Source organism: Triticum urartu, chromosome 5A, assembly GCF_056163025.1.
Source record: "Triticum urartu cultivar PI428250 chromosome 5A, HENAU_Tu73, whole genome shotgun sequence".
Lineage (NCBI taxonomy): Eukaryota > Viridiplantae > Streptophyta > Magnoliopsida > Poales > Poaceae > Triticum > Triticum urartu.
The window spans coordinates 131,836,951-131,909,039 of NC_141877.1; the positions used below are offsets into that span (position 1 = coordinate 131,836,951).

At 48.0% G+C, this 72,089-nt stretch overlaps 2 protein-coding genes and 2 pseudogenes across 2 annotated transcripts; all 4 read right to left on the bottom strand.

Annotated features, from left to right (window-relative positions):
* Positions 1–30,681: 30,681 nt before the first annotated feature.
* Positions 30,682–34,071, bottom strand: LOC147970579 (uncharacterized; annotated as a pseudogene).
* A 476-nt stretch (positions 34,072–34,547) lies between these two features.
* Positions 34,548–35,159, bottom strand: LOC147970580 (uncharacterized). The gene has a single exon (XM_087522674.1). It carries the CDS (start codon positions 35,157–35,159, stop codon positions 34,548–34,550), a length of 612 nt encoding a protein of 203 aa, XP_087378800.1.
* A 27,582-nt stretch (positions 35,160–62,741) lies between these two features.
* On the bottom strand, positions 62,742–66,338 carry LOC147970581 (uncharacterized; annotated as a pseudogene).
* A 190-nt stretch (positions 66,339–66,528) lies between these two features.
* On the bottom strand, positions 66,529–67,140 carry LOC147970582 (uncharacterized). The gene has a single exon (XM_087522675.1). The coding sequence runs from the start codon at positions 67,138–67,140 to the stop codon at positions 66,529–66,531; it is 612 nt and encodes a 203-aa protein (XP_087378801.1).
* Between the last annotated feature and the right edge of the window lie 4,949 nt (positions 67,141–72,089).

The window sequence follows — 72,089 nt, forward strand, 5'->3', positions numbered from 1 at the left end:
GATCCGGTCCATTAATGGCCTGCCAAGCTCCGGGCCTAATAGTGGCCCATATGAGATCCGGCCCGTTAAAGGCCTACCACGTTCTGGGCCAAATTACGGCCCAGATCAGGTCCGGCCCTTTAAGAGGCTTTGGGCTCAATTATGGCCCATATCAGACTCGGCCCGTCAACTGGACACTATGCTTTTGGGCCCACTTGCTAAAGGCCCACTTAGTAATTCGGCCTGATATTAGTTTTGGCCGGTTAAGGGCCCGTTTAACATTTTGGCCCTATATTAATTTTAGCCTGTTAAAAGCCCGTCATATAGTTGGGCCTAACTATGGCCCGGTTTGCATCCGGCCTGCTCGCAGCCGATATCTGATTGGGCCAAACAAGGACCGAGACAATTTTTCGGCCTGTTAAAAGCCCGTGATTTGATTCGCACAATCATGGGCCGGGGTTCATTTCGGGCTGCTGCCGGCCCATGAGCTAATCGGCACGTTTTAGGCCCAACCTACATCGTGATTGCATGACGGCCCGATTATGTACCGTAATTTTACGGTTTGGCCGGTTTACTACGAAGACATGATATATATACAGTAAAATAACTGTAGCATCATGAATAAGAAAAAACCTATACTATACAATAAATAAATTACGGCATATTACATCCACTGGGCATCAAAGTTCGCCACTATGATAATAAAGCACAAGCAGACAGCAGATTACATACACTGGGCATCAAAGATCACCACCAGTGCAAATAAACACGCCGACAAAATAATATACAAAACCGACATCACTTAAATAGAGTTCAAGAAAGGTTAGCCCTGCTGGGGAGCTGCAGCGCAAGCAGCTGAGCAAGATGATGAGACTGCGCTTGTTCAACACTTATATCTTCCTCACTCTGAAAGATAAACAAGCAGACGGATGACAGGTTTTGCACATAAAAGTATCAGTGCTGACAATTCATCACATTTCTTACTGACGAATAAAGTGACACATTTTAAATTTGCATTAACACAATATGGTATTGTTCAGGTCAAGACATGGCAGGAAATGACATTGTGAAGGAGTTGGCAGCTTCACGACACCACTGGATTACAGATCAAGAACTCATAAGTATCAATGGTTAGTGTGCCGTAAATTTATACCATTTTAGATTGGCAAATAAAGAGATGGTTTAAATAATAGTAGAATGATATGACATTATTCATAGTTAAGACATTGCAGACTATAACATTGTGATGTAGTGGGTAGGTTCACCACACCACTGGATTACAGATGAAGAACATAAGCATACATGTAGTGCAAAAGAAGATCACTTGCTCTGTATAGTTTAATTTACATGGTATGAAGAAGGAACTTGGTTGTACAACTGAAAACTTAAATTGAGAAAGGACGAACTTTTGTTTATGAACTACATATAATAAACTTTAAACAAGCAATTTGATGCAAACACCAAAAATAAACAGCTGTTGCAGTCATGCCTAACCAAATATATACAACAAAGTTTCAAGGCTTGAGATGGACAAACTTACATTGTTGGTGAAGACAGGCTCTATAAAGGCCTTGTCCATGCTGATGGGGGGGCAATTCAAGAAGTTTACCATAGAATCTTCTTCAAAATCATTGCCTTTATTCTACATTTTGTTAAGAGTAAATATAGATGTGATAATATACGAAAAAATGGAGAATATTTAAGATAAGATGAAGAGTGATGCTACATAACCAAGTAGCTACAAATGTAAGTGCAGCGATATAGGCAAAAGGTACAGCCAAGAGCAATGCACAGCTAAACTTCTTCAGTACCAACCTTATGGTAAGAGTAAATATAGATCTGATGTGTAGAAAATGGAGGGCAAAGGAAAATAAGCTGCAGAGTGATGGTACATGAACACCTACCTGTCATTATAAGTACACTGATAAAGGACAGCATGTACTTACAAGAACAATGCAGAGCTAAAAAAACATTGACATTGGATATTTCTACACTAATGTAACCATTCATACAGATCAGATAATTTGGAGCGAACAATTGATAAAAACATTGGCATTGGATATATTCTACACTAATGTAAGCATTTGAGTGGAAAAACATGGTACGATGACAGATGGAATATGTATTGATAATGGATGGGCATGGCATCTCGACATATATGATGAGTAAACTAAGCAGATGGCGGTGCAACAAAGTAGAAGAAATGCAAGACAACATATGGAAGATACGCGCAATCAATAAAACCTTGCCAAATTAGAACAGGCACCTTGATGGGTGAACAGGAGAGGCCATCTGCCTTTGACTCCTTGAGGTTAGAATAGTCATTAGGATGATATTCTGAACAAGAATCAACAGGTGGGGAGCGTACAAGTTTCATTGCTTCCAGAATGGCACTCAATGCCCTGGTGCCAATTTTGTAAGTCATTGCAGTGTTCCACAATATTCTTCTGATGCGAGGATTCTGATATTCACTGTAATTGCGTATGATATCTGAGAACCATGAAAACATAAATAGTTGTGAGATTATCTTTGTAATGCAGATGATATTCTAATATAGGGGCGCCCCTGTAAACACTTGTGTGCTATCACTGGATTCTGATGAGAGAGCTCATGTGTGCTGTAATATGGTGCGTGCATTTATATAATCTGGCAAAAGTACACAAAAAATAGGCTCCAGAAGTAAGGATAGCTGGCAGATGATAGGTTCATAATATACTGTATAGAGAGTTTATTGCCAAACCATGATAACAAGAGCACACGGCAACTAGGCAGATCATAGTGTACATAACAGGGGTACACCATAACCAGGATATATAAATCGGGAAAGTGGAACTGGCTGGAAATTACGGTGTTGTATTACCGCTAGTGATTGAAAGCCTATCGATCACGTACAGGCCAGCTCTATCAGCTGTTAGACTGCAGATGTCCCTGCTCCCCTTCCTGACAAGGAACATACTGTGCTTCCCATACAGAACACCGCACGGGCCGCCGGCCGAACCACCGGCCCCACCGCCCGTGTTCCTCCGCCACCCCCACCCCACCCCACCCCCGCCCCCACCCGCGTCGAGTTTTCTTCGTTCGACGAGGCCCCACTACCGCCCCCCAAAACCACCATCCCCACCTGAGCCCCTTCTATCGCACCGGCGAACTCCGGCGAGCTCTGAAAAATCGACTGACCCAATTTTGAAATTTAGTCTACTATGATTTAACTAGTGTGGAATATAAAAGGGGAAAACCATGAGCATTGCGAGTATGGTGTTGAGCGTGCCATGGCGGATCTGAAGGTGCAAACCGGACAAAGGCAACTTCGCAACCAAGACAAGAAATCGGAGTAAAGCAGTGGCGATCTATTTTCTTGCTGCGATAAATAAGTTGAGCAGATACGAAAGAGTACCGCCTCTGGTGCGGCGCCGTGTACGCATCTGCTGAGAATTTGACGGTGCTGCGGTAGCGATGGCTGTCGGCGGCGTGGAAGCAGATCTAGGAGGGTAGACGGTGGCGGCAGGGCGCGGTGGACGAGACGGTCGTAGGAGCGGCGCCGGCAAGGTGGACGACGACGGGGATGAAGCGAGAGGACGGGATGCAAGGATCCCGGTCCGAAGCCGTGGATGAGAGAGGTCGATCTCTCGTAATGGACGGCGGCGTCGGGGTATCAGCTCCGGCATGGTGGAGGAGGATGGCGGTGGATGGGGTGGCGGACGGCGGCGGACGGAGGAGGGTGGGGTGGAGAGGTTGTTTTGGCGCCCACGGAGTACGAATGGGGAAAAGGGAGGTAGAGAGGAAGGGGGAAACCATGTATTCAGGGCGCGCTTGTCTCAAATGCGAGGAAATTTACAAACTTAGCCCCCGTTTCAAATTTCTACTACATCACAGCAACACTAGTCGGTTGGGGATAGGACGGTAATCTCGCATACACCGAATATTTGCCGACGAGAGTTTGTTTTTGGCGCCCACCGTGTATGAATATGAATTGGGGAGGGAGTCGATTTCGGCCAAGGACACACTGTGTTTTGGCGCCCACCGTGTATGAATCCGGGTGAGAGGCGGTTACGTCACGTTTGGGTGAAATTACAAACCTACCCCTATCTAAACCTATAGAAATCCAACATATAGGCTTTGCGTGGCAGGGATAAGCAGTAGTGATTTCCATCTCACAGATTTTGGTTCCGGGCAGTTACTGCGACTTTCCCCACTTCGTTCAAATTTTGCAGAGTGCACGTTTACCGTGCCAACTCACTTCGAATCCCGTTTGTATTCTTTTTTTCGGGCGGGATCCATTTTCAATTGGAATTACATTCTATATACATCATTTTTTATATATACTTTCAAAACCACAACACCATTTATACATAAATATGGTTTACAAATGGCATGATCTCAGATTCATAAGGTTGTATCCATCAATTTGGATTTTCAAATATTTGAAACCACTTTATGTTGAAATCCAATGTATGCATTCCTTGCTAACTATCTCCAATTAATGTGTGTTTCATGTGGGGTTTTTTTACTTCTCAAACATGTATAATGTGTTTCACACACGCAACATATAGTGTAATCCCGTTTAGACATGAATTGCATATAAACCATGCATTGTTTGTTATTGAAGAATCTATGGATCACCAATATTGATAAACTATATAACATTACACGTGTGCCCAAATTCAAATGAATATGCATGTTTGATACACCAATTTGCGTTATGATATTATCGATGTTGTGATCTCCAGTTTAAATATTTGAATCCCCTTTAATCCAGATATTCGTCTCATATAGCTATCACTCATGCTTATATAGGACTATCTCTCTGGACCTATACGCGTTCATCGTCTCTCAGGTATCTCTCGTGCTACCTGTATGTCGACAATGATCTTTTATCTTCATAACACACTGACGGTACTCTCTCCCTCGACCTTCATCACTCTATCTCTCTCTAAGTATATCTCGCTCCCTGCTATGTGTCTCTAACTATGATTCTCCATGTGGAATCTCTTTCTCTCACACAAACACAAAACATTGTCTCCCGGGGTCTCATTTCTCTCTACTATTCCCATGTGTGCCACTCGCACACCCCTCATACAGAGATGTTTTTCGCTCCTTAGATATGAGAACCTACGACTCTTCCTCTTCAATATCTCTTTCTCACACACAAACACAAACTCTGTCTCCCAGGGTCTCATATTTCTCCATTGTTCTCTTGTATGTCGCTCACACACACCCTCTCTCCCTAGAGATATCTTGCGTTCCCTCATATGTCTCTCTAGCTATCACTCTCGTTGTGAAATATCTTTCTCTCTCGCAGACACAAAACTCCGTCACTCTAGCTATCACTCTCGTTGTGATATCTGTTTGTATGTGACTCACACGCACCCTCTCTCTATCTCTCTCACACCCACACACATAACCCAGCCTTCTGATCCACTATACTCCTATCTCTAATGCACACTAGCTAGCATCTTTATCTTTCTATTTATCTGTTTCTCCATCAACCTTCTTTCTCGCCCTCACTCTTGATTCCTATCACACACACTACATATGTTTCTCTCTACATGCAGTCAAGTGCCCTCTCACACACATATATAACTTCACCCTTTGAACCACCCGACGGTCATCTCCAACACCCAAACTAGCGGATGTCCCTCTAGCTAGCATCTCCATCTCTGTATCTATCTGTAGTTTCTCCATCAAAATTTCTTTCTCGCACGGAGTCTTGCTTCCTATCACCCACACTATATATGTCTCTCCATACATATGCATTTATAGGTTGGTCTCTTTTGCACAATCGTTGCGCCTCACTCCCTCTGCTCGCCATAGATGCATGCTCCAGCGCACGCCACTATCTCTTAAAGACAAAAACACATGCTCAATTGTCGGGACTTGTTCCATTGCCACATCGAATCGTTCTCCTCTTTTGTGCACATAACTTCCGCCTGGATGGGTAAAACACACACTCACACTTAACAATCTCCTTCTAGCTACCCCCCGCCTCTCACTCTTCCCCTATATCCCTGAAACCAATAAGACTATCCATTAGTTTAATTCCCGCCTACATGCACCATTGATATATAGTAGTCTTCCTCGGTGTCTCTCGAACAAACACGTTCTCTCGAAGTCGACTCCTCTCACGCGCACACACCTTCCATTCCCTCTCTACGGGCATTTTCTCTCTCGCACCCCATCGTTGGTGGCCTCTGCCATACACATCACCTCTCTATGATGAAAGCCATGGACACTTAAATTACATCCGCCACAGAGGACCCCGCGACACACACACACACACACGCACGCACCCCCCCAACACACACACTAAGACTCCATCTCTCTCTCTCTCTCTCACACACACACGCAAGCACGCACGCCCGCCCCCCCCGACACACACACACTAAGACTCCATCTCTCTCCCTCTCTCTCACACACACACAAACTAAGACTCCATCTCTCTCTCACACACACACACCCCACACACACACTAAGACTCCATCTCACACACACATGCTCTAGGCGGAGCATTTGTTCCTACCACCCTTCATCCAACCTTACCCGTATGATGAACAATCAGCTTTATTTACTTGCATAACATGGACAAATTCCACTTTACTTTAGTAGTCAGCAAACTTATCATATGTACCCTTATAAAAAAATGAGTTGGTGGTGATGGTGTGCCTGCCATCTTGTAATACAGACCGTATGATCTATATCTGAGGATAGAAAGCAAACTATGATAATTTTAAAAAAGATACCCGCACCTCTCTCCACATCATTATCTCCCGCAACCTCATTGCTCAGCAATTAAAAAAGGAATAAGTCTCTGGAACAATATAGCATGCATGGTGGCCGCTGCCGCCTGCCGGGGTCGTCCATCCCCATGCCTCCGCCCATTCCGACTACCAGTCACCACCACGCTCCACTCCTCCTCGCCTTATCTCTCATCTTTTATTTTTTCGATGACATTCTTGAGATACCAGTTTTCCGATAAAATTCTCGAGATATCATTAGTTTTTACACATGGGATTACTCCAGCATGGGTCAATCACAATAGGTGTTCTATAAAAAAATGCATATTGATGTTCCGTGCAATGCACGAGAATCTTGCTTGTAATTATATAATGCAAATCACAAGCAGGAAGTGACATTTTTTTGACACAACCACTTTAACATGGCCACGTAAATCACTAGCTAAAGTAAATACCATTATACTTATATCCCGATGCAAAAGGTTGAGTACATGTATGAAGAGTAGAGTCGCACACACGCACTCTGTCTCTCAGAATCTCTCTCTCTCACACACACCAGTTACGTGACGCCCACTTAAGCAGACACGTGTGTTACAATTTGTGCACCTGCGGGTACACGTGATGCTGCGCATTTATTTAAGCCGGAAGGCGAACCCAAACAGTAGCTGCATTCATTCCCCTCCCGCCGCCTCTTCTCTGGTTGCCGTCGCCCGGTAGCCATGGGCTGGCCGAAGGTAACAACATACGCCATACACCCGCCGGAGCGGCGCTTTAATATGGAAATTTTAGTGGCCATGCATGCATCTTTTTGTCCTAGCACTCCTATATAAGGGTTGACCGGTCGCTTCCCATGAACGTACGCGGGCGGTGGAAGAGGAAGGAGAAGGGAAGCGGGCTATGGAGTAATGTTTTTTCCCACAATTTCCTAGGAAACCGAGTGCAATAATTGAGTAGTTTTGCAAACTACCAGTACTACACCTGAAACGGTTCAAAACCTATACTCCCTTGCCAGCGCGCGCTTCCCGCGTGAAACGTTCAACGTCGCCCTGGAGCGTCAGTGCCGCATTAATGCCCGACCAGAGCGGAGGCGACCTCTCACTGGCGCCGACTTTGAAGTGGCGCGACGGGCGAGAGAGCGACGCTTCCCGGTGCACGCGACTGCTCCGCGTCGAGACTGGCCATAGGCCCTGTTTGGATCCATGGGTTAGAGTTAGTTTCAGCTAGTTGGGGCTCAAATAGCGCTAAACTATCCAAGCATGAGGGTTTAAATTGGAGCAAGTTGCACCGAACCCACCAAAAAGAACTATCCCACCCATGAGGATTTAAACTGGAGATAGTTCTCATTGGGACCACTGAAAAATCACTTTTCTCTCTCCATGAAGTGCACTTATTGTCAATCTAACCCTGTCACCCAAATACCTCTTTGGCTACAGTTAGTTCAGGGTTAGTCATGAGTTAGTCTAACCTCTAGCTAAGTTAGAGTATCAAACAGGAGCAGTATAGGACATGCAAGTTGCTCAAATCATACAGGCAAATTCGTACGTGAAAGGATTTTTTTCTTTTTGAAAACGGAATGTGAAAGGAATTTTTTTAGAATGCTATTGGCATGTCGCTAACATGTGATAGTTAACCAACCTCAATAGACGACAGAAACGCCAGCCCGCCGCACTTTGATAGAGACGAGGAGGGAGAAGCGATACAGGCTGCTGGATTACTAGAGATAGGTGTCGCACGGAAGCCAAGAAATATGGTGATATTGTGGGTTAGCCATGTACTAGTATGATGTAACTACACTTGGCTGCCATGTTTCGTACTCTTCCAGTCCACTTTGGAGATGATTGGTTAATTTTATATCACTGAATAATATTAAATATTATGAGTGCAGACGCTCCACCACGAGGTTCCTTGCTCCTTCTCGGTCGTCCGGAATCTATGTTCTTCCACTCTATTTTTTTTACGTGAGCTTTGTTCATCCTTTTGCCAACACGCGAGACATCTAGCATCAAGGTGCACGTGTTATGCAAGGATCGTTCCATCTATATGAAGAACATGTGGGACTGGAACTATGAGACGAACATGTACCCAGGAGTGGACGTACGAACCTGAGTAATGTAGCGCAGTAAGTGAAGTAGAAAGGCACAAATCGTATGAACATGTGTGGAATATAGGGTGTGTTTGGTTGCGTTCTCGTCTCAGCATAGTTGTTCCCTCTTCTGGCATGCTCAACTCAACACCCCTCTTCATGCATGTTCTCTTCATGCATGCTTCTAGTGTATTTGTGCTAAACTAGTGTGGACTCATGCACCCTCCATACACTCTACCAAACACCCAAAAGTAGGTCGAGAAGGGAACTCTTGGGCGGCATTTGTCTCTTAATATGTACTACCACTAAATGTTGTACGTGCAATGCACGGTGATGTTATGGAGTACGTGCCTAAGTACTCTACTACTACTATATTAGTTGGAGGCACATATTAACTTTTATATTTGTTTACGTGTATGCCCCGAGACCTTCCAACTAGACGTGTCTTTGTCTCCATTTTTTGCGGAAAACGTGTCTTTGTCTCCAGGTCGCACTTTGTATCGTTCATACCACTAAGTACTACTACGTGTGGTCTCCGACCCAGAAGTGGAAGAAGTGGAGACGCTCTACCATGCTGTTTTTTTACGCTGGGCTCTACCACGCTGTTCATGTCCCACTCCTTTCGCTGACGTGTGGGACATCCAGCACCTGCCATGTTTGGCACCCTTCGTCGTAAGAGTTGAAATGCTAGCATTCATCAGAAATAAAAATTAATTATAAATCGGCAGTGATACTATTTTTTTGCGAACCAATCAACAGTGATACTATACCTCAATATCGGAAAGAATACTACTCCGTTCGCCAACATGTGGGACATTGACCATCCTGGTCCACTTGCCATGCACGCAGAACTCCAAGGGAGTCACCCAGGTTGTCATGCCGTAGTAACAATGACTAATGAGCCATCAAATCACAGGCCCACTTCCCACTTTGAAGTTGCTTGGATGAAGGAACCATCATGACTTCGTTGAATTCCGCTTCTTGAAGAAAACTACTGTACCAGCAGTACTGCTAGCTACAGTAGTTACTACAACAGAGGCCTCCTTTCATTCATAGGATAGGAATATGAAATCATAGGAAGTGAGATGACATGCATCTCAATTCCTATAGAGAAAGAGATGCCATTTGATGCTTAGGATAGGAATTTTTCCATTTACTCTAGGCTAATGTAATGGTAATTTTCTCTAAAACTACAGTAGTAACTAGTAGTACTGGTACATGCTCATACTCAGACACACACACACGCTAACTACTAGTACTACTACTTCTCACATTGTAACACCCCGGATGTAACTTTCCCTATCTGTACTCCAACTCTTGCCGTTTCCGGCGCTAATTTATATTTATTTCTTGGGTTCAGGTCTTTGTCGCCGTGTGTTGTTTTCGTTTTCATGCATCTCATATCATGTCATCATGTGCATTGCATTTGCATACGTGTTCATCTCATGCATTCGAGCATTTTCCCTGTTGTCCGTTTTGCATTCCGGCGCTTCGTTCTCCTCCGGTGGTCCTTTCTAGCTTTCTTTCGTGTGTGGAGATTAAACATTTCTGGATTGGACCGAGACTTGTCATGCGGCCTTGGTTCACTACGGGTAGACCGCCTGTCAAGTTTCATGCCATTTGGACTTCGTTTGATACTCCAACGGTTAACCGAGGGACCGAAAAGGCCTCGTGTGTGTTGCAGCCCAACACCCCTCCAATTTTGGCCCAAATCCACCAAACTCTGCTCCATGTCCTAGAGCGTTCGATCACGATCGCGTGGCCGAAAACCGCACCTCATTTGGACTCTCCTAGCTCCACTTATGCCTATAAATAGCCCCCCCGTTTTCGGATCTCTTCTTCCTCCCCGAAACCCTAGCTAAAAAAAACTCCAGATCCGCCGCCGACGGACGTGTCCGGAGCGGACCGGACAACGTCCGCCGCCGCCCCGCAGCCAACCGCCGTACGCCACATGGCGCCGCCACCTCCCAGCCGTCGCCGGCCCGCGGGAGCCCACGCCCGGCCCCCGCGCCGCCCGAACGGGCCACGTCCCCGCCACCGCGCTGCCTTCGTCTTCCCCGAGCCCGGCCGAGCCGCCGCCGCCCGGCATCAACTCCGGCGGGCCGCCGCCACCTTGGCACCACCACCTCGCGCCGCCCCGCGCCACCGGGAGCCGCCGCCGCCTCGGCCTCGCCGCTCCTCCGCCGCCCTGTCGTCCTCACCTCCAAGCCCCGGCCTCCTCTTCAACTCCGGCCAGCTCGAGCTCAACTCCGGCGAACTCCTCGGGAAACGCGCCAGATCTAGATCCAAACTTCTTCTCGGTTGACTTTTCTCCTCCTAACCCTAATTTTTTATGCCTACTTTGACCTGCCGTAACTTTGCATCTGTAGCTCTGATTTGGGCATATAGTATATCAAAATGTTCGCCTCGACGAGTACATCATTTCATTCCATTGCATCATTTTCATTTGAGTTCATCTTGATGCCCAAAATGCTGTTAGAAGGAGGCTTCGTGAGTTAATTGTCAGATCTGCTAGTTCATCTTAGACTTTTGTCATTTTTGCCATGATTATTGTGTGCATGCTATGCCTGTGAGTCCTTCATATGTTTTGTTAAGGACTTTGTATTCTTTCCAGAGGTGCAACCCATGCATTTTTAGGATGTGTGTGGTGACTTGTGCAAGCTTGCAAAGTGAGGCACCCGGGAAATCTGTTTTCAGAGACTTAGTTGTTTTCACTAAAGTCTGGGATTATTTAGTTCATGATGCCATATGTTCAGCTTATTTCCTAGTGATCCGTGCCTCTTTTGGGGATGATTAGTAAAGGAGTTTTGTTAATCATGTTATGCTCTATCTATCCATGTCTTTTTTTTTGCAATTATGGAGCAACCTAGCTTGAGTCAATTGAGCTCTACTTTTGCTTCGTTGTGAATCTGGGCAGATCGTCAACTCGTTTGCGATTTTGCCGATGTTATTGTAGTTGATCGGTGCATGCTATGCCATTGTTCTTGCCATGTCTAGCTAGAATTTTGTGCCTTATTTATGGATGTATGATTGCCTTGCCATGACTTTCACCGTAGTGAGTGCATCGAGCTCGTTTGCATGCCTTCGTGAGTTATATTTCAGCGTGTCTCAGTTTTCACTAAGTCTGAAAACTGATTGTGTTTCTGCTATGTTCGTGAGCCCGTTAGTGTATTTTGTGAACCCTTTTGGCCTCAGGTCACTTTGGGTCTTTTGTTAAGCTTGTTGAGTAGCTCTATTTCATGTTCTTACTTGTCTTAATCAGGTCATGTATCATGTTGTTTTGCTGCTCCGAAAAGGGCTTCGTGATCTGAAATTTCAGACAAGTGTTAATTTCACTAAGTCTGGAATCTGTTTTGCATTTGCGTTTTTGCCATGCTTGTTTGAACCTCATAATGGATGAATTGGCCATGGCTCAGTGCTAGTCTTTTGTTAAGAATCTTGTGTGCATCCCTGCCATGCATTTTGTTGTCATGTTTGGTGGCTGTAGCATGTTCATTTCGTTGCATTTAGATGCCTACTTGCTGTAAATCGCAGACCGGTGTCAATTTTGAATCGCTTGCCATTTCCAAACCGTAACTCCGATTCCGGCGTTCTTTATATCGTTTTCAAGCGATTTCATCTCATCTTTCCAGTGGCACCCTTGGAATTGCAAGTTGAGGCCAGGTTCATGCATTTCCTGTCATATCTTGCATTTTGCATCCCGCATCGCAGCCCGCATAGCATATCATCATTTCGTCATATTGCTTGTTCTTGCACGTGGTGGATTGTATCCTTGTTGCTTGTTTGTCTTGTTTGGGTAGAGCTGGGAGACGAGTTCGCTACCGAGGAGCCCGTTGAGTGTGCTTTTGAGGATCCAGTCAATTCTGACAACTGTGCAGGCAAGATGATCATACCCTCGAAATCACTACTATCTTTGTTATGCTAGTTTGCTCGCTCTTTTGCTATGCCAATGCTACGATGCCTACCTTTTGCTTGTCAGCCTCCCAATTGCCATGTCAAACCTCTAACCCACCTTGTCCTAGCAAACCGTTGATTGGCTATGTTACCGCTTTGCTCAGCCCCTCTTATAGCGTTGCTAGTTGCAGGTGAAGATTGGAGACCGTTCCTTGTTGGAACATCTTTTATTTACTTGTTGGTATATCATTATATTGCCGTGATTATCTTAATGCATCTATATACTTGGTGAAGGGTGGAAGGCTCGGCCTCTCGCCTAGTGTTTTGTTCCACTCTTGCCGCCCTAGTTTCCGTCATATCGGTGTTATGTTCCCGGAATTTTGCGTTCCTTACGCGGTTGGGTTATAATGGGAACCCCTTGATAGTTCGCCTTGTTTAAAGCTTTTCCAGCAATGCCCAACCTTGGTCTTACCATTTTCCACCTAGCCTCTTTTCCCTCGGGTTTCCGGAGCCCAAGGGTCATCTTATTTAAACCCCCCCGGGCCAGTGCTCCTCTGAGTGTTGGTCCAAACTAGAGTCCTGTGCAGCGCCCCCTCGGGGAAACTCGAGGTTTGGTTTTAGTTGTATGGAGCGCTCATCTGAGTGTGCCCTGAGAAAGAGATATGTGCAGCTCCTATCGGGATTTGTCGGCACATTCGGGCGGTGTTGCTGGTCTTGTTTTAATCTGTCGAATTGTCTTGTTGTACCGGGTTACCGAGTCTGATCGGTGTGTCTCGGGTGGAGGTCTATTCCTTCGTTGACCGTGAGAGCTTGTCATGGGCTAAGTTGGGACTCCCCTGCAGGGATTGAACTTTCGAAAGCCGTGCCCGCGGTTATGGGCAGATGGGAATTTGTTAATGTCCGGTTGTAGATAACTTGAACCTTAATTAATTAAAATGAATCAACTGAGTGTGTTACCGTGATGGCCTCTTCTCGGCGGAGTCCGGGAAGTGGACACGGTGTTGGAGTTATGCTTGTGCAGGTTGTTCTTCTAGCTTCTCGCTCGTGCTTCGCCTCCTCTTCTCGCTCTCTTTTGCGAATAAGATAGCCACCACATATGCTAGTCGCTTGCTGCAGCTCCACTTATATTTGCCTTACCCAATCCTATAAGCTTAAATAGTCTTGATCGCGAGGGTGCGAGATTGCAGAGTCCCTGTGGCTCACAGATACTATAACTCCAGATGCAGGTCCATGTGATTCCGCTCCAGGTGACGAGTACGAGCTCAAGTGGGAGTTCGACGAGGACTCTCAGCGTTACTACGTGTCTTTTCCTGATGATCAGTAGTGGTGCCTAGTTGGGGTTCGATTCAGGGCCTTGTCGCATGTTGGGTTTTCCTCTATTTTGGCGCCGTAGTCGGGCCATGAGTGTTTGTATGATGGATGTTATTTATGTACTTTGATGTGACGTGGCGAGTGTAAGCCAACTATGTTCTTCCCCTTTTATTATATATTACATGGGATGTTGTAATGATTGCCTGACTTGCGACATTGCTTTCAATGTGGTTATGTCTCTAAGTCGTGCCTCGACACGTGGGAGCTATAGCCGCATCGAGGGCGTTACACACATGCTGGCCAGACGCCGTCGTTCTCCTTCCCGGCTTTGTCGGCGACACCCCACCGTGCTTGGATCTCCGCCGACCTCTCCGCAGCAGCGCGTGCGTCCTTTTCTTTCTTGCGGCAGCGGGCCTCTCTTTTCTTGAGTGCTTTCTGACTTTTCCGCTCCCTCTGTGCGGCTTTGGCCGCCTCTTGCTCTACCGCCCATTCGGCCTTGGCATCTTCAAATTCCTCCCACATAGTTGTGAGGTCGCGAGCGGCGATGAACTCGGCACGGCGGGATGCCATCGCTTCCCTACCATTTTGTGTGTGGTCGTGGGCGGCGAGGAACTCGGCGCGGCAGGATGCCATCGCTGCCTTACCGGTTAGTGTGCGGCGCGGTGGCATGAACGACGCTTGGTGAGAGCTCTGGGGTGCAGTGGCCGGACAACCGTATAGTGCATTGGTTTGTCAAGAGCTCAAGGACAGAAGACGAAGCAAATTTGGATTCCCCTTCAATCCTGGTCATTTATTACCGAGTAAAATGCATTGGCGGTCATCGAACTTGTCTTGGTAGCTCACTTTGATCATTGTATACGAGATATGGTGATTATACGGTCACTAGCTCAGCGTATAGCTCCGTATTTGTCTAGTTGACCAGTCAAACAGTCCGCATGCGCCTCATCAGCTTGTGTTCTTTTTCTATCTACGCGGTCCTACCTGTCAATGGAGAAAGAAATACTGTAAAAACCAAAATTATGCTAGAGTCCGGACCGCTTCCGGAGCCCGCTCTCACCGCCCTGGCCCCTCAAGATGCCAGCAGCCCGCTGCATGCATGCATAGCAAGTAGTACTCCTTATGTGGACGAGAGAGAGGCATTGACAAAGACAAGGAGTGGGCTCTGCAAGAGCCCGTCTCTACACGTGCTCCTAGGTATAAAAAAATAATTCTAAAAAAGGCATAAAAAACAATTGTGTCTTAAAAAAAGAAAGGTAAAAAACATTTGAGAGGAAATAGATAGAGAGAAAGTGAGAAAAGGCTGTAACCCGGGCATTACATGAGGAAGGAGGGAGTGGTGCACATGCCAAGTTCACTGGGCTGCCGTGTTTCACACTCCTCCGTCGTAACAGTGGAGACAATAGCTTTCATAAAAAATAAACAATGAATACTCGTTTCTCGTCCTCTATATCGAAAAGAATACTTTCATTCGCCGACATGTGGGACGTCGACCATCCTGGTCCACCTGCCATGCACAAAATTATCCTGGTCTACCCCGGTCGTATCGCAGGCCCAACCTTTCCCACTGTAAGTTGTTCGGATGAAGGAACCATCATGACTTCATTGAATTCCGCTTCTTCAAGAAAACTTACTGTACCCGCAATACTACTACCACACGCGAAGACTGGACGGCACTGTACCACGTCATATCACTGAAACCCACTAGGCCAAACTAGCCCGCCTAGGTCATCTATTTTGGAACGGAGGGAGTACGTCTCTGCACTGCTATGATTTTGTGTTGCACGTCATATCACTGAAACCCACTAGGCCAAACTAGCCCGCCTAGATCGCTAAGCCTACAATTTTAGGAGCTAGGGCTATTGGTCGATCAACGAGGGATAAGTATAAGCGTACCACGAGCTCATCAGCCCCAATGTTTCTCTTCGGTGAGTGTTTTGCAAGTACTATAGCTCGCACAGTAGCTAGCCTACTAACACCAAGAATCATCAAACAAGCCCTGCTGATATGATAAACAGTTCAAACTTACATCTAATCATGCCATATATTACATCAAAAGCTGGTGAGGATACATCTGTTTCCATAACTCGGAGAGGGTTCGCATGATTCACTATCAAACAAAAGTAGCAAGATCCGCCCACACAAGACAGTGCACTAGCCCTAAGATGGTTTGATAGCACGCATCGTTCTGGTAATTAAACATAGGGCGATGCAAACTACCCTGAAGGATTAGCGCGACCAATTATTTCTTGTCATCGATCTCTCGGGCAATGACCATAGCACGGACAGCGGCATGGGAATCGATTTCTAGGGCGATGTCCGCAAGACTGACCGCGACATTGGAATCGATCTCTGGGGCGATGTCCACAGGATGGACAGCGGCATCAGAATTGATCTCTAGGGCGATGCCAACAGGACGGGCCACGACATCGGAATCATCAAGGACGTCCACCGGCACCTGCACAACCCTAACATATTAGCAAGCACATTGCAAATAATCAAAAACCACAACTATGGTAATAAGCCATTATTTTTTACCTTGTGCAGCTCACCGGGGGATCTCATCCCTCCGGGGGCCATCTCCTCGTCCTCGATGGGGGCCATCACCTTGCTAGGGGAATACTGCTTCTCAACGGCGACTATCTCCTCAAACTCGGTCTTGAGCCTCACATAGGTGGCAATCAGAGTTCCTGGGGTAGGCACGGTGGGGATATTGCTATTCTTCCAACTTTCTTTGAGGAGTTCGTCCGCCAACGTCCTCAACTCTTGGGCCACTGCTTGTTTCTGGGAGTTCTTCGTCTCCATGGGTTGGCCCGCCAACATGGTCAACTCGTTGATCGGTGCTCGCTTCCTGGAGATCGCTGTCTCCAGTGGGTTGTCCGCCGGCAACTCTTTGCCTTGTGCTCCAGGATCCATCAATGAACTGACAAACAAAAAGCAATCAAAAGGAAACCACATTCGCAATGAAAACGGGAAAAGAATAGGATGTGAGAATCGGTCGGAGCTTCGCAAAAAGAAGATTCTTGGAATGAAAATATAGCAACATAACTGATTCGCCCACCTTTCCTTCGTTGGTACAGAAGAAAAATGGCAGAAGTGAGTAGCCTGGAGTGAGGTTTTCTTCAAGAAAGGGAAGAAAGGGCTTGAACGAGCGTTCCAGTGAAATGATGGTTGCTTCGTCCAGTCCAACTTGGAGGCCACCTTACCACTGCTGGTAAAGGTATGCGTTTTGTGATATGACGGGTCATGACGGCCACACCAGGGTGACAGGTGAGTCTCGACTGTAGCACGTCGCTGTGATTTGGTGGATGGCACGCGGGCCCGGATGCTTTGAAATGTCCCGCATGTAGATAGAGCGGCTAGTCATATACTCCCTCCTTTCCGGTTTATAGGGCTCAATTCAAAAATTTCACCAACCAAGGTAGATGGTGAGTGGTGGAATCCTTTTTGTAATTTGCAAAAGCACCCAATTAATGCTCTTGTTTTCTTCAAAAATGTATGTTTACCAATGTATTAATTACAATGCATGCATGCATAAAGTACATGCATTGGTCAATTTTCTCTTAATACCTACATGCAATTATTTAATGCACCTTGGAATCTGAACTTGTGATGGGGAACAACCAAATTGAGCCTTATAAAATGAAAAAACTAAGATTTTGAGATAAGCCCTATAAATCGGAAAGGAGGGAGTAGGAGTGCTCAATATTGTGCACCGCGACCAAGGCGGAGAGGAAAACGAGAGAACTACGTAATTAATGCATGAGTTTAATTAGGGTAGTTTTGTAAAGTACGAGATACATTTCTCCAATCGCAAAATGCCTTGGTTCATGAGATTTGAGCCCTATAAACCGGAAGGGAGGGAGTACTGCACACGGTGTAGTCTAGTCACTTGTTGAAATCTCTAGAAAGGCAAATACTCCTTTCCTGTTTACAGGGCTATACTACTCCCTTCGTCTAGGTGTGTAAGTCATCTTATGAAAACCAAATACGTAGTCCCAAAACACTTAGGCGCGGTGCATTAACTTCTACCTTGTTTCTTGTTTCTTGACATATCAACCAATAAAAGATGAGAGGTGTGCATGCTTTTAATGACTTGCAATGGCTAGTTCATTGCATGCAATGCTATTAATTAGCAAATAAACATTGGTGACCCCAGGAGGAAACGGTGCTAAGCGCGTGGACCTATGTAGAATGAGTATCAACCAATGGATAATGGAGTTTAATTGTTAAACAATAGCAATTTTGTCTCATGCAAGAGCCTGGCTAGTACTCCAAGGAACCGCACCACACGAGCGTTCGCAACTGCCACATTCGGGTTGCGCTTGGCTCTTCGCCTCTTCGAGAAGACGAACAATGATGTTACTCCTACTTCTACAGTATCGAATCCATTGTTGCATGTCCGTCGACCTCGTGCGGGAGGGATATCGTGTAGCGAAAGCTTCTACTTACTGCTCCTGCCTTTGCGTCTATGACAGGTGGGCCCAACAGGTGGTTGGCCCTCCTGTCATGCAGCCAAAGGCAGGTGCAGTTAAGGCACCGGAGCTCAGTCCGCGAGGGAGAGGGCGTTGTAGTAATCAAATTTCTCGGTCTTGTATGAGTTGATGAAGATAGGGGTTGCTTGCTTGCTAGGGTTGCTTGCTAGGGTTGCTCACTACGTATATATAGGCCGGAGCCTCCGCGCTTGCTTGCTAGGGTTGCTCTATTCACACACTCTCATCCTCTCCAGATCTAAACAAGATAGGGGTAGTAACACTATCTTTCTCCCTTCAAAAAACACTGGCTTTCTATCCTCACCGCTGGTTACAGATCCGGACGTATCCCCCTCTACCGGTGAAGGGGAGGAGGGGCAGCGTTTAGGCCATTGTCGACAGCGAGGGAGGAGACCCACTGCCGGCCGCACCGTTATCTCTGGCCGAGCGCCGGCGCGGGAGGTCCTCCGATCCCTTCGTCGTTGCCTGTGGGCGGATCCGGCCTCCCGCCGCCCACCTATCCACATCCCGACGACCTTCAGGTATACCTTCGTTCGAAACCGCCTTAGCTCTACTTCCCCAGCTCGCTATGTCGCTGCATGTGCATCATTTTCTACCTCTCAGCCCCTCTCGATCAGATGATCCAACGTCACATATTTTTTTTCTTCTATTGTTAGAGGTAAAGCTACTTCATGGAGTCGAATCTTGTACTACTTGGTTCAAACAAGAAATAAAGTGGGGGTGGGGGAATTTAGTATGTACATCGGACTTGGTACAAACAGGAAGGAAAGGGGGTGAAAGTAGTATAGACTGGTCATCCAACCGGTCTCTTGGTCGAAAAGGGAAATACAGGGGTAACGTTGTACACAGTGGTATGACCAGGACTAGATTTGCTATCCACACATAGGAGTAGGTGGCTAGAGTGAACAAAAATGGGACCAATCCAGATATGTTTCTTGGATGTTTGTTTCTCGGGGCAACAAACTATGAATCACCACTTTATGCCCCTGTTTACGTACATGGTGCTGGACTGCTGGTGCACCCACTGTACCATGCCCTTATACCAAATATTTAGGCTCCGTTCGGAATAAAGGGGCAGAAAACATAGGTCTTGATGAAAATAGAGGAATAGGAGAGGAATGTAGGTATAAAACTATGGAACAGCGAACCGGAGGAAACTCTCAAGAGAATGTGTTCGGATGGACTACAAAATGTGCAGATTTGTTTTTTTAGAGTAGCATGCTTGGCAGTATGAGATGCTATTTGTTTATTCAGCTGCACAGTGACTACTCTTGTCCTCACCTCACGTACCACACATAGGTTGATTTTTTTATTGCGGCAACACAGCACAGCAACCTGTCTAACGCATGGCAGCGAGCGCCTACCTCGGGCTTCCGCCCAAAAAATGAGCAGCGTGTGGATGTTTCTAATGCTATGGAATCAGTACTACCAGACCAGCTTTCCTATGAAACACTATTCACCTTTCCCGTGTTCCGAACGGTTGGAAGGGAAAGAATACCGTAGGAATATGTTCCTACGAAAATCTTGCACCAAACCTGTGAATCAAACACAGCCTTAGCTGTTCTTAATCTAATGTCCCTGGTAAAAATGAAGCCATGCCACTGTTATAAGCCATGACAAGTTTAGCCAAATGTTTTTGCCTGTAATTGTTGGAGACTCTGACTGTTTCCTCTGTGCCTTTTTGTGCAAACAGGGATATCCAATTCACCTGGTTGCTGTTGTGACCTTTTGGTGCACTGCACAAAACTCTTCTTAAAAGAAGTGACTTTTGTGCTGTTTAACTGGAATGTCAGAATGGAACAGTTGGTTCATTTTGGTGGAACTGCACAAAGGGAGATCTGTGTTCCAATCCTCATCATCCATATTGGCGCCATAACCTTCCTTTAGGTAAGAATGATATTTAATGCATGTGTTCATCTCTATTTTCCGACTGCCATGAGAAAATAATGCTGTTTTTTACTAGTACACTTGTACTCCCTCACTGACAAAACCAATTCTGAATTAGAAGGCCAATCATGTACTTGGTTTCACCAACTGGTGAGGAGAAAGAGAAACAGAGCATGAAGAGGAAGAATAAGAAGAATAAACAGTGCCAAGGCGATCTTGCTGAAGCTAGAGGCCTCAAGTCGAGGCCATTCAAGGGCTCCGGCAACGACTACCTTACATGTGAGACGATCCTCCAGGGAGCCCTTCCACTTCTGCTGTCTCACTTAATTAATTAGGAGTACTTAAGAACCACTAATTTATTACTGCCTAATTTTCCTATTGGAGTTAAACAAATCTTTAGTAGGACCCTATGCTGAATCATGTACGTGTGTATGTTTGTCTATGGAGGTGAATCATGTGGTGGAGCAGGGAGGGAATATTATTAGTGTCATGACATAATAGTGCTATTGTTTTGCATGTCAATTTATTGCCATTGGTTCAATGAGGCAATGTTTTGCGTATTGTCCATCATGAATTTGATGCTACTGGTTGAGTAATATGATAATGTCTTCCTATCCTTTCTCACTAAGCTAATGAAGGTTTCACCTTGTTCCTACTTGTGCAAACAGGGATCATGTTGTGCCAATCATACATTAAATGGAACTACACAAGACAAGACAATACAATGAACTGTATCCCAGCCAGTGCTTTAACTCCGTTGGAAGTTCTTGATAATCTTTCGATATAATCTCAACACTGGTAAACAAGAGTGATTTCAACCATACATTTGAAGTGCACAAAAATATATACTATTGTGTGATTCCAGTGAGTGCTTTATCATCTCTTATGGGACTACATGAATAAGCTTTTTTTCTCAGGTTGGTACGGGCCTAAGGCCTTCATCCATATTAGTTTGCTGTCATCTCTATTTGTATCGTGCTACTGTCATGGGAAACTCCTTTATCTTTGCACGTTAAAGTTTTGCAACCTAAGATAAATGGCAATGCTTTGAGTGTTGAGTTGAGCTAATTGGCACTGATTAAATAAACTAATACCTCTCTTTAAGCAAGACTACTATGTTGCTAACTTTACCCATTAAGATAATGAGGGTGCTTCTATTTGTTAGTGTATCTTTCATAAACTAGTCCCACTATTACAGTAATCTCACTCTCTCAATATATGTGCCAACAGGGATGCTCGATTTTGGTGGAACTGCACAAAAACTTTGGGTGCTTCATTGCCTCGACAGCTTCTGTCCTTTCCTGTCAGTCGCTAAACTCCGCATGCTTTCTTCCTTTGCTGTCAGTCGCTTGGCTTATCTCGGCTTCCAGTCAAAGGAAATAGCAATTGATATGCTACCTCACACAGGTTGGTACTGGTCTTTATCCTGATTATTGTGCCTGTCATATGTATTGGTAATTTGGTATTGTGCTACTGTTTGCTAATTTCATAAAGGAGTAATCTGGAGCCTGAACTTGCAGGAAAATCATTACATCGGGTGATTTTAGTAGAACTGCACAAAATGATCAGATGTTGACAAGAAGTGCCTATATTCATTCGAGTATCAACCGGCGTCAACCAATTGTCAAACTCCAAGTGTTAGGAGAGTGAACGCCAAAAATATTGCTTGGTGCATAGCCCAGAAAAACGCAGTCCAGTCTTTGGTCCCAACTTGCGCCTTTTGGTTATCAGCACATATGGTAGCGAACTATGTGGCATGGAGTCTAAAGATTCCAGACAAGTTGGTTGACACTTATATTCATCTGGCACGTAATCAGTCTGCACGCCAAGGATGCTCCATTTCAGTTGAACTGCACAAAAAATTTGGGTGGTTCATTTTCTCAACCGCCTCCTTTCTCGTCTACAATGTAGAATTTTGGCGAGATACAGGACCAAGATGAGCCAGAAAACTGGTTGGATGAAAGTAGTGGCCAAGTTTCTCAAACCTCCCTCGGCACGAGGCCACTATTTAAGGATAAACCTACAAGCAAAGTTCAGATTGTCTGTGCTGCCTCTTATGTACTCGAAAGTTCACTCGTACAAGAACTAATTTTAGCAAGAAGTACCTCCGATTGAACACCATTTACCAGTCCATACCCTAGGTAATTAAAGTTCGTCCATGGATCATATTGGCTGTGATCTCAATCATTTGGATGCATAAACATACTGAACATGTGTATATCTGAATCTTTTTGTAAATTATGTATGAATATTGTCGTGTGATCTATCAATCATTTGGATGCATAGATATGCTGAGCTTGTGTATATATGAATCTTTTGAGTTATTGATTGTGAATGTTGGCTATGGATATGAACGTGTTCTGTGAACTTGAGTTTGATATGAATGTTTACCTTTTCTATTGTATTTGTGTGTGAACTTGTTAGTATGCCTACTGTGGGGTATAAAACGCAGGTCTCTTATAAAAGTAATACCGTGTCCAATTTATGTTTTCCCTTCTAACCACATTATATATATTTGTATTATTACTATTATCGTATATTTTATAGAGACTTATATATACATTATAAAAACATCCCAACTTATAAAAGTAAATGTTTAACGGAAGTTGGCAAGGAAATTCCTAGTTGTTTTTGACTCACAGGCAAGGAAAATCCTGGTTGTTTTTGACTCACAGGCAAGGAAAATCCTGGTTGTTTTTGACTCACACGCAAGGAAAATCCTGGTGATTGCAAAGATTTTAAGGACAAATTTAATAATAACGCGCTCATTTTTATTTTGAGCAATAACTTGCTAATTTCTTAATTATATATATATAAATGTGCCTCTCCAGTTTATTCTTTGATATTAATTGCTCCTTCTAACATAACATTGTACGTCTATATAACCAGCCCACCTAATACGTGTATTTCAAGGAAGTGTTAATGGGCTGGGATTTCTTAGAAAATATAAATGGGCCTGATTGACGCGAAATTATTTGTTCACCCAGCCCAGCAAACGGACTGTACATTCTAGAAAACATGGGTTAAATATATGCCACATTTTTGCAGGCTGACATGTGGGCCAATAGGTCGAAGCCTACGTAGGGCGTTGTCAACTTGGTCAACAAATGATTGTGTCATCCACATCCATTGGATTTATATCCAACTGCCGGCATGCACCTTCAATCTCTCGTCTTCTTCCTCCAGCATCGCCGGGACCGCCTGGTCCGGCCTCCGGCGGCTAGCGGCTCTGCTTAGCACGCATCGCTGCGAAGCGCTACCCCACCGCCGGCCAGGCTATCCCTCCACCCCTCGACACCTCCTATTATTCTCCACAGACTACAGCCCCACACCGCAACAGAATCAGTTATAACCCTTCTCCTCCTCTCAATCTGCGACTCCACTGCCGCATTTTCCCATCTCCGAGTCGTTCCCGTCCGAGGCCTCGCCGTCGTCCACCGCCTCGCTGCGTTCGGTGCGGCCTGGTCAACAAACGAGAGTCATCGGAAGAGGACTTTACGTGGAGAGCCTGACGGCTAGGACCCACGAGGTCCATGGTCGCACGCAAGGAAAGTTCCTCCTTATTAAGCTGAAAAAATGTTTCCTCCACCTGACAGCTGGGACCCACCAGCTGTATCTTCGCACGGAAGGAAGTGCCTCCTTGTTTTGCGAAAAAAATTATTCATCCCGTTGACAGCTGGGACCCGTCAGATTTGGTGACTGACTTGTGGGCCTGCTAAGTGGATGTGTACAATCAGTAGTATATTTCGTCTATTTGCTGCTGCTGTTGTTTTCAATGTACAATCAGTAGTATATTTCGTCTGCTGGTTGAGTAAATGTGTTGTTAGAACAACAAACACAATGTTTTGGAAGTCGTTGCACGGTTCAATCCTTTAGTGCCCCGTACCATACGTAGCCCATACTATTTATCGTACGGAACACTTTTTTTTTGAAACTCAGAACACATTTTCCACTTGTTGATAACATGCAGCCCACTGATGAAGGCCCAATAGAGAAGCCCATAATTAACTGGAAGGGAGGCCCTCACATGAATTTGGACCAGGTACATGCTCATGGTCCCCTAAACATAAATAAGTAAATAAATAAATAAATAAAGCTAAATGCTCATACACCAGTTCTTTGGGAAAATAGCTAGCCCAGTATTTCTTTTTGAAGAATACCCAAGCTAGGCCTATTTGTTTTCTCCGAATTACTGGGCTACAAATCTTTCAAGACGAGGTGGGATGCATTCCGGCCTGGCTTAAGAGTATGGTCAATGTCTGTTAAAAGTAATATCAAAAGGGGATGAAAATTCCAAAAAAATTATAGCAAATGGGATATAAGTTTCTTTTTTTGTTTTTGTTCTTCACTGATATCTTATACGTATTTCATTGGATTTAACAAGACATAGTACTAATTTATTTTTAAATTTGTTTTACTATGGCTATTAATTTTTGGATTAAGAATATTTCGTTCCCCAGCAAAAATTTGCGAATTTTCAAAATTTCCCACATATTTAGTTAATTTTTTGACCCTGGTACTGACCAGAAAATGGCCAGCAATTCTAAAAATGGAAAACGGGCTGCAATAAATTCCATATGAATTAGAAAATGAGTAAAAAAATAAAAAAATAGCAAATGGCCTGTACACGCCACGGATTTCGAGGCTGACTTGTTTACGAAAGGCTTTGTCAGTGAACACACGATTCTAGCAGCAGTTAGTGTTGGATGTCCATCCAACGGCCGACGTGCTTCTTTAATCTCTAATCTTCCTACTCCAGCCGCCTAAACTAGCGCCGGCGGGACTGCCTGCTCCCTCCTCTTGTGGCCCGCTGTGATGCCGCGCAGGCTTCCCCGGCCCACCCTACTCCCTCCGCTGGCCTGGCCGCACGCAATCAACTGCCTCCTTATTACGCGAAAAAATGATTCCTCCCACTGCCATCTGGGGCGCACCGGTTGGGAGGCTAACCTGTGGGCCTACTAAGTTGACGCGTACGCATGGATTGTCAACTTAGTCAACAAACGATTCTAGCAGCAGTAACCGTTGGATTTGAATCGAACGGTCCTGCTACTTCTTCAATCGCTGCTCTTCTTGCACCAGCCGCCCAAACCAGCGCCGGGGAGACCGCCTGCTCCTGCCTCCAGTGGCCGGCTGTGCTGCCGATGAGGCCTCATCGCCCCCTACTACTCCCACCGCTAGCCAGGCCCTATTGCGACGGCAGCCTCACACCGCAACCGAACCAGTGAACCCTCGTACTGCTCTCCGCGTGGGCATCCACTGACGCGTCTTCCCCGGCTCCGCGTCGTCCCCTTCCTAGGCCTCACCGTTGTCCACCGCCTTGGTGCTCTCGGCACGGCGTGGTCAACGTGGTCAATAACATTCCATCGGAAGAGTATTGTACGTGGAGAGGCTGACAGCTGGATCCACGGCCACAACCCAGTTTTTTTGTGATTTGCCAAGTAAGTCACTTTGTCAGGCCTGTTGGGCTGCAAATTTTTCAAGACGAGCAGGAGAGCTTTCATTTGACTGGCCGAGAAAATGGCCCATCAGTAATGAGAAATGGGCTGTACATTTTTAAAACACATCAAACCGGCAATTAGTTTCAAATATCTTTTTTTCATTTCAAGATTTGAAACTACATTAATTTTTATGCGTGGAGAATTTGTTGGATTTTATATTGATATACATTTATTTTTAAAACCAGTTTGAATGTGAGTCGAAATTTCAAGATTAAAAACAGTTCGGACCGCACCGAAATATGCAAAATTTCGTATAATTTTTTAACCGTGGCCACAATATGGGCTGTAATGCTAACAAAAAGAATATGGGCTCCAAAAAAACCTTAATAATTAGCAAATGGGCTGTAAATTATTAGAAATAATGGCAGATGGGTTGTATGCTGTTTCCCACAGATTTGAGGCTTTCCTAAAAAAAAGGTTGACGCACAAGCAGTGACTGTTGGATGGCCATCCAACGGCCGTCGTGCTTCTTCAATCTCTGCTCTTCCTGCTCCAGCCGCTCAAACAGGCGCCGGCGGGACTGCCTGCTCCCTCCTCCCCGCGGCCGGCTCTGCTGCCGCGCAGGCCTCACCGCCCCAATGTACTCCCATCGCTGGCCTAGCCATCCCTCTACTCACCCACACCTGTTGTTATTCTCCGGCGACGGCAGACGAACCAATAAACCCTCGTACAGTCGTACTCCCCTCCATGTGGGAAACAACTGCCGAGTCTTCCCTGCCTACGTGTCGTTCCCTTCCTAGGCCTCACCATCGTCCACCGCCCTGGTGCTCTCGGCGCAGCCTGGTCAACATGGTCAACGACCGACATGCATCTGAAGTGGACTTAAGGTGGAGAGGCCGACAGCTGGGTCCACGGCCGCACACAAGGAAATGCCTCCTTATTACGCGCAAAATAATGATTTCTCGACCTGACATCTGGGACCCACCGAAAGGGCCTCTGTATTTCGCGAAAAAATGTTACCGCCGCGGACAGCTCGGACCCACCAGCTATATCTTCGCACGCAAGGAAGTGCCTCCTTATTACGCACAAAAAAATGAATACTCCCCCTGTTAGCTGGGACCCAGTATAGTGGCAAGCTGACTTGTGGGCCTACTAAGTTGATGGGGACGGAGGGCTTTGTCAACTTAGTCAATATGCACGATGCTAGCTCCAGTGACCGTACGATGTCCATCCAACGGCCGTCGTGCTTCTTCAACCTCTGGTCTTCTTGCTCCAGCCGCCCAAACCAGCGCCGATCGTGCCTCGTGCTCCTGCCTCCCGTGGCCGGCTGCGATGCGGCGGAGGCCTCACCGCCCCCTACTACTCCCACCGCTGGCCAGGCCATCCCTCTACTCACCCACACCCCCTGTTACTCTGCGGCGACGGCAGCCTCACACCGCAGCGAACTAGTGCCCTCGTACTCCTCTACGCGTGGGCATCCATTGTCGCGTCTTCCCCGGCTCCGTGTCGTCCCCTTCCTAGGCCTCGCCGTCGTCCACCGCCCTGGTGCTCTCGGCGCGGCGTGGTCAACATGGTCAAGGAACGGCTACCATCGTACCTGGACTGTATGTGGAGAGGCTGACAGTTGGGTCCACGGCCGCAGCAAGGAAATGCCTCCTTATTACGTGCAAAATAATTATTCCTCCACCTGACAGCGGGGACCCACTGGACGGGCCACCGTATTTCGCCTCCCTGACTGCTGGGACCCACCAGCTACATCTTCGCAGGCAAGGAAGTGCCTGACAGTCGGGACCCACCTGGTCGAAGTGTACGTAGCGTTGACATTCTGGTCGCGAACGTGTACGTACATACTGGTCGATGTAGAGGCGCGCACGTGTCGTAGTAGAGGCGCACACGTGTCATAGTAGAGGCGCGCACGTAGCATGTACACGTACGTACAGCGGCCAGGGTGCAAGAAAGAGAATACGGCCACGTATGTGTACATACAGGAGGGGTCTCGAACGCCTACTCGCGCATACGTATGGCGATGGCTCGTGTACATGTCTGGGTCGGAACGGACAAACGGAGGAAACGGACCTCCTACGGTCGAAACGGGGGTCCTGTTGATCGGGAGGGGTGTGGCATACTGCAAAACAGAGGAAACGGACTTGTGTTGGACCGCTACGGTCGAAACGGGGGTCCTGTTCATCGGGAGGGGCGTGGCGTACCGCAAAACGGGACTCCACGGGATACTGTTCATCTCCACCGTCGACCCCCTCCAGCCTCCATGAGCTACTGTTCATCCACCGTCGACCTCCTCCAGCCTCCACGGGCTCCTGTTCATCCAGCCTCCACCGCGCGCTACTCCACCGGCTACTGTTCAACCACCCCTCCACCGTGTACTATTCATCCAGCCCTCCACACCACGGGGTCCTGTTCAACCACCCCTCCACGGGCACCCCTCCACCGTCTACTGTTCATCCCGCCCTCCACACCACGGGGTCCTGTTCATCCACCCCTCCACGAGCACCCCTCCACCGTCTATTGTTCATCCAGCCCTCCACCACACCACGGGGTCCTGTTCATCCAGAGGCAACGCCACCGCTCACTGTTCATCTAAACCCCCACCCCCCCGCAATGCTCACTGTTCATCCCATCGATCGGCTTCAGTTAGCAGCAGTAGAAAAGGAATCGCTCGATCAGGTTCAGTTAACAGCCATCGATCGATCGCCCGGGTTCAGTAACGCGTAGCCTGCAGTGCAATCGCTTGGGTTCAGTTAGAGCCCAACGCCTCGCTCGGGTTCAGTTAGAGCCAACGCCTCGCACACACGCGCGTACGTGTACGAGAGAAACGCGCATCGCTCGGCCCCCGACCTCCCACTGTAACCGGGAACTCCCCGAAATCCCCCCCCCCCTCGCTTCTACCATGGTTTTTTCCGTCATTGACGGCCCAAAGAATGTCATGCAGCTGCGTCTCCGGCCCGCCCAGGACGAAAAGCCCATTTGCTGTCATGATTTTTTGTCATAGAAGTAGGAGCCCACCACATCTATGATGATACCGGGTTTTGTCACAATTATCGTCATAGAAGTGTCATATGTATGACAGAAAAAAAATTCATTCGGCCCAAAATGTCACGGATGTGTCTTTTTTTTGTAGTGTTGAAGCACCGGAGAAAAATTTCCAAGCACCGGTTAACGCGCTCCGTTTGCCCGTCAATTTGCGGGTGGTACGGTGTGCTCATGTTGAGTTCCGTGCCAATTGTCTTGAACAGCTCGCGCCAGAAACTGCTGGTGAATACTGGATCTCTGTCGGAGATGATAGCTTCAGGTAGCCCGTGTAGTTTGTACACATTCTCCAGGTAAGAGTGAGCAACTTTGGCAGCCGTGAAAGGGTGACTGAGGGGCAAGAAGTGCGTGTAGCGTGTGAACTTATCCACCACAACAAGGATACAATTGAACTTGCCTGATGATGGTAGTCCGTTGATGAAATCCATGGTCACCACCTTACATGCATCGTCTGGAATTGGAAGTGGTTCGAGCAAGCCAAGGTAGCACACGCGCTCTGGTTTGGCCTGCTAACAGACTGAGCAGGACTGCACGTACCGTCTGGTGTGCTCTTTCATCTTTGGCCAGGCGAAGAGGTGGCGGAGGCGGCGATAGGTAACGGGCACGCCGGAGTGGCCACCCACTGTACTATCATGGAAGGCCTGAAGCATGCAATGTTGGAGGGAGGGGGAACCACCCAGCCAGAGCCTGTCTCTGAAGTATAGCAGGCCATCGCGCATGGAGAAACGCTACTTGGGGTCCGGTCGGCGTTCAAGATCACTGATAATCGTCTGAACTTGTGGGTTGTTCTCATAGCTTGCTACGATATCGTCCAGCCACACTGGTTTGCAGACTGAAATTGCTGTCACTGTTTCATCAGGTGCTCGTCACGACAGCGCGTCTGCAGCTGAGTTCGTAGCGCCTGGGCGATAGCAAATTTTGTAGCGCATACCAAGAAGCTTAGTGAACGCCTTCTGCTGCCACGGGGTGGAGAGGTGTTGGTCATCGAGATGGACTAGACTTCGATGATCTGTCCGGATTATGAACTCTTCATTCTGCAGGTAGGGGTGCCATTGCTCTATGGACATAAGGATCGCCATTCATTCCTTTTCGTATGTGGATAGCCCTCTGTTTCTGGGACCGAGGGGTTTGCTCATATATGCTATGGGATGACCTTCTTGTTGAAGAACTGCACCCACTCCATATGCTATAGGTTTTCTTGAAATTTGGCAGTTGCAATACAGGAGCTGTGATCAATTTCTGCTTCAGAGCATCGAATGCTTGCTGTGTATCACTGGTCCAAACAAACTAATGATTTTTCTTGAGCAGATTGAAAAGCGGTCGCGCTATGATTCCAAAGTGCTGAACGAACTTCCTGTAGTACCCTGCCAGTCCTAGGAACCCGCACACCTCCTTAGCGCAAGTGGGTGTTGGCCAGTTCTCAATTGTCTGAATCTTGCTGGGGTCGGTGGAAACCCCATGTTCGTTGATGACGTGTCCAAGGTAAGATATCTGTCGCTGTGGGAATGAGCACTTAGATTGCTTCACTTGCCAATGATCTGCTCGAAGCAACTGCAATACTTGCTTGATGTGCTGAATGTGCTCTTTCAGTGTCTTGCTGAAGATGAGAATGTCATCGAAGAATGAGATAGCACAGACACGGTTTACAGGGCGGAGAGTGGTGTTTATGGCGCCGTTGAATGTAGATGGCCCTCCGGTGACCCCGAATGGCACGACGCGGTACTCCCAATGCCCAGAATGGGTTTGGAATGCCGTTTTGTACTCTTCGCCTTCTTCCATTCTGATTTGATGGAACCCCGCGCGTAGGTCCAATTTGGAGAACCATTTGGCGCCCGCAAGTTCATCCAGTAGCTCGTCGATGAGAGGAATTGGGTACTTGCTGGCCACCGTCATGGAATTAAGTCATCGATAATCAATGCAGAGACGCCACGTACCATCCTTCTTCTTAACAAGTAGCGCTGGAGATGAGAACGGGCTGGAGCTTTTTTGAATGATGCCGGCATCGAGTAGCTCTTGCACCTGCTGCTCAATTTCTGTCTTGAGTTCAGGCTTATATCGGTACGGCCGCAGGTTAACTGGTTGTGCTCCTGCCATCAAGGGAATTCTATGATCACATTCGCGTCGCGGAGGCAGGCACCTCGGGTCTTCAAACACATCAGTGAACTGTTCCAGTAAACGCAGAACTTCAGTTGGTATTGGGGTATCAGTTTTGCTGCTTCCATCCAGCAAATTCAGGTGCACAACATGAGCAACCGAGCCTTTTTTACAAGCTTTGAGCAGTTCTGGGGCTGATATGACAGAGCATTGTGTTTGATCTGAAGAAATTGCAGACAGTTTCAGTTGGCCTTCAGGTGTAATGACTGTCAGGTATTGCTCGATCCAGTCAATGTTCATAGGGTTGTGCTTGCGGAGCCAGTCCATACCAAGGATAGCATCGTACGATCCCAGCTTGAGGATTTTGAAGTCTGTTTGGAACTCGTGTCCTTGTGTGACCCATTGACATGCAGGTATGTAACGAGTGCAAGGAATGGTAGCTCCATCTGCAACTCGCACGCGGCATGGCCTCGGCAAAGAAGTAGCTCCAGTAAGCTTGGCCGTGAGGGTGCTGTCAACAAAAGATGTTGAATTGCCCGAGTCCACCAACAGCAGTATTTCTTGCCCTTGCACCCATGCTTGCAGTTGCAGGACCCCGGGGTCTGATGATCCGTCTTCAGCCTGACGTGAGATAGTGCACAGGTTCTCTTCTTCAGAAACGGGCGAATCGGGTGGTAAGTCACCAGTTGGATCATCCAGGCTGAACATGGCAAGCAGTTCGTCGACAATGTGCATTTGTACCGTTGGTGGGCACACATGGTCTTTGCCCCAGCGTTTGCTGCATTTGAAACAAAGCCCCTTAGCTCGTTGGAACTGACGCAGTGCCGCGATCTTGCTTGTTTCAGATGTGGCCCGAGCTGCATCGGTCCCACGCCTATCTTCAGAGCCAGCGCAGGTGTCGCTGGTCGACTGAAGAAGGAAGGTGGAGTCGATCTGACCACATGGCTTGTCCCTTGGCTGGTGTTAGAGAAGCGCCTGTAGGGCAAGTCACCGTCGGCCACTTCCTCCTGAAGTAGGGCCAGCGAACAAGCCGTGTCTAGGTCCGGTGGTCGCTGCACGAGCACCACCGCGCGGATGTCCGGTCGCAATCCCTCGACAAAGCGTGTCAGGAAAAAATATGGGTGAGTACTTTCAGAGTATGAAATGAGGTGATTCATCAGTGATTCAAATCGCTCGATGAAATACGTGACAGTAGTATGTTGTTTGATAGCATAAAACTGACGGATGAGCATCTGGTGTTTGTCGCACCCGAATCGGGTGCAGAGTAAGGATGTGAACGACTCCCAATCTAGCCCAATCAGTTTCTTCTGAACTGACTGGAGCCAGATGCCCGCAGGGCCCGAGAAGTTCAAAATTGCCATAGGAACGCGGTATGCATCATGAACGGCGAACATCTGGAAATATTGCTCACAGAGCGTTTTCCAGAGCTGCGGGTTCTCGCCGGTGAACACAGGGAAACTCATAGGAGGTGGATTCTGCCCCAAATTGGCGAGGAATGATGGAGATATGGGTTCTGGAGGGGAGAGTGTCAGGTGCTGAGACGTACCCGTGACCGGGAGTGCCGCCGGTGACTCGATGGTCACCGACGGAAGCCCCCCGGTGAGATCGACGTCGCCGTGGCCACTGGGCCCGTGGAGTATTCCTCGTGCTTGAAGCAGCGGCGGCGGAGGAACTTGGGTCGTCGCTCCACGCGACGAAGGCGGTGCGGCTGGTTGGGGAGGGGTCGCTTGCATCAGGGCGACCGTGTTCTCCAGCTTGGTGAAGCGGGCTTCTAGATCGGGTTTCCACCAGAGAAGATCTTCGATCTACGACGTCTGCGCTTGCAGCTGCTTGAGGACGCTTGCGGAGTCGCTCTTCGCGTCCTGATGGAGCTTGTCGAGGTACTCCTTGAGTGCCGGATCCATGGCGGCGAGGAGGACTTGCCGAGCGTGGACGTGTTGGCGAGTTTCCAGGATGTCGCGGCGGAGATTGGTTGTGGCGGTGGTCTCTGATGCCAGGATGTTAGGTTATCGGATCGATCTATTACACCCTCAAGAATGCAACTCAGTTCATACATCGATGGTGTTCTTGCGGAAGAAGGAAGGAAAGGGAAAGTAGGTGAGGAAGAGAGCCGCCGTCCTTTGCCTGATCCCTATGGATGCCAATCCAATCGATGCTTCTCGACTAAGTAGCTGGTAGCAGCGACGCGGTCAGTGGGTCCAGCCAGGCCCGATGAACCTTCTGTTGGGCTGAATGATTCTCTTGGGCCTGTTGGAGATCCTTCTCGCCACGTAGCCGTCTTGGGCCGGGCTCGCTGCCATGGTGGCACTCTGGTCTCCTGTCGTCATGGCAGCGGTTCCCTTGCTCTTCTTGTTAGTCGCGGCGCTGACATCCGGCCATGAGCCGCCTCCACCTCGCTGCCTCACCTTATATGGTGAGTCATACTTTGCCGCGCTGAGCACATTGACACACCGCCCTCGCCGGAGTAGGTCTTTGAGCCGCCATCCAGGGCCTTGAGCCAGTTTTTTGTAGAAACTTCAAACCCCGCCTCCGAGCAGCCTACGAATTCAGCGACCTCGTCTCTGCTTCTAAGTCGCCCAAGGCCCAACTGCAGTTCAAAGATCGAGTCGCCCCGCGGCCGTGATCTTGACCCGTACTTTTTCTCGCCGGGTGTGCGCTCCCTGCCATGACCTTGAATTGCCTCCTCCTCACTGTTGCGGGTTGGTCTGAGCTAAACCGCCACCATGGATTTGCCTCGCGGTAGCCGTCGAGCCGCACTATGAGCAACGTGCCGTCTCTGCGGCATCAAGTCGCCTTTGCTCGCGAGCCGCCGCCCGCACGCCTCCAACCTGCCTCGCTCTGCCTCACCAGGGGACACCACACCCGCAGCCGTGCCGAGCTGCCGGCGCCGTGACTACACCGCTCCAAGTCGCCGCCGGCCTACGGGTCGCCTCTCACGGGTGTCTGCCTCAGGTGTGGCTAATAAGTGAGGTGAGCTGGAGAGGTAGAGGCCGTTGCAAGACCCCAACCGGATGACTCCAACCCGCCGCTACGCGCCGGCCTAGACTCTAGTCCAGCCGGATGACTCTAGTGTGAGCCGCCAGTGGCCACGTCAAGTCGCTGGTGCCCAGTTCTACAACCACAGACAAATCCTCACAGAGCTTGTTTTCGTGGCCTATGTGCCCTCGCCCATGTTTGCTAGCTAGTGCTAGTTGTGTTTGCGTGTATATGGTACAGACAGAGCAGAGCGGAGGCCGGGAGTAGCACATACGCCTGCAAGTTTTCTGATACTTTGTTAGAGCAACTCTAGCAGATCCCGTAAAAATACAACCCGCAAAACGCGTTTGTGGGTTTATGAAAATCGTTTTTCGGGTCAAAATCATATGTGGCCGAGCAGAACCCATATCTAAACCTGCATAATTTGAAAAAAATGTTTCGCGGGAGAAATTGCATGAACAGAGTTCATCACATACTACATTGTTCATGGCATACTACATAGTTCATCACAACTAGAAGCATAGTTATACTACATACTACGTTAAACTAGTACTAGGGGGTCGGATCGGACGGCGGCGAGGTCGCGGCAACTGGACGACGCCGGAGAGAAGCCGGACGTTCAATCCTCCTCGCCGGAGCTGCAGAGATCAACGTACTTCTCCGACTGCTCCTTGCGGATGCGGCGCCACTCCTCCGCCTTCTCGTTGGCGGCGACGTTGTCGGCGACCGCCTGCCACCACTCGAGGGCTTCGAGCTCCTCGGTGTGGCGCCAACGCTCCTCCTCCTCCTGCACGCTCCGCTCGGCGATGGCAGCGGCGACGGTGTCGAAATCCGCGACGTAGTCCTCAGGCCCGATGACTCCGTGGCGGCCGAGCGGAGTGGGCTCCTCGGGCTCCTCCTTCATCGGGAGGAAGCCGAACGGCGCCGGCGGCTCCGGTTCCTCCTCCTCGTCCGACCACTCCCTCTTCACGGGGAGGAAGCCCGCGACGGAGGAGGAGGAGGATCCGGCGTAGGAAGACCGTGCAGAGGAGAAGGATGCGCGCCGACGGACGTTCTCCTCCGTCTCGCGGCGGTCGAAACTCGCCGGCGGTGACAGCTCGTGGTTGGTCCACTTCCGCGTGCCGCGCTTCCTCATGCCGTCGGACCGGACGCGCCGCTCGCGCTCTGGGTCCCTCTCCCGGCCGGATCTGCTGCCAGAGCCGCGTCCGGAGCTCCACATTCGCCCCCACATGGCGGCTGGAGGCGGGGCGGAGGGTCGCCGGTGGCGAGAAATTGGGAGAGGGGAAAGGGGAATCGGGTGGCTCGCGGCGGCGGGTGGATAGGGTTTGGACCCGCAAAAGGGTCGCGGAACCACACTTATAGCGCTCGGGGGGGAGCGGTTTGCGGGCTGCGGCAAAAGTTTTTGCTGGCCGGACGAGTATGCGGGGTCTGTTCTGACCGCAAAATTAGCCTGAGTCCGCATACTCGCCGGAATTTTTACGTGTCAGGCATTTTTCAAGATCTGTTAGAGTTGCTCTTAGAACATGGAAAGTGCTAGATGAAGCACGTATGTCGGCCGTTTCGGAGCTTTGTCCCAGTAGCCTCAAAGTGTTGGTTGCTCCCGTATGCTTCTCTCACAAAGGAAAAGGATAAGATGAGGCCAAAGGAAACAAAGTGGGCCAGTACTGCTGATTGATCAAACAACACAACCTGTCGCATCAGTCAAAGGGCAAGCACGTGGGCATCAATTAGTGCTATTTAGTACTCCTAATTGCTGCACGCATGTCAGACGAGTTGTGTCCGCATTCGCCTGACAAAACATTAGGTGATATCCGTTCAGTCTGTTTTAATAGCACGTATTAATTTTTGTGTGAACAATTACTCTGGTCTGTGGTATTATTTCGCAGGATAATTGTTCATTACAGATGAGGTGTTATGCTGCAAGTATGGAGCATGCACTGGCAACATTCCGCAGCGACGTTTTCGTCCGAGCCACACTACCCGATGAACAGACGTGCACAAGTCGCCGCCCCTATGGCCGGGTCTACATCAACTCGCCCGTCCGTGCGGTTTACTGTGCCTACGATTACTTTCCCGTCCGCATCGGATTATAATGCCACAGCCAACTGGCCCAGCTTACCGCGCTTGCGATTGACTTGCTCATCTGCACGGGTTACCGTGCCTGTGATTGAAGGCCGACTCATCTGTTTGCTGCCGCGCCCGACTCGCCCGTGATTATTTTCAACTTTGCCGTGGTGATCACCAACTCCGCGGCGAATATTTCCTGGCCTAACATATCAGGTGAAATTCATTCAGTATATTTTTTATATTACATATTGCTTTCTTTTAAAAAAGAGCAATTACTCTGGCTTGCAAGTTCTCTAATGCAGGACAAGTTGTCTACTGCAAAAGGGATTATTATAACACTAAGCTATTGAATGACTTATACCGGTTTATATCACGGTCAAAAATGGAGAATCTCAAGACAAGTCCTTGAGTAGTCTTAAGACTCGGGGGCTATGATGACACGACTTAGCAAATATCGTGAGATTCAAGACCCCGGGTCATTGGAGGGAAGATAATCCGGTCCCGGAGGCTACCGCCATATTGGTAAAAATTTAAAGGCCGTCAGAAAATTTCTGGCTCACAATGATGATTCGATTTACAATCCGGCCCAAGGTAAACATGTCTCCCACAAAGCTTTGAAGCTCTAAATATCCGGTTTAAAAAGAATTCATCTCTCGCAAGTTCGAGTTTTCAGGAAAAATTACAGGGAGCAAAGAGAGTTTGTTGCACAACACAACTCAAACATAGGCACCCGGCGAGCATAGCTCAGAAATATATCACTTGGGGGCTTCCGGCTTACTGAGCTAAGCTATGATTACCCTTTGATCCGGCTCATAGCCACATTTACAGGTCATTTGGGGGCTTCCTGTTCAAACATAGGTCGTATTCGCACCGAAGAGAACATAGCTGTCGGTACCCTCTTGATCGGAGCAATGCCAAACTCACTAGGGGCTTCTTGATCGTATTCGAATCATAGCTTAACCCCTTTTGGGTCCGACTTGGATCGTATTCGAATCAGGGTCGTTAAAAACCTCTCAAGGTCATTTGGGGGCTTCCTGTTCAAACATAGGTCGTATTTGAACCAAAGAGAACATAGCTGTCGGTACCCTCTTGATCGGCGCAACGCCAAAGCAACTGGGGGCTACATGATCGTATTCGAATCCTAGCTTAACCCCTTTGGTCTGGTTTACTGATCGTATTCGAATCAGAAGCCTCAAATTCTTCTTTCTATTTTGCTTAAGTTTTTTGAAAACAGTCTTTTGGGTTTGTCTTGAGACTTTTTGTTCATATCTGAAGCATATATATGGTTTCGATTAACCCGGTTTGACTTTGGATGATAAGTCGCCATATATGACAATCATAAACATTTGGAAGTTTTGGCTTCTAAAAATTGGGTTATCGCCCTTACTACACATGTATCTTAAATCGGCAGTACGATTCAATATCACAGGATCCAGTTTTCCAAACTAGATTATATTATTCAAATATTTAATAGCCAACATGGCTGGATTTTTATTATGGTTATCAATAGCCAATATTATGATGGAGGTCTTCAAAGTCGCTTCAGCACAATGGATATTAATTTATTAATGGACATGATTTATTTTTACAATGGAGGGAATAGTCCCGAGTCGCTGCAGGCTTACGACCCGGCACTTGGGGGCTACATTATTCAAATTGAGATTACATCAAATATGCAAGTCCCATGTCACTGCCAACATGCACCATGGCACTTGGGGGCTACCAATTGCTCCTGTCAAAAATTCAAGGTACACAAGCCTTAGTTCATTATATTGAAAGATCCACTACTCAATTGGTAGAGTACAAAGCTCTTAACCATATGGACGTGGGTTCAAGCCCCATGGTGGAGATTACATCATATGATGTTATTATCAACGAACTATATATAAAGTCCCAGCTCAATATTATCTTATTGAACCGGCCCTTGGGGGCTACACGTTGTTGTTCAAGTCTACATGATCATATTTATAAAGTCCCTGCTCATTACTGCATAATGACCCAGCCCTTGGGGGCTACACTGGTTGAAGTTTTTGTGAGCATAAGACAATTACAAGTCCCAGGTTGATGCAAGCATGACAACCCGGAACTTGGGGGCTACATATGTGGAATGTTCAGTTTTGACTAGTGACTGAAGATGAGTAACATGGATTTCTTCAAAGTAGTAATATTTATATTGAAGCAAGTCTTAAGCCATCACTTTGTCCTGCTCAAGACTTGGGGGTTACAGGTAACATAGATATAAGGGAGAAATATTTTCAAATTCTCTGTTTTGAGCAAACCAGATTGACCCGGCGTCACCAATCATTATGACCCAGTGTCTGCAACAATCATAGCCCGGCGTCATCAATAATCATGAACCAGCGTTGGAAACAATCATGAACCGGCGTTGGCAACAATCATGACCCGGAATTATCAGTTTTTATAACCCAGCAATGGTGGTAATCATAAACCGGCAAGTTCTACATCTTCAAGCCGGCTGAAAATCAGATGAGTATTTCAAGACCAATATTTTTGTTAAGTATTGGGAGCTGAATCAAATATTCTTCACAATATATTTCTGTGAGAAGCCAATGTCAGCAAATTGATTATGAAGCTGGTCTATTGACCCAGACTTTCCAGAAGGAGGAAATAACAAGGACTTAAGGGTGATCAGGTACCGGCTTACAAGAACTGTTAACCCGGAGCACAACCTGTCAAATTTGTTCTTGTGTTTGTTTTGCAGGATAAGTTTACCATGGATAAATCCAAGCTAAACTGGGGGCTAATCTCGGGGATACACCCCGCAGTATGACCCACCCGGATGTATGACTCGACCGGACTTGGCGACTCACTGGTGACCCACCCTAATTTGGCGACTCACTGGTGAACCGTCCGGATCTCTCCGCTCACTGATGACCCGGCCGAACCAGGTGACTCATTGATGACCCGACCGGCGGGTCAGAGGAGCGAGAAGACCCGGTGGCCCAACAGGCGGTTCATGGAGGGCCGGCTCGTATTATGGTGGGTCGGTTTAAGAGGAAAGCATAAGGAATATTCCCTTACAAAGGAAGCAAGACTAGGACTCCACTTGTAATAGAGTAATCCTAATCCTACTAGGACTAGTCATGTAAGCCGACCCTCCAACTTATATAAGGAGGGGAAGGACACCCCAAGAGGGACAAGTTGACAAGTTGGACAAGTTAGGTTTAGACAGACAACTCAATAGCTCACGAGATATAGCACCCTTGTAATCATGATCATCATCATCAATATCAATGAAGCAAGATGTAGGCTTTTACCTTCACCGTGAGGGGCCGAACCTGGGTAAAACTTCGCGTCTCTCGTCCCACTCAACCCCTCTCAAGCTACTACATAGATGTGTTGGCCTCGCGACTAAGTCCTGACACTAAGGATACCTGCCGTGACAAATCCATGATAGGTCGGCTCATTGAGTACCCGCGGTTGATTCACGGATTGGGGGCTGAAATGACATACTTTCCCGACGGCCCCCTGTGTGGATCTTTGTGGCGGAGCGACATGGTAGGTTGAGGCCACCTAGGTGAGAGGTGGGCCTGGTCCTGGTCGACGTCCGTGATGACATCAATTAACACGATTAACGAGATCTTGGTATTTGATCTGATTCTTGCCACTTGGCTATACGCACTGAACAACTACGCGGGAATAGTTATGGGCACTCGATGTCGTGGTATCAGCCGAAGCCTCCGTGATGTCAGCGACTGAGCGACGCGCGTCGGATTGGACCGGAACGCCTACTCTTGTATTAGGGAGGCTAGGTCTGCTTCCGGCCGCCCTTATGATACGTCTCCAACGTATCTATAATTTTTGATTGTTCCATGCTATTATATTATCTGTTTTGGATGTTCAATGGGCATTATTATACACTTCTATATTATTTTTGGGACTAAGCTACTAAGCAAAGGCCCAATGCAAATTGTTGTTTTTTGCCTATTTCAGTGTTTCGCAAAAAAGGAATATCGAACGGAATCCAAACAGAAGAACTATCCCACCCATGAGGATTTAAACTGGAGATAGTTCTCATTGGGACCACTGAAAAATCACTTTTCTCTCTCCATGAAGTGCACTTATTGTCAATCTAACCCTGTCACCCAAACACCTCTTTGGCTACAGTTAGTTCAGGGTTAGTCATGAGTTAGTCTAACCTCTAGCTAAGTTAGAGTATCAAACAGGAGCAGTATAGGACATGCAAGTTGCTCAAATCATACAGGCAAATTCGTACGTGAAAGGATTTTTTTCTTTTTGAAAACGGAATGTGAAAGGAATTTTTTTAGAATGCTATTGGCATGTCGCTAACATGTGATAGTTAACCAACCTCAATAGACGACAGAAACGCCAGCCCGCCGCACTTTGATAGAGACGAGGAGGGAGAAGCGATACAGGCTGCTGGATTACTAGAGATAGGTGTCGCACGGAAGCCAAGAAATATGGTGATATTGTGGGTTAGCCATGTACTAGTATGATGTAACTACACTTGGCTGCCATGTTTCGTACTCTTCCAGTCCACTTTGGAGATGATTGGTTAATTTTATATCACTGAATAATATTAAATATTATGAGTGCAGACGCTCCACCACGAGGTTCCTTGCTCCTTCTCGGTCGTCCGGAATCTATGTTCTTCCACTCTATTTTTTTTACGTGAGCTTTGTTCATCCTTTTGCCAACACGCGAGACATCTAGCATCAAGGTGCACGTGTTATGCAAGGATCGTTCCATCTATATGAAGAACATGTGGGACTGGAACTATGAGACGAACATGTACCCAGGAGTGGACGTACGAACCTGAGTAATGTAGCGCAGTAAGTGAAGTAGAAAGGCACAAATCGTATGAACATGTGTGGAATATAGGGTGTGTTTGGTTGCGTTCTCGTCTCAGCATAGTTGTTCCCTCTTCTGGCATGCTCAACTCAACACCCCTCTTCATGCATGTTCTCTTCATGCATGCTTCTAGTGTATTTGTGCTAAACTAGTGTGGACTCATGCACCCTCCATACACTCTACCAAACACCCAAAAGTAGGTCGAGAAGGGAACTCTTGGGCGGCATTTGTCTCTTAATATGTACTACCACTAAATGTTGTACGTGCAATGCACGGTGATGTTATGGAGTACGTGCCTAAGTACTCTACTACTACTATATTAGTTGGAGGCACATATTAACTTTTATATTTGTTTACGTGTATGCCCCGAGACCTTCCAACTAGACGTGTCTTTGTCTCCATTTTTTGCGGAAAACGTGTCTTTGTCTCCAGGTCGCACTTTGTATCGTTCATACCACTAAGTACTACTACGTGTGGTCTCCGACCCAGAAGTGGAAGAAGTGGAGACGCTCTACCATGCTGTTTTTTTACGCTGGGCTCTACCACGCTGTTCATGTCCCACTCCTTTCGCTGACGTGTGGGACATCCAGCACCTGCCATGTTTGGCACCCTTCGTCGTAAGAGTTGAAATGCTAGCATTCATCAGAAATAAAAATTAATTATAAATCGGCAGTGATACTATTTTTTTGCGAACCAATCAACAGTGATACTATACCTCAATATCGGAAAGAATACTACTCCGTTCGCCAACATGTGGGACATTGACCATCCTGGTCCACTTGCCATGCACGCAGAACTCCAAGGGAGTCACCCAGGTTGTCGTGCCGTAGTAACAATGACTAATGAGCCATCAAATCACAGGCCCACTTCCCACTTTGAAGTTGCTTGGATGAAGGAACCATCATGACTTCGTTGAATTCCGCTTCTTGAAGAAAACTACTGTACCAGCAGTACTGCTAGCTACAGTAGTTACTACAACAGAGGCCTCCTTTCATTCATAGGATAGGAATATGAAATCATAGGAAGTGAGATTACATGCATCTCAATTCCTATAGAGAAAGAGATGCCATTTGATGCTTAGGATAGGAATTTTTCCATTTAGTCTAGGCTAATGTAATGGTAATTTTCTCTAAAACTACAGTAGTAACTAGTAGTACTGGTACATGCTCATACTCAGACACACACACACGCTAACTACTAGTACTACTACTTCTCACATTGTAACACCCCGGATGTAACTTTCCCTATCTGTACTCCAACTCTTGCCGTTTCCGGCGCTAATTTATATTTATTTCTTGGGTTCAGGTCTTTGTCGCCGTGTGTTGTTTTCGTTTTCATGCATCTCATATCATGTCATCATGTGCATTGCATTTGCATACGTGTTCATCTCATGCATTCGAGCATTTTCCCTGTTGTCCGTTTTGCATTCCGGCGCTTCGTTCTCCTCCGGTGGTCCTTTCTAGCTTTCTTTCGTGTGTGGAGATTAAACATTTCTGGATTGGACCGAGACTTGTCATGCGGCCTTGGTTCACTACGGGTAGACCGCCTGTCAAGTTTCGTGCCATTTGGACTTCGTTTGATACTCCAACGGTTAACCGAGGGACCGAAAAGGCCTCGTGTGTGTTGCAGCCCAACACCCCTCCAATTTTGGCCCAAATCCACCAAACTCTGCTCCATGTCCTAGAGCGTTCGATCACGATCGCGTGGCCGAAAACCGCACCTCATTTGGACTCTCCTAGCTCCACTTATGCCTATAAATAGCCCCCCCGTTTTCGGATCTCTTCTTCCTCCCCGAAACCCTAGCTAAAAAAAACTCCAGATCCGCCGCCGACGGACGTGTCCAGAGCGGACCGGACAACGTCCGCCGCCGCCCCGCAGCCAACCGCCGTACGCCACATGGCGCCGCCACCTCCCAGCCGTCGCCGGCCCGCGGGAGCCCACGCCCGGCCCCCGCGCCGCCCGAACGGGCCACGTCCCCGCCACCGCGCTGCCTTCGTCTTCCCCGAGCCCGGCCGAGCCGCCGCCGCCCGGCATCAACTCCGGCGGGCCGCCGCCACCTTGGCACCACCGCCTCGCGCCGCCCCGCGCCACCGGGAGCCGCCGCCGCCTCGGCCTCGCCGCTCCTCCGCCGCCCTGTCGTCCTCACCTCCAAGCCCCGGCCTCCTCTTCAACTCCGGCCAGCTCGAGCTCAACTCTGGCGAACTCCTCGGGAAACGCGCCAGATCTAGATCCAAACTTCTTCTCGGTTGACTTTTCTCCTCCTAACCCTAATTTTTTATGCCTACTTTGACCTGCCGTAACTTTGCATCTGTAGCTCTGATTTGGGCATATAGTATATCAAAATGTTCGCCTCGACGAGTACATCATTTCATTCCATTGCATCATTTTCATTTGAGTTCATCTTGATGCCCAAAATGCTGTTAGAAGGAGGCTTCGTGAGTTAATTGTCAGATCTGCTAGTTCATCTTAGACTTTTGTCATTTTTGCCATGATTATTGTGTGCATGCTATGCCTGTGAGTCCTTCATATGTTTTGTTAAGGATTTTGTATTCTTTCCAGAGGTGCAACCCATGCATTTTTAGGATGTGTGTGGTGACTTGTGCAAGCTTGCAAAGTGAGGCACCCGGGAAATCTGTTTTCAGAGACTTAGTTGTTTTCACTAAAGTCTGGGATTATTTAGTTCATGATGCCATATGTTCAGCTTATTTCCTAGTGATCCGTGCCTCTTTTGGGGATGATTAGTAAAGGAGTTTTGTTAATCATGTTATGCTCTATCTATCCATGTCTTTTTTTTTTGCAATTATGGAGCAACCTAGCTTGAGTCAATTGAGCTCTACTTTTGCTTCGTTGTGAATCTGGGCAGATCGTCAACTCGTTTGCGATTTTGCCGATGTTATTGTAGTTGATCGGTGCATGCTATGCCATTGTTCTTGCCATGTCTAGCTAGAATTTTGTGCCTTATTTATGGATGTATGATTGCCTTGCCATGACTTTCACCGTAGTGAGTGCATCGAGCTCGTTTGCATGCCTTCGTGAGTTATATTTCAGCGTGTCTCAGTTTTCACTAAGTCTGAAAACTGATTGTGTTTTTGCTATGTTCGTGAGCCCGTTAGTGTATTTTGTGAACCCTTTTGGCCTCAGGTCACTTTGGGTCTTTTGTTAAGCTTGTTGAGTAGCTCCATTTCATGTTCTTACTTGTCTTAATCAGGTCATGTATCATGTTGTTTTGCTGCTCCGAAAAGGGCTTCGTGATCTGAAATTTCAGACAAGTGTTAATTTCACTAAGTCTGGAATCTGTTTTGCATTTGCGTTTTTGCCATGCTTGTTTGAACCTCATAATGGATGAATTGGCCATGGCTCAGTGCTAGTCTTTTGTTAAGAATCTTGTGTGCATCCCTGCCATGCATTTTGTTGTCATGTTTGGTGGCTGTAGCATGTTCATTTCGTTGCATTTAGATGCCTACTTGCTGTAAATCGCAGACCGGTGTCAATTTTGAATCGCTTGCCATTTCCAAACCGTAACTCCGATTCCGGCGTTCTTTATATCGTTTTCAAGCGATTTCATCTCATCTTTCCAGTGGCACCCTTGGAATTGCAAGTTGAGGCCAGGTTCATGCATTTCCTGTCATATCTTGCATTTTGCATCCCGCATCGCAGCCCGCATAGCATATCATCATTTCGTCATATTGCTTGTTCTTGCACGTGGTGGATTGTATCCTTGTTGCTTGTTTGTCTTGTTTGGGTAGAGCTGGGAGACGAGTTCGCTACCGAGGAGCCCGTTGAGTGTGCTTTTGAGGATCCAGTCAATTCTGACAACTGTGCAGGCAAGATGATCATACCCTCGAAATCACTACTATCTTTGCTATGCTAGTTTGCTCGCTCTTTTGCTATGCCAATGCTACGATGCCTACCTTTTGCTTGTCAGCCTCCCAATTGCCATGTCAAACCTCTAACCCACCTTGTCCTAGCAAACCGTTGATTGGCTATGTTACCGCTTTGCTCAGCCCCTCTTATAGCGTTGCTAGTTGCAGGTGAAGATTGGAGACCATTCCTTGTTGGAACATCTTTTATTTACTTGTTGGTATATCATTATATTGCCGTGATTATCTTAATGCATCTATATACTTGGTGAAGGGTGGAAGGCTCGGCCTCTCGCCTAGTGTTTTGTTCCACTCTTGCCGCCCTAGTTTCCGTCATATCGGTGTTATGTTCCCGGAATTTTGCGTTCCTTACGCGGTTGGGTTATAATGGGAACCCCTTGATAGTTCGCCTTGTTTAAAGCTTTTCCAGCAATGCCCAACCTTGGTCTTACCATTTTCCACCTAGCCTCTTTTCCCTCGGGTTTCCGGAGCCCAAGGGTCATCTTATTTAAACCCCCCCGGGCCAGTGCTCCTCTGAGTGTTGGTCCAAACTAGAGTCCTGTGCAGCGCCCCCTCGGGGAAACTCGAGGTTTGGTTTTAGTTGTATGGAGCGCTCATCTGAGTGTGCCCTGAGAAAGAGATATGTGCAGCTCCTATCGGGATTTGTCGGCACATTCGGGCGGTGTTGCTGGTCTTGTTTTAATCTGTCGAATTGTCTTGTTGTACCGGGTTACCGAGTCTGATCGGTGTGTCTCGGGTGGAGGTCTATTCCTTCGTTGACCGTGAGAGCTTGTCATGGGCTAAGTTGGGACTCCCCTGCAGGGATTGAACTTTCGAAAGCCGTGCCCGCGGTTATGGGCAGATGGGAATTTGTTAATGTCCGGTTGTAGATAACTTGAACCTTAATTAATTAAAATGAATCAACTGAGTGTGTTACCGTGATGGCCTCTTCTCGGCGGAGTCCGGGAAGTGGACACGGTGTTGGAGTTATGCTTGTGCAGGTTGTTCTTCTAGCTTCTCGCTCGTGCTTCGCCTCCTCTTCTCGCTCTCTTTTGCGAATAAGATAGCCACCACATATGCTAGTCGCTTGCTGCAGCTCCACTTATATTTGCCTTACCCAATCCTATAAGCTTAAATAGTCTTGATCGCGAGGGTGCGAGATTGCAGAGTCCCTGTGGCTCACAGATACTATAACTCCAGATGCAGGTCCAGGTGATTCCGCTCCAGGTGACGAGTACGAGCTCAAGTGGGAGTTCGACGAGGACTCTCAGCGTTACTACGTGTCTTTTCCTGATGATCAGTAGTGGTGCCTAGTTGGGGTTCGATTCAGGGCCTTGTCGCATGTTGGGTTTTCCTCTATTTTGGCGCCGTAGTCGGGCCATGAGTGTTTGTATGATGGATGTTATTTATGTACTTTGATGTGACGTGGCGAGTGTAAGCCAACTATGTTCTTCCCCTTTTATTATATATTACATGGGATGTTGTAATGATTGCCTGACTTGCGACATTGCTTTCAGTGTGGTTATGTCTCTAAGTCGTGCCTCGACACGTGGGAGCTATAGCCGCATCGAGGGCGTTACACACATGCTGGCCAGACGCCGTCGTTCTCCTTCCCGGCTTTGTCGGCGACACCCCACCGTGCTTGGATCTTCGCCGACCTCTCCGCAGCAGCGCGTGCGTCCTTTTCTTTCTTGCGGCAGCGGGCCTCTCTTTTCTTGAGTGCTTTCTGACTTTTCCGCTCCCTCTGTGCGGCTTTGGCCGCCTCTTGCTCTACCGCCCATTCGGCCTTGGCATCTTCAAATTCCTCCCACATAGTTGTGAGGTCGCGAGCGGCGATGAACTCGGCACGGCGGGATGCCATCGCTTCCCTACCATTTTGTGTGTGGTCGTGGGCGGCGAGGAACTCGGCGCGGCAGGATGCCATCGCTGCCTTACCGGTTAGTGTGCGGCGCGGTGGCATGAACGACGCTTGGTGAGAGCTCTGGGGTGCAGTGGCCGGACAACCGTATAGTGCATTGGTTTGTCAAGAGCTCAAGGACAGAAGACGAAGCAAATTTGGATTCCCCTTCAATCCTGGTCATTTATTACCGAGTAAAATGCATTGGCGGTCATCGAACTTGTCTTGGTAGCTCACTTTGATCATTGTATACGAGATATGGTGATTATACGGTCACTAGCTCAGCGTATAGCTCCGTATTTGTCTAGTTGACCAGTCAAACAGTCCGCATGCGCCTCATCAGCTTGTGTTCTTTTTCTATCTACGCGGGCCTACCTGTCAATGGAGAAAGAAATACTGTAAAAACCAAAATTATGCTAGAGTCCGGACCGCTTCCGGAGCCCGCTCTCACCGCCCTGGCCCCTCAAGATGCCAGCAGCCCGCTGCATGCATGCATAGCAAGTAGTACTCCTTATGTGGACGAGAGAGAGGCATTGACAAAGACAAGGAGTGGGCTCTGCAAGAGCCCGTCTCTACACGTGCTCCTAGGTATAAAAAAATAATTCTAAAAAAGGCATAAAAAACAATTGTGTCTTAAAAAAAGAAAGGTAAAAAACATTTGAGAGGAAATAGATAGAGAGAAAGTGAGAAAAGGCTGTAACCCGGGCATTACATGAGGAAGGAGGGAGTGGTGCACATGCCAAGTTCACTGGGCTGCCGTGTTTCACACTCCTCCGTCGTAACAGTGGAGACAATAGCTTTCATAAAAAATAAACAATGAATACTCGTTTCTCGTCCTCTATATCGAAAAGAATACTTTCATTCGCCGACATGTGGGACGTCGACCATCCTGGTCCACCTGCCATGCACAAAATTATCCTGGTCTACCCCGGTCGTATCGCAGGCCCAACCTTTCCCACTGTAAGTTGTTCGGATGAAGGAACCATCATGACTTCATTGAATTCCGCTTCTTCAAGAAAACTTACTGTACCCGCAATACTACTACCACACGCGAAGACTGGACGGCACTGTACCACGTCATATCACTGAAACCCACTAGGCCAAACTAGCCCGCCTAGGTCATCTATTTTGGAACGGAGGGAGTACGTCTCTGCACTGCTATGATTTTGTGTTGCACGTCATATCACTGAAACCCACTAGGCCAAACTAGCCCGCCTAGATCGCTAAGCCTACAATTTTAGGAGCTAGGGCTATTGGTCGATCAACGAGGGATAAGTATAAGCGTACCACGAGCTCATCAGCCCCAATGTTTCTCTTCGGTGAGTGTTTTGCAAGTACTATAGCTCGCACAGTAGCTAGCCTACTAACACCAAGAATCATCAAACAAGCCCTGCTGATATGATAAACAGTTCAAACTTACATCTAATCATGCCATATATTACATCAAAAGCTGGTGAGGATACATCTGTTTCCATAACTCGGAGAGGGTTCGCATGATTCACTATCAAACAAAAGTAGCAAGATCCGCCCACACAAGACAGTGCACTAGCCCTAAGATGGTTTGATAGCACGCATCGTTCTGGTAATTAAACATAGGGCGATGCAAACTACCCTGAAGGATTAGCGCGACCAATTATTTCTTGTCATCGATCTCTCGGGCAATGACCATAGCACGGACAGCGGCATGGGAATCGATTTCTAGGGCGATGTCCGCAAGACTGACCGCGACATTGGAATCGATCTCTGGGGCGATGTCCACAGGATGGACAGCGGCATCAGAATTGATCTCTAGGGCGATGCCAACAGGACGGGCCACGACATCGGAATCATCAAGGACGTCCACCGGCACCTGCACAACCCTAACATATTAGCAAGCACATTGCAAATAATCAAAAACCACAACTATGGTAATAAGCCATTATTTTTTACCTTGTGCAGCTCACCGGGGGATCTCATCCCTCCGGGGGCCATCTCCTCGTCCTCGATGGGGGCCATCACCTTGCTAGGGGAATACTGCTTCTCAACGGCGACTATCTCCTCAAACTCGGTCTTGAGCCTCACATAGGTGGCAATCAGAGTTCCTGGGGTAGGCACGGTGGGGACATTGCTGTTCTTCCAACTTTCTTTGAGGAGTTCGTCCGCCAACGTCCTCAACTCTTGGGCCACTGCTTGTTTCTGGGAGTTCTTCGTCTCCATGGGTTGGCCCGCCAACATGGTCAACTCGTTGATCGGTGCTCGCTTCCTGGAGATCGCTGTCTCCAGTGGGTTGTCCGCCGGCAACTCTTTGCCTTGTGCTCCAGGATCCATCAATGAACTGACAAACAAAAAGCAATCAAAAGGAAACCACATTCGCAATGAAAACGGGAAAAGAATAGGATGTGAGAATCGGTCGGAGCTTCGCAAAAAGAAGATTCTTGGAATGAAAATATAGCAACATAACTGATTCGCCCACCTTTCCTTCGTTGGTACAGAAGAAAAATGGCAGAAGTGAGTAGCCTGGAGTGAGGTTTTCTTCAAGAAAGGGAAGAAAGGGCTTGAACGAGCGTTCCAGTGAAATGATGGTTGCTTCGTCCAGTCCAACTTGGAGGCCACCTTACCACTGCTGGTAAAGGTATGCGTTTTGTGATATGACGGGTCATGACGGCCACACCAGGGTGACAGGTGAGTCTCGACTGTAGCACGTCGCTGTGATTTGGTGGATGGCACGCGGGCCCGGATGCTTTGAAATGTCCCGCATGTAGATAGAGCGGCTAGTCATACTCCCTCCTTTCCGGTTTATAGGGCTCAATTCAAAAATTTCACCAACCAAGGTAGATGGTGAGTGGTGGAATCCTTTTTGTAATTTGCAAAAGCACCCAATTAATGCTCTTGTTTTCTTCAAAAATGTATGTTTACCAATGTATTAATTACAATGCATGCATGCATAAAGTACATGCATTGGTCAATTTTCTCTTAATACCTACATGCAATTATTTAATGCACCTTGGAATCTGAACTTGTGATGGGGAACAACCAAATTGAGCCTTATAAAATGAAAAAACTAAGATTTTGAGATAAGCCCTATAAATCGGAAAGGAGGGAGTAGGAGTGCTCAATATTGTGCACCGCGACCAAGGCGGAGAGGAAAACGAGAAAACTACGTAATTAATGCATGAGTTTAATTAGGGTAGTTTTGTAAAGTACGAGATACATTTCTCCAATCGCAAAATGCCTTGGTTCATGAGATTTGAGCCCTATAAACCGGAAGGGAGGGAGTACTGCACACGGTGTAGTCTAGTCACTTGTTGAAATCTCTAGAAAGGCAAATACTCCTTTCCTGTTTACAGGGCTATACTACTCCCTTCGTCTAGGTGTGTAAGTCATCTTATGAAAACCAAATACGTAGTCCCAAAACACTTAGGCGCGGTGCATTAACTTCTACCTTGTTTCTTGTTTCTTGACATATCAACCAATAAAAGATGAGAGGTGTGCATGCTTTTAATGACTTGCAATGGCTAGTTCATTGCATGCAATGCTATTAATTAGCAAATAAACATTGGTGACCCCAGGAGGAAACGGTGCTAAGCGCGTGGACCTATGTAGAATGAGTATCAACCAATGGATAATGGAGTTTAATTGTTAAACAATAGCAATTTTGTCTCATGCAAGAGCCTGGCTAGTACTCCAAGGAACCGCACCACACGAGCGTTCGCAACTGCCACATTCGGGTTGCGCTTGGCTCTTCGCCTCTTCGAGAAGACGAACAATGATGTTACTCCTACTTCTACAGTATCGAATCCATTGTTGCATGTCCGTCGACCTCGTGCGGGAGGGATATCGTGTAGCGAAAGCTTCTACTTACTGCTCCTGCCTTTGCGTCTATGACAGGTGGGCCCAACAGGTGGTTGGCCCTCCTGTCATGCAGCCAAAGGCAGGTGCAGTTAAGGCACCGGAGCTCAGTCCGCGAGGGAGAGGGCGTTGTAGTAATCAAATTTCTCGGTCTTGTATGAGTTGATGAAGATAGGGGTTGCTTGCTTGCTAGGGTTGCTTGCTAGGGTTGCTCACTACGTATATATAGGCCGGAGCCTCCGCGCTTGCTTGCTAGGGTTGCTCTATTCACACACTCTCATCCTCTCCAGATCTAAACAAGATAGGGGTAGTAACACTATCTTTCTCCCTTCAAAAAACACTGGCTTTCTATCCTCACCGCTGGTTACAGATCCGGACGTATCCCCCTCTACCGGTGAAGGGGAGGAGGGGCAGCGTTTAGGCCATTGTCGACAGCGAGGGAGGAGACCCACTGCCGGCCGCACCGTTATCTCTGGCCGAGCGCCGGCGCGGGAGGTCCTCCGATCCCTTCGTCGTTGCCTGTGGGCGGATCCGGCCTCCCGCCGCCCACCTATCCACATCCCGACGACCTTCAGGTATACCTTCGTTCGAAACCGCCTTAGCTCTACTTCCCCAGCTCGCTACGTCGCTGCATGTGCATCATTTTCTACCTCTCAGCCCCTCTCGATCAGATGATCCAACGTCACATATTTTTTTTCTTCTATTGTTAGAGGTAAAGCTACTTCATGGAGTCGAATCTTGTACTACTTGGTTCAAACAAGAAATAAAGTGGGGGTGGGGGAATTTAGTATGTACATCGGACTTGGTACAAACAGGAAGGAAAGGGGGTGAAAGTAGTATAGACTGGTCATCCAACCGGTCTCTTGGTCGAAAAGGGAAATACAGGGGTAACGTTGTACACAGTGGTATGACCAGGACTAGATTTGCTATCCACACATAGGAGTAGGTGGCTAGAGTGAACAAAAATGGGACCAATCCAGATATGTTTCTTGGATGTTTGTTTCTCGGGGCAACAAACTATGAATCACCACTTTATGCCCCTGTTTACGTACATGGTGCTGGACTGCTGGTGCACCCACTGTACCATGCCCTTATACCAAATATTTAGGCTCCGTTCGGAATAAAGGGGCAGAAAACATAGGTCTTGATGAAAATAGAGGAATAGGAGAGGAATGTAGGTATAAAACTATGGAACAGCGAACCGGAGGAAACTCTCAAGAGAATGTGTTCGGATGGACTACAAAATGTGCAGATTTGTTTTTTTAGAGTAGCATGCTTGGCAGTATGAGATGCTATTTGTTTATTCAGCTGCACAGTGACTACTCTTGTCCTCACCTCACGTACCACACATAGGTTGATTTTTTTATTGCGGCAACACAGCACAGCAACCTGTCTAACGCATGGCAGCGAGCGCCTACCTCGGGCTTCCGCCCAAAAAATGAGCAGCGTGTGGATGTTTCTAATGCTATGGAATCAGTACTACCAGACCAGCTTTCCTATGAAACACTATTCACCTTTCCCGTGTTCCGAACGGTTGGAAGGGAAAGAATACCGTAGGAATATGTTCCTACGAAAATCCTGCACCAAACCTGTGAATCAAACACAGCCTTAGCTGTTCTTAATCTAATGTCCCTGGTAAAAATGAAGCCATGCCACTGTTATAAGCCATGACAAGTTTAGCCAAATGTTTTTGCCTGTAATTGTTGGAGACTCTGACTGTTTCCTCTGTGCCTTTTTGTGCAAACAGGGATATCCAATTCACCTGGTTGCTGTTGTGACCTTTTGGTGCACTGCACAAAACTCTTCTTAAAAGAAGTGACTTTTGTGCTGTTTAACTGGAATGTCAGAATGGAACAGTTGGTTCATTTTGGTGGAACTGCACAAAGGGAGATCTGTGTTCCAATCCTCATCATCCATATTGGCGCCATAACCTTCCTTTAGGTAAGAATGATATTTAATGCATGTGTTCATCTCTATTTTCCGACTGCCATGAGAAAATAATGCTGTTTTTTACTAGTACACTTGTACTCCCTCACTGACAAAACCAATTCTGAATTAGAAGGCCAATCATGTACTTGGTTTCACCAACTGGTGAGGAGAAAGAGAAACAGAGCATGAAGAGGAAGAATAAGAAGAATAAACAGTGCCAAGGCGATCTTGCTGAAGCTAGAGGCCTCAAGTCGAGGCCATTCAAGGGCTCCGGCAACGACTACCTTACATGTGAGACGATCCTCCAGGGAGCCCTTCCACTTCTGCTGTCTCACTTAATTAATTAGGAGTACTTAAGAACCACTAATTTATTACTGCCTAATTTTCCTATTGGAGTTAAACAAATCTTTAGTAGGACCCTATGCTGAATCATGTACGTGTGTATGTTTGTCTATGGAGGTGAATCATGTGGTGGAGCAGGGAGGGAATATTATTAGTGTCATGACATAATAGTGCTATTGTTTTGCATGTCAATTTATTGCCATTGGTTCAATGAGGCAATGTTTTGCGTATTGTCCATCATGAATTTGATGCTACTGGTTGAGTAATATGATAATGTCTTCCTATCCTTTCTCACTAAGCTAATGAAGGTTTCACCTTGTTCCTACTTGTGCAAACAGGGATCATGTTGTGCCAATCATACATTAAATGGAACTACACAAGACAAGACAATACAATGAACTGTATCCCAGCCAGTGCTTTAACTCCGTTGGAAGTTCTTGATAATCTTTCGATATAATCTCAACACTGGTAAACAAGAGTGATTTCAACCATACATTTGAAGTGCACAAAAATATATACTATTGTGTGATTCCAGTGAGTGCTTTATCATCTCTTATGGGACTACATGAATAAGCTTTTTTTCTCAGGTTGGTACGGGCCTAAGGCCTTCATCCATATTAGTTTGCTGTCATCTCTATTTGTATCGTGCTACTGTCATGGGAAACTCCTTTATCTTTGCACGTTAAAGTTTTGCAACCTAAGATAAATGGCAATGCTTTGAGTGTTGAGTTGAGCTAATTGGCACTGATTAAATAAACTAATACCTCTCTTTAAGCAAGACTACTATGTTGCTAACTTTACCCATTAAGATAATGAGGGTGCTTCTATTTGTTAGTGTATCTTTCATAAACTAGTCCCACTATTACAGTAATCTCACTCTCTCAATATATGTGCCAACAGGGATGCTCGATTTTGGTGGAACTGCACAAAAACTTTGGGTGCTTCATTGCCTCGACAGCTTCTGTCCTTTCCTGTCAGTCGCTAAACTCCGCATGCTTTCTTCCTTTGCTGTCAGTCGCTTGGCTTATCTCGGCTTCCAGTCAAAGGAAATAGCAATTGATATGCTACCTCACACAGGTTGGTACTGGTCTTTATCCTGATTATTGTGCCTGTCATATGTATTGGTAATTTGGTATTGTGCTACTGTTTGCTAATTTCATAAAGGAGTAATCTGGAGCCTGAACTTGCAGGAAAATCATTACATCGGGTGATTTTAGTAGAACTGCACAAAATGATCAGATGTTGACAAGAAGTGCCTATATTCATTCGAGTATCAACCGGCGTCAACCAATTGTCAAACTCCAAGTGTTAGGAGAGTGAACGCCAAAAATATTGCTTGGTGCATAGCCCAGAAAAACGCAGTCCAGTCTTTGGTCCCAACTTGCGCCTTTTGGTTATCAGCACATATGGTAGCGAACTATGTGGCATGGAGTCTAAAGATTCCAGACAAGTTGGTTGACACTTATATTCATCTGGCACGTAATCAGTCTGCACGCCAAGGATGCTCCATTTCAGTTGAACTGCACAAAAAATTTGGGTGGTTCATTTTCTCAACCGCCTCCTTTCTCGTCTACAATGTAGAATTTTGGCGAGATACAGGACCAAGATGAGCCAGAAAACTGGTTGGATGAAAGTAGTGGCCAAGTTTCTCAAACCTCCCTCGGCACGAGGCCACTATTTAAGGATAAACCTACAAGCAAAGTTCAGATTGTCTGTGCTGCCTCTTATGTACTCGAAAGTTCACTCGTACAAGAACTAATTTTAGCAAGAAGTACCTCCGATTGAACACCATTTACCAGTCCATACCCTAGGTAATTAAAGTTCGTCCATGGATCATATTGGCTGTGATCTCAATCATTTGGATGCATAAACATACTGAACATGTGTATATCTGAATCTTTTTGTAAATTATGTATGAATATTGTCGTGTGATCTATCAATCATTTGGATGCATAGATATGCTGAGCTTGTGTATATATGAATCTTTTGAGTTATTGATTGTGAATGTTGGCTATGGATATGAACGTGTTCTGTGAACTTGAGTTTGATATGAATGTTTACCTTTTCTATTGTATTTGTGTGTGAACTTGTTAGTATGCCTACTGTGGGGTATAAAACGCAGGTCTCTTATAAAAGTAATACCGTGTCCAATTTATGTTTTCCCTTCTAACCACATTATATATATTTGTATTATTACTATTATCGTATATTTTATAGAGACTTATATATACATTATAAAAACATCCCAACTTATAAAAGTAAATGTTTAACGGAAGTTGGCAAGGAAATTCCTAGTTGTTTTTGACTCACAGGCAAGGAAAATCCTGGTTGTTTTTGACTCACAGGCAAGGAAAATCCTGGTTGTTTTTGACTCACACGCAAGGAAAATCCTGGTGATTGCAAAGATTTTAAGGACAAATTTAATAATAACACGCTCATTTTTATTTTGAGCAATAACTTGCTAATTTCTTAATTATATATATATAAATGTGTCTCTCCAGTTTATTCTTTGATATTAATTGCTCCTTCTAACATAACATTGTACGTCTATATAACCAGCCCACCTAATACGTGTATTTCAAGGAAGTGTTAATGGGCTGGGATTTCTTAGAAAATATAAATGGGCCTGATTGACGCGAAATTATTTGTTCACCCAGCCCAGCAAACGGACTGTACATTCTAGAAAACATGGGTTAAATATATGCCACATTTTTGCAGGCTGACATGTGGGCCAATAGGTCGAAGCCTACGTAGGGCGTTGTCAACTTGGTCAACAAATGATTGTGTCATCCACATCCATTGGATTTATATCCAACTGCCGGCATGCACCTTCAATCTCTCGTCTTCTTCCTCCAGCATCGCCGGGACCGCCTGGTCCGGCCTCCGGCGGCTAGCGGCTCTGCTTAGCACGCATCGCTGCGAAGCGCTACCCCACCGCCGGCCAGGCTATCCCTCCACCCCTCGACACCTCCTATTATTCTCCACAGACTACAGCCCCACACCGCAACAGAACCAGTTATAACCCTTCTCCTCCTCTCAATCTGCGACTCCACTGCCGCATTTTCCCATCTCCGAGTCGTTCCCGTCCGAGGCCTCGCCGTCGTCCACCGCCTCGCTGCGTTCGGTGCGGCCTGGTCAACAAACGAGAGTCATCGGAAGAGGACTTTACGTGGAGAGCCTGACGGCTAGGACCCACGAGGTCCATGGTCGCACGCAAGGAAAGTTCCTCCTTATTAAGCTGAAAAAATGTTTCCTCCACCTGACAGCTGGGACCCACCAGCTGTATCTTCGCACGGAAGGAAGTGCCTCCTTGTTTTGCGAAAAAAATTATTCATCCCGTTGACAGCTGGGACCCGTCAGATTTGGTGACTGACTTGTGGGCCTGCTAAGTGGACGTGTACAATCAGTAGTATATTTCGTCTATTTGCTGCTGCTGTTGTTTTCAATGTACAATCAGTAGTATATTTCGTCTGCTGGTTGAGTAAATGTGTTGTTAGAACAACAAACACAATGTTTTGGAAGTCGTTGCACGGTTCAATCCTTTAGTGCCCCGTACCGTACGTAGCCCATACTATTTATCGTACGGAACACTTTTTTTTTGAAACTCAGAACACATTTTCCACTTGTTGATAACATGCAGCCCACTGATGAAGGCCCAATAGAGAAGCCCATAATTAACTGGAAGGGAGGCCCTCACATGAATTTGGACCAGGTACATGCTCATGGTCCCCTAAACATAAATAAGTAAATAAATAAATAAATAAAGCTAAATGCTCATACACCAGTTCTTTGGGAAAATAGCTAGCCCAGTATTTCTTTTTGAAGAATACCCAAGCTAGGCCTATTTGTTTTCTCCGAATTACTGGGCTACAAATCTTTCAAGACGAGGTGGGATGCATTCCGGCCTGGCTTAAGAGTATGGTCAATGTCTGTTAAAAGTAATATCAAAAGGGGATGAAAATTCCAAAAAAAATTATAGCAAATGGGATATAAGTTTCTTTTTTTGTTTTTGTTCTTCACTGATATCTTATACGTATTTCATTGGATTTAACAAGACATAGTACTAATTTATTTTTAAATTTGTTTTACTATGGCTATTAATTTTTGGATTAAGAATATTTCGTTCCCCAACAAAAATTTGCGAATTTTCAAAATTTCCCACATATTTAGTTAATTTTTTGACCCTGGTACTGACCAGAAAATGGCCAGCAATTCTAAAAATGGAAAACGGGCTGCAATAAATTCCATATGAATTAGAAAATGAGTAAAAAAATAAAAAAATAGCAAATGGCCTGTACACGCCACGGATTTCGAGGCTGACTTGTTTACGAAAGGCTTTGTCAGTGAACACACGATTCTAGCAGCAGTTAGTGTTGGATGTCCATCCAACGGCCGACGTGCTTCTTTAATCTCTAATCTTCCTACTCCAGCCGCCTAAACTAGCGCCGGCGGGACTGCCTGCTCCCTCCTCTTGTGGCCCGCTGTGATGCCGCGCAGGCTTCCCCGGCCCACCCTACTCCCTCCGCTGGCCTGGCCGCACGCAATCAACTGCCTCCTTATTACGCGAAAAAATGATTCCTCCCACTGCCATCTGGGGCGCACCGGTTGGGAGGCTAACCTGTGGGCCTACTAAGTTGACGCGTACGCATGGATTGTCAACTTAGTCAACAAACGATTCTAGCAGCAGTAACCGTTGGATTTGAATCGAACGGTCCTGCTACTTCTTCAATCGCTGCTCTTCTTGCACCAGCCGCCCAAACCAGCGCCGGGGAGACCGCCTGCTCCTGCCTCCAGTGGCCGGCTGTGCTGCCGATGAGGCCTCATCGCCCCCTACTACTCCCACCGCTAGCCAGGCCCTATTGCGACGGCAGCCTCACACCGCAACCGAACCAGTGAACCCTCGTACTGCTCTCCGCGTGGGCATCCACTGACGCGTCTTCCCCGGCTCCGCGTCGTCCCCTTCCTAGGCCTCACCGTTGTCCACCGCCTTGGTGCTCTCGGCACGGCGTGGTCAACGTGGTCAATAACATTCCATCGGAAGAGTATTGTACGTGGAGAGGCTGACAGCTGGATCCACGGCCACAACCCAGTTTTTTTGTGATTTGCCAAGTAAGTCACTTTGTCAGGCCTGTTGGGCTGCAAATTTTTCAAGACGAGCAGGAGAGCTTTCATTTGACTGGCCGAGAAAATGGCCCATCAGTAATGAGAAATGGGTTGTACATTTTTAAAACACATCAAACCGGCAATTAGTTTCAAATATCTTTTTTTCATTTCAAGATTTGAAACTACATTAATTTTTATGCGTGGAGAATTTGTTGGATTTTATATTGATATACATTTATTTTTAAAACCAGTTTGAATGTGAGTCGAAATTTCAAGATTAAAAACAGTTCGGACCGCACCGAAATATGCAAAATTTCGTATAATTTTTTAACCGTGGCCACAATATGGGCTGTAATGCTAACAAAAAGAATATGGGCTCCAAAAAAACCTTAATAATTAGCAAATGGGCTGTAAATTATTAGAAATAATGGCAGATGGGTTGTATGCTGTTTCCCACAGATTTGAGGCTTTCCTAAAAAAAAGGTTGACGCACAAGCAGTGACTGTTGGATGGCCATCCAACGGCCGTCGTGCTTCTTCAATCTCTGCTCTTCCTGCTCCAGCCGCTCAAACAGGCGCCGGCGGGACTGCCTGCTCCCTCCTCCCCGCGGCCGGCTCTGCTGCCGCGCAGGCCTCACCGCCCCAATGTACTCCCATCGCTGGCCTAGCCATCCCTCTACTCACCCACACCTGCTGTTATTCTCCGGCGACGGCAGACGAACTAGTAAACCCTCGTACAGTCGTACTCCCCTCCGTGTGGGAAACAACTGCCGAGTCTTCCCTGCCTACATGTCGTTCCCTTCCTAGGCCTCACCATCGTCCACCGCCCTGGTGCTCTCGGCGCAGCCTGGTCAACATGGTCAACGACCGACATGCATCTGAAGTGGACTTAAGGTGGAGAGGCCGACAGCTGGGTCCACGGCCGCACACAAGGAAATGCCTCCTTATTACGCGCAAAATAATGATTTCTCGACCTGACATCTGGGACCCACCGAAAGGGCCTCTGTATTTCGCGAAAAAATGTTACCGCCGCGGACAGCTCGGACCCACCAGCTATATCTTCGCACGCAAGGAAGTGCCTCCTTATTACGCACAAAAAAATGAATACTCCCCCTGTTAGCTGGGACCCAGTATAGTGGCAAGCTGACTTGTGGGCCTACTAAGTTGATGGGGACGGAGGGCTTTGTCAACTTAGTCAATATGCACGATGCTAGCTCCAGTGACCGTACGATGTCCATCCAACGGCCGTCGTGCTTCTTCAACCTCTGGTCTTCTTGCTCCAGCCGCCCAAACCAGCGCCGATCGTGCCTCGTGCTCCTGCCTCCCGTGGCCGGCTGCGATGCGGCGGAGGCCTCACCGCCCCCTACTACTCCCACCGCTGGCCAGGCCATCCCTCTACTCACCCACACCCCCTGTTACTCTGCGGCGACGGCAGCCTCACACCGCAGCGAACTAGTGCCCTCGTACTCCTCTACGCGTGGGCATCCATTGTCGCGTCTTCCCCGGCTCCGTGTCGTCCCCTTCCTAGGCCTCTCCGTCGTCCACCGCCCTGGTGCTCTCGGCGCGGCGTGGTCAACATGGTCAAGGAACGGCTACCATCGTACCTGGACTGTATGTGGAGAGGCTGACAGTTGGGTCCACGGCCGCAGCAAGGAAATGCCTCCTTATTACGTGCAAAATAATTATTCCTCCACCTGACAGCGGGGACCCACTGGACGGGCCACCGTATTTCGCCTCCCTGACTGCTGGGACCCACCAGCTACATCTTCGCAGGCAAGGAAGTGCCTGACAGTCGGGACCCACCTGGTCGAAGTGTACGTAGCGTTGACATTCTGGTCGCGAACGTGTACGTACATACTGGTCGATGTAGAGGCGCGCACGTGTCGTAGTAGAGGCGCACACGTGTCATAGTAGAGGCGCGCACGTAGCATGTACACGTACGTACAGCGGCCAGGGTGCAAGAAAGAGAATACGGCCACGTATGTGTACATACAGGAGGGGTCTCGAACGCCTACTCGCGCATACGTATGGCGATGGCTCGTGTACATGTCTGGGTCGGAACGGACAAACGGAGGAAACGGACCTCCTACGGTCGAAACGGGGGTCCTGTTGATCGGGAGGGGTGTGGCATACTGCAAAACAGAGGAAACGGACTTGTGTTGGAGCGCTACGGTCGAAACGGGGGTCCTGTTCATCGGGAGGGGCGTGGCGTACCGCAAAACGGGACTCCACGGGATACTGTTCATCTCCACCGTCGACCCCCTCCAGCCTCCATGAGCTACTGTTCATCCACCGTCGACCTCCTCCAGCCTCCACGGGCTCCTGTTCATCCAGCCTCCACCGCGCGCTACTCCACCGGCTACTGTTCAACCACCCCTCCACCGTGTACTATTCATCCAGCCCTCCACACCACGGGGTCCTGTTCAACCACCCCTCCACGGGCACCCCTCCACCGTCTACTGTTCATCCCGCCCTCCACACCACGGGGTCCTGTTCATCCACCCCTCCACGAGCACCCCTCCACCGTCTATTGTTCATCCAGCCCTCCACCACACCACGGGGTCCTGTTCATCCAGAGGCAACGCCACCGCTCACTGTTCATCTAAACCCCCACCCCCCCGCAATGCTCACTGTTCATCCCATCGATCGGCTTCAGTTAGCAGCAGTAGAAAAGGAATCGCTCGATCAGGTTCAGTTAACAGCCATCGATCGATCGCCCGGGTTCAGTAACGCGTAGCCTGCAGTGCAATCGCTTGGGTTCAGTTAGAGCCCAACGCCTCGCTCGGGTTCAGTTAGAGCCAACGCCTCGCACACACGCGCGTACGTGTACGAGAGAAACGCGCATCGCTCGGCCCCCGACCTCCCACTGTAACCGGGAACTCCCCGAAATCCCCCCCCCCCCTCGCTTCTACCACGGTTTTTTCCGTCATTGACGGCCCAAAGAATGTCATGCAGCTGCGTCTCCGGCCCGCCCAGGACGAAAAGCCCATTTGCTGTCATGATTTTTTGTCATAGAAGTAGGAGCCCACCACATCTATGATGATACCGGGTTTTGTCACAATTATCGTCATAGAAGTGTCATATGTATGACAGAAAAAAATTTCATTCGGCCCAAAATGTCACGGATGTGTCTTTTTTTTGTAGTGTTGAAGCACCGGAGAAAAATTTCCAAGCACTGGTTAACGCGCTCCGTTTGCCCGTCAATTTGCGGGTGGTACGGTGTGCTCATGTTGAGTTCCGTGCCAATTGTCTTGAACAGCTCGCGCCAGAAACTGCTGGTGAATACTGGATCTCTGTCGGAGATGATAGCTTCAGGTAGCCCGTGTAGTTTGTACACATTCTCCAGGTAAGAGTGAGCAACTTTGGCAGCCGTGAAAGGGTGACTGAGGGGCAAGAAGTGCGTGTAGCGTGTGAACTTATCCACCACAACAAGGATACAATTGAACTTGCCTGATGATGGTAGTCCGTTGATGAAATCCATGGTCACCACCTTACATGCATCGTCTGGAATTGGAAGTGGTTCGAGCAAGCCAAGGTAGCACACGCGCTCTGGTTTGGCCTGCTAACAGACTGAGCAGGACTGCACGTACCGTCTGGTGTGCTCTTTCATCTTTGGCCAGGCGAAGAGGTGGCGGAGGCGGCGATAGGTAACGGGCACGCCGGAGTGGCCACCCACTGTACTATCATGGAAGGCCTGAAGCATGCAATGTTGGAGGGAGGGGGAACCACCCAGCCAGAGCCTGTCTCTGAAGTATAGCAGGCCATCGCGCATGGAGAAACGCTACTTGGGGTCCGGTCGGCGTTCAAGATCACTGATAATCGTCTGAACTTGTGGGTTGTTCTCATAGCTTGCTACGATATCGTCCAGCCACACTGGTTTGCAGACTGAAATTGCTGTCACTGTTTCATCAGGTGCTCGTCACGACAGCGCGTCTGCAGCTGAGTTCGTAGCGCCTGGGCGATAGCAAATTTTGTAGCGCATACCAAGAAGCTTAGTGAACGCCTTCTGCTGCCACGGGGTGGAGAGGTGTTGGTCATCGAGATGGACTAGACTTCGATGATCTGTCCGGATTATGAACTCTTCATTCTGCAGGTAGGGGTGCCATTGCTCTATGGACATAAGGATCGCCATTCATTCCTTTTCGTATGTGGATAGCCCTCTGTTTCTGGGACCGAGGGGTTTGCTCATATATGCTATGGGATGACCTTCTTGTTGAAGAACTGCACCCACTCCATATGCTATAGGTTTTCTTGAAATTTGGCAGTTGCAATACAGGAGCTGTGATCAATTTCTGCTTCAGAGCATCGAATGCTTGCTGTGTATCACTGGTCCAAACAAACTAATGATTTTTCTTGAGCAGATTGAAAAGCGGTCGCGCTATGATTCCAAAGTGCTGAACGAACTTCCTGTAGTACCCTGCCAGTCCTAGGAACCCGCACACCTCCTTAGCGCAAGTGGGTGTTGGCCAGTTCTCAATTGTCTGAATCTTGCTGGGGTCGGTGGAAACCCCATGTTCGTTGATGACGTGTCCAAGGTAAGATATCTGTCGCTGTGGGAATGAGCACTTAGATTGCTTCACTTGCCAATGATCTGCTCGAAGCAACTGCAATACTTGCTTGATGTGCTGAATGTGCTCTTTCAGCGTCTTGCTGAAGATGAGAATGTCATCGAAGAATGAGATAGCACAGACACGGTTTACAGGGCGGAGAGTGGTGTTTATGGCGCCGTTGAATGTAGATGGCCCTCCGGTGACCCCGAATGGCACGACGCGGTACTCCCAATGCCCAGAATGGGTTTGGAATGCCGTTTTGTACTCTTCGCCTTCTTCCATTCTGATTTGATGGAACCCCGCGCGTAGGTCCAATTTGGAGAACCATTTGGCGCCCGCAAGTTCATCCAGTAGCTCGTCGATGAGAGGAATTGGGTACTTGCTGGCCACCGTCATGGAATTAAGTCATCGATAATCAATGCAGAGACGCCACGTACCATCCTTCTTCTTAACAAGTAGCGCTGGAGATGAGAACGGGCTGGAGCTTTTTTGAATGATGCCGGCATCGAGTAGCTCTTGCACCTGCTGCTCAATTTCTGTCTTGAGTTCAGGCTTATATCGGTACGGCCGCAGGTTAACTGGTTGTGCTCCTGCCATCAAGGGAATTCTATGATCACATTCGCGTCGCGGAGGCAGGCACCTCGGGTCTTCAAACACATCAGTGAACTGTTCAAGTAAACGCAGAACTTCAGTTGGTATTGGGGTATCAGTTTTGCTGCTTCCATCCAGCAAATTCAGGTGCACAACATGAGCAACCGAGCCTTTTTTACAAGCTTTGAGCAGTTCTGGGGCTGATATGACAGAGCATTGTGTTTGATCTGAAGAAATTGCAGACAGTTTCAGTTGGCCTTCAGGTGTAATGACTGTCAGGTATTGCTCGATCCAGTCAATGTTCATAGGGTTGTGCTTGCGGAGCCAGTCCATACCAAGGATAGCATCGTACGATCCCAGCTTGAGGATTTTGAAGTCTGTTTGGAACTCGTGTCCTTGTGTGACCCATTGACATGCAGGTATGTAACGAGTGCAAGGAATGGTAGCTCCATCTGCAACTCGCACGCGGCATGGCCTCGGCAAAGAAGTAGCTCCAGTAAGCTTGGCCGTGAGGGTGCTGTCAACAAAAGATGTTGAATTGCCCGAGTCCACCAACAGCAGTATTTCTTGCCCTTGCACCCATGCTTGCAGTTGCAGGACCCCGGGGTCTGATGATCCGTCTTCAGCCTGACGTGAGATAGTGCACAGGTTCTCTTCTTCAGAAACGGGCGAATCGGGTGGTAAGTCACCAGTTGGATCATCCAGGCTGAACATGGCAAGCAGTTCGTCGACAATGTGCATTTGTACCGTTGGTGGGCACACATGGTCTTTGCCCCAGCGTTTGCTGCATTTGAAACAAAGCCCCTTAGCTCGTTGGAACTGACGCAGTGCCGCGATCTTGCTTGTTTCAGATGTGGCCCGAGCTGCATCGGTCCCACGCCTATCTTCAGAGCCAGCGCAGGTGTCGCTGGTCGACTGAAGAAGGAAGGTGGAGTCGATCTGACCACGTGGCTTGTCCCTTGGCTGGTGTTAGAGAAGCGCCTGTAGGGCAAGTCACCGTCGGCCACTTCCTCCTGAAGTAGGGCCAGCGAACAAGCCGTGTCTAGGTCCGGTGGTCGCTGCACGAGCACCACCGCGCGGATGTCCGGTCGCAATCCCTCGACAAAGCGTGTCAGGAAAAAATATGGGTGAGTACTTTCAGAGTATGAAATGAGGTGATTCATCAGTGATTCAAATCGCTCGATGAAATACGTGACAGTAGTATGTTGTTTGATAGCATAAAACTGACGGATGAGCATCTGGTGTTTGTCGCACCCGAATCGGGTGCAGAGTAAGGATGTGAACGACTCCCAATCTAGCCCAATCAGTTTCTTCTGAACTGACTGGAGCCAGATGCCCGCAGGGCCCGAGAAGTTCAAAATTGCCATAGGAACGCGGTATGCATCATGAACGGCGAACATCTGGAAATATTGCTCACAGAGCGTTTTCCAGAGCTGCGGGTTCTCGCCGGTGAACACAGGGAAACTCATAGGAGGTGGATTCTGCCCCAAATTGGCGAGGAATGATGGAGATATGGGTTCTGGAGGGGAGAGTGTCAGGTGCTGAGACGTACCCGTGACCGGGAGTGCCGCCGGTGACTCGATGGTCACCGACGGAAGCCCCCCGGTGAGATCGACGTCGCCGTGGCCACTGGGCCCGTGGAGTATTCCTCGTGCTTGAAGCAGCGGCGGCGGAGGAACTTGGGTCGTCGCTCCACGCGACGAAGGCGGTGCGGCTGGTTGGGGAGGGGTCGCTTGCATCAGGGCGACCGTGTTCTCCAGCTTGGTGAAGCGGGCTTCTAGATCGGGTTTCCACCAGAGAAGATCTTCGATCTACGACGTCTGCGCTTGCAGCTGCTTGAGGACGCTTGCGGAGTCGCTCTTCGCGTCCTGATGGAGCTTGTCGAGGTACTCCTTGAGTGCCGGATCCATGGCGGCGAGGAGGACTTGCCGAGCGTGGACGTGTTGGCGAGTTTCCAGGATGTCGCGGCGGAGATTGGTTGTGGCGGTGGTCTCTGATGCCAGGATGTTAGGTTATCGGATCGATCTATTACACCCTCAAGAATGCAACTCAGTTCATACATCGATGGTGTTCTTGCGGAAGAAGGAAGGAAAGGGAAAGTAGGTGAGGAAGAGAGCCGCCGTCCTTTGCCTGATCCCTATGGATGCCAATCCAATCGATGCTTCTCGACTAAGTAGCTGGTAGCAGCGACGCGGTCAGTGGGTCCAGCCAGGCCCGATGAACCTTCTGTTGGGCTGAATGATTCTCTTGGGCCTGTTGGAGATCCTTCTCGCCACGTAGCCGTCTTGGGCCGGGCTCGCTGCCATGGTGGCACTCTGGTCTCCTGTCGTCATGGCAGCGGTTCCCTTGCTCTTCTTGTTAGTCGCGGCGCTGACATCCGGCCATGAGCCGCCTCCACCTCGCTGCCTCACCTTATATGGTGAGTCATACTTTGCCGCGCTGAGCACATTGACACACCGCCCTCGCCGGAGTAGGTCTTTGAGCCGCCATCCAGGGCCTTGAGCCAGTTTTTTGTAGAAACTTCAAACCCCGCCTCCGAGCAGCCTACGAATTCAGCGACCTCGTCTCTGCTTCTAAGTCGCCCAAGGCCCAACTGCAGTTCAAAGATCGAGTCGCCCCGCGGCCGTGATCTTGACCCGTACTTTTTCTCGCCGGGTGTGCGCTCCCTGCCATGACCTTGAATTGCCTCCTCCTCACTGTTGCGGGTTGGTCTGAGCTAAACCGCCACCATGGATTTGCCTCGCGGTAGCCGTCGAGCCGCACTATGAGCAACGTGCCGTCTCTGCGGCATCAAGTCGCCTTTGCTCGCGAGCCGCCGCCCGCACGCCTCCAACCTGCCTCGCTCTGCCTCACCAGGGGACACCACACCCGCAGCCGTGCCGAGCTGCCGGCGCCGTGACTACACCGCTCCAAGTCGCCGCCGGCCTACGGGTCGCCTCTCACGGGTGTCTGCCTCAGGTGTGGCTAATAAGTGAGGTGAGCTGGAGAGGTAGAGGCCGTTGCAAGACCCCAACCGGATGACTCCAACCCGCCGCTACGCGCCGGCCTAGACTCTAGTCCAGCCGGATGACTCTAGTGTGAGCCGCCAGTGGCCACGTCAAGTCGCTGGTGCCCAGTTCTACAACCACAGACAAATCCTCACAGAGCTTGTTTTCGTGGCCTATGTGCCCTCGCCCATGTTTGCTAGCTAGTGCTAGTTGTGTTTGCGTGTATATGGTACAGACAGAGCAGAGCGGAGGCCGGGAGTAGCACATACGCCTGCAAGTTTTCTGATACTTTGTTAGAGCAACTCTAGCAGACCCCGCAAAAATACAACCCGCAAAACGCGTTTGTGGGTTCATGAAAATCGTTTTTCGGGTCAAAATCATATGTGGCCGAGCAGAACCCATATCTAAACCTGCATAATTTGAAAAAAATGTTTCGCGGGAGAAATTGCATGAACAGAGTTCATCACATACTACATTGTTCATGGCATACTACATAATTCATCACAACTAGAAGCATAGTTATACTACATACTACGTTAAACTAGTACTAGGGGGTCGGATCGGACGGCGGCGAGGTCGCGGCAACTGGACGACGCCGGAGAGAAGCCGGACGTTCAATCCTCCTCGCCGGAGCTGCAGAGATCAACGTACTTCTCCGACTGCTCCTTGCGGATGCGGCGCCACTCCTCCGCCTTCTCGTTGGCGGCGACGTTGTCGGCGACCGCCTGCCACCACTCGAGGGCTTCGAGCTCCTCGGTGTGGCGCCAACGCTCCTCCTCCTCCTGCACGCTCCGCTCGGCGATGGCAGCGGCGACGGTGTCGAAATCCGCGACGTAGTCCTCAGGCCCGATGACTCCGTGGCGGCCGAGCGGAGTGGGCTCCTCGGGCTCCTCCTTCATCGGGAGGAAGCCGAACGGCGCCGGCGGCTCCGGTTCCTCCTCCTCGTCCGACCACTCCCTCTTCACGGGGAGGAAGCCCGCGACGGAGGAGGAGGAGGATCCGGCGTAGGAAGACCGTGCAGAGGAGAAGGATGCGCGCCGACGGACGTTCTCCTCCGTCTCGCGGCGGTCGAAACTCGCCGGCGGTGACAGCTCGTGGTTGGTCCACTTCCGCGTGCCGCGCTTCCTCATGCCGTCGGACCGGACGCGCCGCTCGCGCTCTGGGTCCCTCTCCCGGCCGGATCTGCTGCCAGAGCCGCGTCCGGAGCTCCACATTCGCCCCCACATGGCGGCTGGAGGCGGGGCGGAGGGTCGCCGGTGGCGAGAAATTGGGAGAGGGGAAAGGGGAATCGGGTGGCTCGCGGCGGCGGGTGGATAGGGTTTGGACCCGCAAAAGGGTCGCGGAACCACACTTATAGCGCTCGGGGGGGAGCGGTTTGCGGGCTGCGGCAAAAGTTTTTGCTGGCCGGACGAGTATGCGGGGTCTGTTCTGACCGCAAAATTAGCCTGAGTCCGCATACTCGCCGGAATTTTTACGTGTCAGGCATTTTTCAAGATCTGTTAGAGTTGCTCTTAGAACATGGAAAGTGCTAGATGAAGCACGTATGTCGGCCGTTTCGGAGCTTTGTCCCAGTAGCCTCAAAGTGTTGGTTGCTCCCGTATGCTTCTCTCACAAAGGAAAAGGATAAGATGAGGCCAAAGGAAACAAAGTGGGCCAGTACTGCTGATTGATCAAACAACACAACCTGTCGCATCAGTCAAAGGGCAAGCACGTGGGCATCAATTAGTGCTATTTAGTACTCCTAATTGCTGCACGCATGTCAGACGAGTTGTGTCCGCATTCGCCTGACAAAACATTAGGTGATATCCGTTCAGTCTGTTTTAATAGCACGTATTAATTTTTGTGTGAACAATTACTCTGGTCTGTGGTATTATTTCGCAGGATAATTGTTCATTACAGATGAGGTGTTATGCTGCAAGTATGGAGCATGCACTGGCAACATTCCGCAGCGACGTTTTCGTCCGAGCCACACTACCCGATGAACAGACGTGCACAAGTCGCCGCCCCTATGGCCGGGTCTACATCAACTCGCCCGTCCGTGCGGTTTACTGTGCCTACGATTACTTTCCCGTCCGCATCGGATTATAATGCCACAGCCAACTGGCCCAGCTTACCGCGCTTGCGATTGACTTGCTCATCTGCACGGGTTACCGTGCCTGTGATTGAAGGCCGACTCATCTGTTTGCTGCCGCGCCCGACTCGCCCGTGATTATTTTCAACTTTGCCGTGGTGATCACCAACTCCGCGGCGAATATTTCCTGGCCTAACATATCAGGTGAAATTCATTCAGTATATTTTTTATATTACATATTGCTTTCTTTTAAAAAAGAGCAATTACTCTGGCTTGCAAGTTCTCTAATGCAGGACAAGTTGTCTACTGCAAAAGGGATTATTATAACACTAAGCTATTGAATGACTTATACCGGTTTATATCACGGTCAAAAATGGAGAATCTCAAGACAAGTCCTTGAGTAGTCTTAAGACTCGGGGGCTATGATGACACGACTTAGCAAATATCGTGAGATTCAAGACCCCGGGTCATTGGAGGGAAGATAATCCGGTCCCGGAGGCTACCGCCATATTGGTAAAAATTTAAAGGCCGTCAGAAAATTTCTGGCTCACAATGATGATTCGATTTACAATCCGGCCCAAGGTAAACATGTCTCCCACAAAGCTTTGAAGCTCTAAATATCCGGTTTAAAAAGAATTCATCTCTCGCAAGTTCGAGTTTTCAGGAAAAATTACAGGGAGCAAAGAGAGTTTGTTGCACAACACAACTCAAACATAGGCACCCGGCGAGCATAGCTCAGAAATATATCACTTGGGGGCTTCCGGCTTACTGAGCTAAGCTATGATTACCCTTTGATCCGGCTCATAGCCACATTTACAGGTCATTTGGGGGCTTCCTGTTCAAACATAGGTCGTATTCGCACCGAAGAGAACATAGCTGTCGGTACCCTCTTGATCGGAGCAATGCCAAACTCACTAGGGGCTTCTTGATCGTATTCGAATCATAGCTTAACCCCTTTTGGGTCCGACTTGGATCGTATTCGAATCAGGGTCGTTAAAAACCTCTCAAGGTCATTTGGGGGCTTCCTGTTCAAACATAGGTCGTATTTGAACCAAAGAGAACATAGCTGTCGGTACCCTCTTGATCGGCGCAACGCCAAAGCAACTGGGGGCTACATGATCGTATTCGAATCCTAGCTTAACCCCTTTGGTCTGGTTTACTGATCGTATTCGAATCAGAAGCCTCAAATTCTTCTTTCTATTTTGCTTAAGTTTTTTGAAAACAGTCTTTTGGGTTTGTCTTGAGACTTTTTGTTCATATCTGAAGCATATATATGGTTTCGATTAACCCGGTTTGACTTTGGATGATAAGTCGCCATATATGACAATCATAAACATTTGGAAGTTTTGGCTTCTAAAAATTGGGTTATCGCCCTTACTACACATGTATCTTAAATCGGCAGTACGATTCAATATCACAGGATCCAGTTTTCCAAACTAGATTATATTATTCAAATATTTAATAGCCAACATGGCTGGATTTTTATTATGGTTATCAATAGCCAATATTATGATGGAGGTCTTCAAAGTCGCTTCAGCACAATGGATATTAATTTATTAATGGACATGATTTATTTTTACAATGGAGGGAATAGTCCCGAGTCGCTGCAGGCTTACGACCCGGCACTTGGGGGCTACATTATTCAAATTGAGATTACATCAAATATGCAAGTCCCATGTCACTGCCAACATGCACCATGGCACTTGGGGGCTACCAATTGCTCCTGTCAAAAATTCAAGGTACACAAGCCTTAGTTCATTATATTGAAAGATCCACTACTCAATTGGTAGAGTACAAAGCTCTTAACCATATGGACGTGGGTTCAAGCCCCATGGTGGAGATTACATCATATGATGTTATTATCAACGAACTATATATAAAGTCCCAGCTCAATATTATCTTATTGAACCGGCCCTTGGGGGCTACACGTTGTTGTTCAAGTCTACATGATCATATTTATAAAGTCCCTGCTCATTACTGCATAATGACCCAGCCCTTGGGGGCTACACTGGTTGAAGTTTTTGTGAGCATAAGACAATTACAAGTCCCAGGTTGATGCAAGCATGACAACCCGGAACTTGGGGGCTACATATGTGGAATGTTCAGTTTTGACTAGTGACTGAAGATGAGTAACATGGATTTCTTCAAAGTAGTAATATTTATATTGAAGCAAGTCTTAAGCCATCACTTTGTCCTGCTCAAGACTTGGGGGTTACAGGTAACATAGATATAAGGGAGAAATATTTTCAAATTCTCTGTTTTGAGCAAACCAGATTGACCCGGCGTCACCAATCATTATGACCCAGTGTCTGCAACAATCATAGCCCGGCGTCATCAATAATCATGAACCAGCGTTGGAAACAATCATGAACCGGCGTTGGCAACAATCATGACCCGGAATTATCAGTTTTTATAACCCAGCAATGGTGGTAATCATAAACCGGCAAGTTCTACATCTTCAAGCCGGCTGAAAATCAGATGAGTATTTCAAGACCAATATTTTTGTTAAGTATTGGGAGCTGAATCAAATATTCTTCACAATATATTTCTGTGAGAAGCCAATGTCAGCAAATTGATTATGAAGCTGGTCTATTGACCCAGACTTTCCAGAAGGAGGAAATAACAAGGACTTAAGGGTGATCAGGTACCGGCTTACAAGAACTGTTAACCCGGAGCACAACCTGTCAAATTTGTTCTTGTGTTTGTTTTGCAGGATAAGTTTACCATGGATAAATCCAAGCTAAACTGGGGGCTAATCTCGGGGATACACCCCGCAGTATGACCCACCCGGATGTATGACTCGACCGGACTTGGCGACTCACTGGTGACCCACCCTAATTTGGCGACTCACTGGTGAACCGTCCGGATCTCTCCGCTCACTGATGACCCGGCCGAACCAGGTGACTCATTGATGACCCGACCGGCGGGTCAGAGGAGCGAGAAGACCCGGTGGCCCAACAGGCGGTTCATGGAGGGCCGGCTCGTATTATGGTGGGTCGGTTTAAGAGGAAAGCATAAGGAATATTCCCTTACAAAGGAAGCAAGACTAGGACTCCACTTGTAATAGAGTAATCCTAATCCTACTAGGACTAGTCATGTAAGCCGACCCTCCAACTTATATAAGGAGGGGAAGGACACCCCAAGAGGGACAAGTTGACAAGTTGGACAAGTTAGGTTTAGACAGACAACTCAATAGCTCACGAGATAGAGCACCCTTGTAATCATGATCATCATCATCAATATCAATGAAGCAAGATGTAGGCTTTTACCTTCACCGTGAGGGGCCGAACCTGGGTAAAACTTCGCGTCTCTCGTCCCACGCAACCCCTCTCAAGCTACTACATAGATGTGTTGGCCTCGCGACTAAGTCCTGACACTAAGGATACCTGCCGTGACAAATCCATGATAGGTCGGCTCATTGAGTACCCGCGGTTGATTCACGGATTGGGGGCTGAAATGACATACTTTCCCGACGGCCCCCTGTGTGGATCTTTGTGGCGGAGCGACATGGTAGGTTGAGGCCACCTAGGTGAGAGGTGGGCCTGGTCCTGGTCGACGTCCGTGATGACATCAATTAACACGATTAACGAGATCTTGGTATTTGATCTGATTCTTGCCACTTGGCTATACGCACTGAACAACTACGCGGGAATAGTTATGGGCACTCGATGTCGTGGTATCAGCCGAAGCCTTCGTGATGTCAGCGACTGAGCGACGCGCGTCGGATTGGACCGGAACGCCTACTCTTGTATTAGGGAGGCTAGGTCTGCTTCCGGCCGCCCTTATGATACGTCTCCAACGTATCTATAATTTTTGATTGTTCCATGCTATTATATTATCTGTTTTGGATGTTCAATGGGCATTATTATACACTTCTATATTATTTTTGGGACTAAGCTACTAAGCAAAGGCCCAATGCAAATTGTTGTTTTTTGCCTATTTCAGTGTTTCGCAAAAAAGGAATATCGAACGGAATCCAAACAGAATGAAAGCTTCGGGAGAGTGATTTTTGGAACAAATGAAATCCAGGAGACTTAGAGTGGACGTCAAGGAAGCATCGAGGAGGCCACGAGGCAGGGAGGTGCGCCCAGGGGGCAGGCATGC

Excerpts from the sequence above, each read along its gene's own strand:
- LOC147970580 (XM_087522674.1), bottom strand. The coding sequence starts at position 35,159 with ATGTGGGGGCGAATGTGGAGCTCCGGACGCGGCTCTGGCAGCAGATCC.
- LOC147970582 (XM_087522675.1), bottom strand. The coding sequence starts at position 67,140 with ATGTGGGGGCGAATGTGGAGCTCCGGACGCGGCTCTGGCAGCAGATCC.